The sequence below is a fragment of the Spea bombifrons genome, chromosome 1, assembly GCF_027358695.1.
Source record: "Spea bombifrons isolate aSpeBom1 chromosome 1, aSpeBom1.2.pri, whole genome shotgun sequence".
Taxonomy (NCBI): Eukaryota; Metazoa; Chordata; class Amphibia; order Anura; family Pelobatidae; genus Spea; species Spea bombifrons.
In genome coordinates this window covers 119,589,049-119,661,137 of record NC_071087.1, presented here as the reverse complement: position 1 = coordinate 119,661,137, position 72,089 = coordinate 119,589,049, and the positions used below count along the sequence as shown (strand labels likewise).

Below are 72,089 nucleotides of genomic sequence, written 5' to 3'. Positions count from 1 at the left end.
CCACCCTCAGAAGAAGGAGAGCTCTGGTAGCCTATCCTGGGAAGCTTCAAGGTAAAATTCTGTGCTAAATCACAATTTGGTTTTACCACAGCTTCCATCACCCAGTTAACAGCTGTAGAGAACTGTAGATTCCCTGGAGTAAAGGGGATTCTACTGGTCTGAGCTAAATATACACTGTGGATCCATAATACAAAAATGGAAAGATGTTTGATACTATAGCCTATTGTTCTGATACGAAGAGAATTGAAGTCATATTTTTTTTTACAGTTAGTTAAAGGAGTTTTACTACATCACAGGGCTAACCCTAAGCAAACAATGATTCCTGTTCTGCCACCATACATTTCAGTGCCATGATCCTCTTCTCTCTAGCATAGCGGTGACTTTACTGCTCACAAGCCTACCTACAGCATCGTACTGCTGTTTTCGTAAGACTCAGGCCTACCACACACACACACACACACACACTCACATGCATGCATTAGCGTTATGGTGCGCAATCTGGAGTGATAGTTCTTTTTTGGGACCCAACTCCCTCTGTCTATTCTGTTTCTCCCCTGATGTCTCTCTTTTCCAGAAGCTCAGAATGTATGGATGTATGAGTGTATCACAGTGTTCTACTGTCCTAAAAGTAAAAAAGCAGGCTGTGACAAAATACTGTGATATTTCCACACTAGCTGTGTTAGTAACATTAGTAGTAAAAGTGGTCTTTTTTGTTTTTGTTGTTCGATGTTGCATTTCCACGTACAGTATTCATGTCCTGACTTGAATAAACACATTTGGGTTATACACTCGCTTCCCTTTGGGCATCATCGCGTTAAGAGCTGGTATTTACCTTGCTTGTGGTTTTCCTTCGGAAATTGTTTCAATTTTGACGTTCACAGAACAATCACGGGTAAAACGGACAGGTCTTTTTTTATTTTCTTTTCTGCTCTTTCATTCACTGGAGCTTTTCAGGCAGTACAAATAGAGCTATTTACCAACAATGAAGGTATAGAGGACCTCAGCCAGGGTTATGTGCTGTATGATGACAGCTCCTGTTATAGAACTATTATGTGAACATGGGTGCTAAGCAGAGATACTGTTTCAAAGAACAATAGCCTTAAAGTAAGATTGGATATCTGTAGCTCCTGGGCACCTGCTATCAGTGGGGTGCTCCTAAATGATCCAAGCAGCCCTCTACCTGTAGACAGAGTAACCCCTTTCATCCCAAAGACATACTGCGAGTAAGGGATACAGTGAAGGACAGAATATCAAATTATTTACAATGAATTATCATCAATGAGCATTAAATATTCTTTTGTATTCTAGTTTAACATGTATGGCTCTATAAGCTCATTCTTTGTCTTTTTTTAATACAGTCTAAGTTTGAGGCAGCAGATGCGTAACTTGGTACCACAAACTAGCTCCCAGTTTTACTTAGAATGTCTGTAAGGTAACAAACATTAAAATTAACAGGGCTCTCATCCCTATCTGTACCAGTATGTGTTACCATGTGTTAATATTATTGTCCATATTTGTTTTTTTTATTTAATTTTTGTAACAGCGCAGAATCTGCTGGCGCTCTATAAATAAAATGTAGTTTTATACATAATATACCTAATATCTTTTCTGTACTATATTACACCAAATTTATGTGCTACCTAGATCAAGGGTATTGATTTTATAGAAAAAAAACCTGTGTATTTTTCTCTAGTTTGTGCCACCTTGTTTGTGTTTGGGATAGCATTATTACGTGTTTCATCTCTTCCAGCACAAGAAGAATATGGTTCACTGCAGAATAAACCTCTACTGTACACGACAGAATATATGCCTGTATGAGTTCTGTGTAAAGATAGTACGCCATGTCCTGTTACACCTCTGGCATGTTGAAAGGGTGGAAAGTAGACGTGTGCATTCGGATTCGTTTGAATTTTAATGTTATTTGTGCGATTGTCAGAAAACAAGGAGGGACCCCAAACAAAATCGAAGCAGAGAGCTCTAAATTTTCACTTGCATGTTGTTTTTTTCTCTCACTCACACTTATTCAAACTCTCTCACACTGTCTCTCACACTCATCTATACTCTCTCACTCTATGTCATGCTCTTTCAATGTCTCCCTACCTTCTTTACTGCAGCTCCACTTCTTGACTCTTCTTTTTCTTCTGTCTTCTTTCTTCATCTGCTTCTCCATGTGGGGCAATACCCCCTGTCCGATTGGAGGCAAAGGCTGTCCTGGTGGCTCTGCCTTTTTGCGGAAGTACTCCAAGAGGCCAGAATAACAAACGCTTCTTTCTCCCTCCGACTTTTGCAGAACCTAAAGGGCAGGAAAAATGCTGGGCCAATGTATTTTGTGTCTTGTATTTTGTGGTGGGCAGTTGAGCGAGTGGGGTGGTGGGCTGCACAACCTTTGGATGATTAAGAGTGGCACATAGTGGCTCACTTAGCAGAGCCTGGAATGGAGTTGCCATGCTGTGCATGCTTGCACTCATGTGCAAGAAGAGTTACAGTATGGAGGCATGCACGTGCTGGAGATTTGTAAACTAACAAGACAACTCACTGTCCAGTCATGGAAAGAGGTGGGTGCTGCAGGGTTTGCCTCTATTTCAGATGCAGTATGTTTTTTTCTGTCTTTCCTGACAGCTTGTGAATGTCCAAGTGCCATCACTTCTCTCCATGGGCGTAGGAACCGGGGGGGACAGATCCCCCCAGTAACTCATGCGGGGGGGACCGATAATTAAGAAATCCCCCCAGGGCCGTAGGAACCCCCCCAATAGAAACGCCGCAAATGCGGCCCGCGAGACCTCGATGTGAGGCCCATGTAAGATCGGCAACCAGGGCAACCGATCTTACGCGGTCCGCACCTCGAGCCCTGCTACTTACCTGTGGGAGGGTCTTCTGTACTGCACAGAGGAAGCGGAACCCAGCAGAGTTCACATGACATCCTGCTTCCTCTGTGCAGTACCAGAGAACGCAGAGGAAGGCCGCGCCCCCTGCTGAAGTCTGTGAGCGGCATCGAGGAGCTACAGTGGAGCTAAGGGGGTGGGGAGGGTGTTTGAATCAGTATGCGTGATTGAGGGAATGAATCTGTGAATGAATGAGTGTGTGTGTGATAGCATGGATGTGTAAGTGCTGGAACCTAGGCATGATGGGACTGTGATTGCTGTTAGCAATCACACTCCTATCATGCCAAGTCAGCCAGTACATGCTGAAACCTAGCTAGCTAGCTGCCCCCCTTGTGTATTGATGCTGCCAGCAGTATGGGGTCTGCACATCACTTACAGCTACCCTGTACCAGCATGTACTGGCTGCCTGGGTATGATAGGAGTGTGATTGCTGTTAGCCATATTGCTATTTTTTTTGTCCAATTGTGGTGTGATACCTACTTTTATTAAAAATGTGAGTTTTTATTATTATTTTTTAAAAAGGGGGGTCATTTTCGGTTTTGGCTAAGTGAACCGTGAATGTTTTGGTCCAGAATTTTCATTTTGGTGGATCCCTAGAATAAATAGAACTATTTCATTTTTAATTATCCTGAATTTGTAGTCACAAAACTTTCTTGGCCCAGAAATCAGTGAGAGGAAAAGTAAAGGTTTTGTGTCATTTACTTTATTTTAATCTCATATTTTATTAAAGGCCATATTTTCTCACAGTGAAAAATGAGTGCGCCCCGCGTACATATACAATTCTGATGAAGTGGCCCACTGCAGAAAAAACTTGGACACCCCTGGGGTAGACAGTGAGAAGGGGGGGTAGGGAGAGGGTAGCTAGTGAGAAGGGGGGGTAGGGAGAGGGAAGCTAGTGAAAAAGGGGGTAGGGACAGGGTAGCTAGTGAGAAGGGGAGTAGGGAGAGTGTAGCTAGTGTGAAGGGGGCGGTAGGGAGAGGGTAGTTAGCGAGAAAGGGGCGATAGGGAGAGTGTAGCTAGTGAGAAGGGAGGGTAGGGAGAGGGTAGCTAGTGAGAAGGGGGTAGGGAGAGGGTAGATAGTGTGAGAAGGGAGGGTAGGGAGAGGGTAGATAGTGTGAGAAGGGAGGGTAGGGAGGGGGTAGATAGTAAGAAAGTGTGAGAAGGGGTAGATAGTGTGAGAGATGGGGAGAAAGTGGGGATCTGATGGGGGAAAATGCTGTCCCCCCAGATTTTTAGGGGTTCCTACGCCCATGCTTCTCTCTTCTTTCTCCTATATATTTCCTCCACTTTCTCTCATCTCCTTTTCATCTTGTCATGTTTATCCCTTCTCACCTTTTCACTATCTTTTCCTTTACTGCTTTCCCGTATCTTCTCTTATCTCATTTTGCTCTTTCGAACTTCCTTCTCTTTTCTATCCTATTACACTTGTTCCTTCTATATTTTTTCTCTCTTTTATTCTTTATTTCTGTTTCTCTCTCTCTCTGACACCTTTTCTACCATGTCCTTTCCTTTCTTCTCTCCTGTCTCTTCTCTTTTCTCTCTCCTGCATCTCATTTATTTCCTCTTCTCTCTCTTTTTCTCTTTTCTTTTTCACATCATTGCCTCACCTCTCCCCTGTCTACTAAAGCAGACATTTTAGCCATCACTGGTAAAACCACGCTCAAGACCCTACTTCTCACCATGTCCCCACCAACTTTCTTTCAACCAATACATTTTCTTTTGAATCTACCACAATGAACAGATCATTTTTATACTCTATATAAACATAGATATAAACTGCAGATTCTATTTTAATCATGCATGTGTGTCTAATATCACTCTTTTTTCAGAAGAAATGCAATGGGTTAATCGTTATATTGTTAGTTGTGAGATTAATTGTGGCTTGTTATTAGTTCGTATAAAATGGTTAAATTACTTCCATATCTTTTATTGTATGAGAAGGCAGGAATCTCATCTTTGTTTGTCTTTCTGGCAGCAAAAAAGTTAATCAATATTCTTGATTCTTGACAGGACAAGGATTAATTACTTTAGCGCTCCCTAGACTTTGGTGGTAGCCATCACTCTGTATTTCTCTGTCTGGCAGGGGAAATGGTAAATGTTCCTCCAGGGAAATGGTTAATCTCTGTCGTCCTGTCTCTGCATTTTGTGGGTGAGGAGAATTCCGCAGGCCTTGTGGTTGGAAATAAGTGTTGCCATAAAGAGTGGGAAGCGAGTGTAGATTGATTAAAGTAACCAGTTAAAGGTGTGAAATGTTCATGAGTGGACAGAAGGATCCAACGGCTGCCTGACTACACAGTGAAAACAAACTGTACTGGGTGTATTCATCAAATGTTCAGACATGCCTTGTTTTATTAATAAGGCCCAACGTTAATTTTCAAAAAAAAAATGCTTTATCCAGTCAGATAGGATGTTGTGTTTATTAATGAATGTAAGCAGTATAAAGGTTTCTCAGTACACAATACAGTTAATGTAGTTGTTTTCTTTTTTTTCTTTAATAATCCACATTCAGGTCTGTACTGTGGATGATAACATCAATCTTACTGTTTTCTAATATTCATACACCAGCACTCTCAGCAGGTTCAAACAGGAGTTTTGTGTTATGTTTGTTGTAAATCTATGTGTCATGTTGAAGTAGTGTATGTAGAAAAAGGGAGAGTGAATATCCCGTATAATTAGAAGAAAGAAAAAGAGGCTATGAGAAAGAGTTTACCCCGTCAAAGTCTATTCAGACTTTCACATATTTGCAAGCATTTAAGACATTTCGGTGCTACTACTGGGTTAGTGCCCACCCACTCATCAGGAAGACTGTAACCTTCACTCCAATGTCCCTTCATTTTGCTACTACTCCGCCACACTAGGTGTGTTGCTACAAGCCATCACCCTTCCATTCTTTAGAGAATGGCTGAAGAAAATGCAGGTCCACACCATGGGAAGACTTGAGAAAGGGGTACACAGCCACACAATGTGGAAAAAAGTATTGGGACACCTAACCATTACACCAGCAGGGACTTTTATGACATTGCATACTGAATATATAGACATTAATATGTAGTTGCCCCCACCCCCCTGCAGCTATAACAGCTTCTACACTGATGTTGGACGAGATGTTGACTTGCAATCTCTGTTCCAGTTCATCCCAAAGGTGTTGGATGGGGTTGAGGTCAGGGCTCTGTGCGGGCCAGTCAAGTTCTTCTACACCAAACTCATCCAGCCATGTCTTTATGGACCTTGCTTTGTGCACTTGGGCAAAGTCATGCTGGAATAGAAAAGGGCCTTCCCAAAATTGTTCCCACATAGTTGGAAGCATAGCATTGCCCAAAATGTCTTGGTAGGGTAAGCATTAATATTTAAAAACAATGGGTTTGATTAAAACACCAGAATTCAATAATTAAGTGGTGTGTCCCAATACTTTTGTCCATATAGGATATATTGTTTTCAGAACAAGTAGAACATTATTTGGAAATTTATGTGGGAAGAATTTAAAACCTTTCACATACACTTAGCAATAATGCTTATTATTTCTTACACAGAATAGGTGCCACTTCTGACAATGAACCCAATTAATAATTTTTAGTGTCATTTAAGAGGATTCCCTAATTTTCATTAGGGAGGGCAATATGATGGCGCTTGTGGTGGTAGCATCTCCTGGATCCTCAAATCAAGGGAAAGGATGTCACGTAAACTGAGGGCAATATGGGGCGCTTGCAGTGAAACATTTAGAGAGTGTGAGGGAGTGAATGCAAGTATGAGAGAGTGTGAGTGAATGTGGACCAACAAATTGTGCATGACCATTACAAGCTTTTTGCTTTGTTTTGTCCAATTCATGGGGGTCTGGCCTGGTTTTCGGGGCTTTGTACAAATCGTCAAATTTACCACAATTCTTGAAATTTGCAATTCGTACGAATCTGAATGCAAAGGTCTAATGCCTAACGCTTTAACACTGTTGTCCATGGTATCACACAGGTGAGTGCTTTCAGCATAATACACAGTGTAGACACTGAGCACCTGGGTTGTCTGTTCCCCAGACATAATCTCAGTATATAAACATCGGTGGTCATTAATCATGGCCACTAACTATGTAAATGTCTTCCACCTTTTTAATAAAACTTAGTGGGGCTGTCACTTTGTGTGTCACTGTAACAAAATTCCTGTTTTGCAGCTTTGTCAGTTATAAGCCTTGTGGGTACAGTAACTGAGAGAAATTGGAAGTTTTGTTTATGTTCTGGTTCACGGTGTCTGGCATGTAGGTAACAGGTAGTGGGGAGGTATTTCTAGACAATTGAACCTTTCTGCTTCTGTCAGACACCATTTTTCTTCCAGACCTGCATTATGTGTTGTTTAATTGCATTCTGTTTTTCTATTTACTGTCCATATTTTTCCCCATGTCCTAGATTTTAATCCTATTTTGAAAGTGATGAACGGGCGACAATTTTTCCAATGAATATTTATTATATTGTTTAGCATAGTCATTTCATATGTTGCTTTAGATACATGCAGCCCCCAAAATCTAGGGAACTGACAAGGCAGGCTTGGTACTTTAAGCCAACATATCCAGCTGGCGGCTGTCACAGGGCCAGTCCAGGTATACCCTTATCTGTACTTTAAGGTTTTATGTTGATTCATTAAAACACTATGGAAATCATGTATTTACCGTAAATGTAAATCTGACCTTGATTTGTCCTACGACACATAATGTCAGGGAATCTGTTCTATGTCCGACACTGCTACGAAATATGCCAGTTCAAAAAGATCAATAACCATAGTATTAATAAGCCACTAGTTACCATACAAATATAGTAACATAGGAATCTCCAGTTGGCATATTATTCATTGGAAATTGTGATATGTTATAAGGTGTATAATGTATATATGAAAAGTTATTTTACTGAAGGATTTCAGCTGTTATCTCTTTGCCATCGGATGTTGGCAGTGTAGGAACAGTTACACATACACGCATTAAATGATCATACACACATGCACATACACATGCGATTAATAAAAGGCAAAAATAAGAGAAGTAAGTCTTGTATCTGCCGGCTCCCTGGAAACAGAGAAGCTAAATACATCATTAGGACACAATGAGTCTCTAGGTTTTCGCTCCAGGTGGACATTTTGCAACACTAGATATGAAGCGGTTAAAACAAGCTTCAAAAAAAGTGTACCATATATTGAAATAGATTTTTTGGGGGGGATGGAAAAACAACCATTAAGATGAAGGTGGAGTTTCAGACAAAAGAATGACAGTTTTTTCAGAGATTAAAAACCTGGAACTTTGTCTGTCTAAACTTCTATTTACCACTCCCTAGAACTGTTGGTTTTGCACCAAACCGTGCTACAATTAGCAAATACCGTCTAACTCCTCTATAACAGACTGTTGATCAATAACATGTCAGCTAAATGTCTACATTTACACAGAAGGGTGGTTTATTAATACTCTAACCTAAAAATTGTTAATTGATTCTGATGGGATCATACTACTTTTTGTAATTCATGTATATGAATAGATTGCATCTAGTTTTTGTTACTTGAAGCAGGAGATCAGGAAACTTACATAAAGTTTTGCATTAGTATCTATTAGATCCTGTTCTTTGCAGAACAATTTAAATGTAGTAACAGCCAGGGCCAGACTGGTGATGACTAGATGGCCTTGGCAGTTTAAGACCAGCAGGCGCCAGATGCATACCAGTGGCCACCATGCCTGGGAACTCTCCGGGTTTGTCCCGAGAGATTGCCGGGTGAAGCACTGCTTGTCTGGTTCTCCGGGTCAAGACACGAATCCTCCGAATCCATTTTTCCTTTAAATAGGGGTGTTTCCTGCTGCCACAGTGGTACCGCCCACTGACATCAGCAGGACCGCCCACCGACATCAGCAAGACCGCCCACCGGTGTCAGCGAGACCGTCCACAGACATCAGCGAGACCACCCACTGACGTCAGTGTGCAGTCCTGGCTGCGTCCCACAAGGGAAAGCTCCGGGTAGCCGGGCCTAGAAGTTCCCAGTTATGGTGGCCACATGTCCCATTTTTTCATACCCATGCAGCATGTGTCTATCTGTATCCAGCTGGTGGACACCATGGTGGGATTTCCTCTTTAGGGATCATTGATACCCCAAGGTATATAATTAGCTTTCATTGTAAAGTTAGCCTAAATTTCATGATTTTATTATTATTTATTATTTTATATAGCACCATCATATCCCACAGTGCTGTACAATAGGTAAACAGGACATAACAAGTAATAAATAACATAACAATTTGACTTACAGAAACAACAGGGCCCTGCTCAAACTAGCTTACTTAAAAAATGCATTAATTTATTTTATCATTGATATAAAATCAAATTATAACATTGGACTCTTAAAAAAACATTTGAAAATTACCCTCTTGCTTATCCAGAGACTTGCAAAGGGCTCTAGGACTTGTTTTATCATGCAGGCTTGTAAGAGGTGTACCACATCAGATAACATACAAAGCAGATGCTTACTTTCAGATTAGAACCACTATAGGGTTTTTGTTTTCTTTTGTTGTTTTGTTTTTAAATCTTATCTTCTACTTAACATTTTGATCCAATTACTGCATTCATTACCATTATCAAAAAAAAACAATAAAACAACAATAAAATTAAAGAAATTTAAATTAAATTAAAAGCATAGGCATTACTTTTCTGTAGTTTGACTTTATTCGTTCTCTGTGTGTGTTTTTCTCACTTAATATAATGTATTTCTTTTGAAAGAAGCGGTACTCTCCCAAAGACTCTGATGAGCAACGGAAATGAGTAATCAGATGCACCTTTTAACATGAATAAAATTATTTCAATGCAGCCCAGTGCTATATATTTTATAAAGCCGTCCCTAAGGGAGATGTGATCATATTATTTGTGTGTTAAGGGAGAAGACAGCAGCGTATTCCAGAAAAATAGCAGTATTTTAAAAAATACAATTTATATTAAAATTTGCTCCAGTTATTTCCTAACCAGGTCCCCTTAAAGCTAACTGTTACTCGATATTTTGGATTCCTAGAGTAAACCCTAAACCTAAATGTTCGACACAAGAGGTGTAGCAGGTAATGCAAAGTTAGCATTAGTATCATATCTCACTGCCCGGACATGTAACAGTGATAAAGAGGCAGGGTGTGACACAGAATGGATGGGTACCATGATTTATGATCATCTTGCGTATTTTCCCATCGGAAACATTGCAAAGGGGTTAGCAGGCTCTAATATAAGGTATGGGCCCTTCAGGGCTCAAACCACACACAGTATGAGTGAGTGCTGCATGATCTTTATGCTGTGCTGATACAGTATATGCTGACTTAACTCTTTCATTCATTGTCCAGTTAGCAAATAAAAACGTTTGCTCAAAATATGATTGATGGAGACATTTTGTTTGTACGGTTCAATGGGATACGCTGAGAACTCAATTGCATGTTTTACTCCATAAGGCTGCTGGATTTAGTAAAGTGTTCTCAGCTTTTTCTTACATACTTATTGCTCAGAAAGCAGCGCGTGGACTGGCCATCTGGCACACTGGGCAAATGCCCATTGGGTCGGTGGCTGGCAGCACCAAACACTGCCACAGCCAGAGGCTGGATATGCCTGAGCGCATGCTAAGTGAACAAAAATAAGTAGCGCACCAACCGTGGGCCAGACCTACATCATAAGTACCAGGGCCGACTCATCTTTGCCAGTCCGTCCCTGTCTGAAAGCTAGGCCTTTAGCACTGTCATTAAGGCCATTTCATTCATTTTTCAGAGAATTTGTGTCTTTTCTGCCACCCATCCATTGGATGTTTTAGAAAATTTGGTACAAAATATTTTATCAGCAATTTTCAAGATAGACAAACGATCCTAATGAATTTATATCACAAGGAGCTTATGCACAGAACACATATGGGTTGAAGTTATTTTTCAAAGTACCACTGCATTTCTTTTATTTCATATCAAACATTAGAAAAAATGTATGTAAAATTACCACATATGGTTAAAATATAGATAGCAGATGCACTTAATCAGGATTTTTGTTGGCCAAAATAAATTCTAAAGCCTGTTCAACACCTCACGCATGCACAGAGGAAGCCGTGATTACCTTAGAGGCCACGATACTCTCTTCTGTTCATAAGTTTCACCTTTATACTTCAATGCAATCACCCTTGTAAGTACCCAAAGCCTCACAAGTGAAACGAACCAGAAGGCGAAATGTCATGCGTACATGTATTTTTCCAGCCACATCAACTCCAGTGACATCATGGCAAGCAGGGAATGAGTGACACAGATGTTTTGTCCTGTCAGTCTTGGTGAGGAGGAGATTGGGATATTGTCTTAGTCTTTGCTAGACCTGTCTATCATTGGAAAGGAAGAAGGCACTACAAAGGTTTTGCTACCTAGTGCCTGTAAAATCATCTAACAGATGTCTTTTGTCTCATTTCAGAAACCATGAAGATGGCTGAAGACCTTGATGTATTTGTATGAAACAGAGCTGCACTACTACATAACACCACCAGACCATGGAATAGCATTACAGCCTAGTATAGGGCACTGAATGCAAAGGTACTATACACTGCAACATTTTGTTAGTAAATCTAATTGACTTTAAATGGAAAAAAATAGCACATGGTTGATTGTATGTGACCAGTTGCCCCAAATTTGTAGGCCAAGTACGTATCCCTAAAAATGTTTTTTTGACAGGGCAGGACTGGGAATGAAAAGTAGACCTGGAAATATTTTGGATACCAGCCCTATATATTTTATCTCGTGGTTGAGCTCTTATGCCCACACACCACACCCCTTATACATACCTGTCACACTATTTGCTATCCAAATAGCTATAAATAATAATTTTTAAATTTATATTAAATTGTTCCTTAATGATAACAGAATATCAAAATAAAGTCCCTGGAACCAAAAGTGTTAAAAGGCCCAAAAAAGTACCCCTGACTTCACAAGCAACAGTCCCACCTTTGCCCTCAAACAGCTTGTCTGTGCCACCTTTGCTCCCAAACAGTATGTGCCATCTGTTCCCCAAGCAGCTTGTCTGTGCCATTTCCCCCCCAAACAGCATGCAGGATAGGGTCCCTGTTATCCCTTGGCGGTAGATGAGAGGTTGCTCACTGTGCATGTGAGAGCAGTAGCGGGACAGCCCACTGTGAAATTTCCCGGTCACCCAGTAGACTAGTTTGGCCCTGTTCTCAAGTGGCTTAGAGACTGCTAGAAGGTGACTACAGCTAATAAAACATATTTCTGAAGCTTAAAGCTATAACGCGTGGTACACTTCTAACTAGGAATCCTAATGTTATATGGAACAGTAAAGCTTTTGGGTAAATAACTCCAAAACATGATAGACAGACTAAATAAGGACCATGGAGAATACCAATAATATAGCAGTATCATAGTAAAAATCTACTGCATCCTTCATGTATTCATTTTATTTAAATAATTAGCAATCACTGATATCAAATTCTCAGAATATTATATTCCTGCAGAGGATGTCCTCTATTAAGGATTTTCACATGTCCTCACTTAAAATAAAATACTTAAAAAGGTCAAGGATGGTCTATAGCCACATTGGTCACTGCATAGCTTAATTAATTGAAAATCCATACTTAATACCGGTATATATAATTATTACCCAAAAAATTAAGCACAGCTGTGTCATATCGCTTATATGATAGTTTGTTTTCTATTTATATTTGCACATATGCTTGGTTAAGCTGCAGTACTTGCTGAGAATCCATTGATTAATGCTGTGTATGAGCTATGCAGTCCTATCTTGATATTAGTGACAGTATAAATGTCATGCAGTATGGCTGCACTGCTTTCTGTTACTGTATGGAAACACTTATGGTGGGTCAACAGTATCAGGTTTGGAAGAACTAATTTAATGGCATGAACCCCTGCTGATAACCTGCCGTCTGCGGCATGTTGAAATAAGAGTGGCCTCACTCTATGAGCCCAGAATACATTTTCTGCCAAATTTTACAACAACCTTACAACAGAAGTGTTAGGGGTTATGCAGTGAGGGGATATAAACATGCATTAAATAGGCATAAGGTTATCCTGAATATAAGACAAGACCAAGGACCAAACAGGCCGGCTGCATATATGTTGAAGATATTTTTATACAAAGTTTTATGTGATCATGTGGCCATGTAATGTTCCTCTAAATATGTCAAATATACAACTATATATTCATGTGGACCCAAAAACAGAGGTTCACCCCATTCCTGATTAGAAAAAAAATTAGACATTTTGCTCCAAGAATAAGATCAAAAAGAGAAATATTTTTTGAGTGTCAATGTTTAATTTTTGTAATGGTGTATTATTTGTGGGCATATTAATGGTTCTGTCACTGAAGTCATGTAAAGGTAAGGAAATGTAACCCGATATCCTTCATTGACCAGCATATAGTTGTAATTACAAGCTTTCCATTCTCACTAAACTTTTCATGAGGTCTATTGGAGTTATTGATTATACCTTTTGTCCACTGTACTGTGTGCCCTTGCTTTTGCTAGTTTGTGAATGCAGTCTAGCATGGAAGTCAAATCCATCACCTGGCCGGTGAATAAACACATCAGTGGCAGTTCCTTTGTGTTCTACTACCATTTCTGCTCTGTGAAACCAGAATGAGGTCCCAAATGAGGTCCCAGATTTAGATCTGTTGCCTCACAGGGAATGCTGCGCATTTTGAACACACAAACGGTGGCACCACTGATAAGGCATTTGCAGCAAAAATCACAGGAATTACTAATTAAGTATGTCTTGGTAGAAAAAAGTGATTGGACTTTGCTAGCAAACCAAATTAATATACATAATTAATGTTTTTCTCACACATGCAAACTATGCCCAATATCTAATATACCTAATATACCCAATAAAAAAGCACATTTAATAACCAGTTCATTGGATGATGAACATGCTTTTTCCCCCACAAAAACCATTCCTGTCCCATGTTTGGGATAAAAAGCAGAGTTCTGATCCCTTTCCCCTGTCTAAACTCACATAGTATGCCAATATCAGGACAGATGCAGTTGCAGATGCTGGAAGTGATGAGCGCCATTTACAGATTCTCTACTACAGTAAGAAATCATTAATAAGACTGTAGTTTAATTTAGTACAGCTGACCCCTGCTTGTTTGTTTGGTTGCCTATTACCCGTTTATATAGAGTAATCATTATTTGGGAATTGGAGTTGGATCGGTGAGTGAGTAGCAGGTCGCTGTAATGGACTGAGAGAGACATGAGTGAGATTCTACGAATACTTAGCCTGGGAAAGGGCGACTGAAAGATCATTAGGAGAAACTGTGTTTAAGACCTGAGAGTAAGAACATTATTTTCCCAGCATGGAAAGAGGCTGCAAAGGAATCCTTCCAACATGTCTCTCAACTCTAAGCAAATGGGTCCCAATATTGGATCATCTACTGGTCTCCTGCAGCTCCAGCTATGAAGTATGAGATGCTAAAGACAGGTGATCATAGAGGGAGGATGCTTGAGTGCCAGCCTTAGTTTATCTGCCTATGTAAGGCATTTGTATTCTGACACTGGACTTTCTTACATTTATGGGGAGGATGAGGCGGCATGGAGGACTTTGCCAAACATAGACATGTGGATTTTACAAACCTTTATTAGGTGTCTTAGACAGCCAGTAGTGATTAATGTTTGTGTTGATCTCAAATTTGTTTTCAAGACGGCAAAGAACCTGCATTCACATGAGCTAAGTAATATATATCCAGTCTACCAAAGTACGCTAGCGATATCCTTCAGTGACATAGGTGTCTGAACCTGAGGGTCTTTTAAAACAGTCCTTTAAAGGACCTTTAAGTCTCTCACCTTAATCCTTTCACTACAATTTGTCCTTGGTATAATCCCCGGGAGGTAGAGAAGCATTGTCAGAAACCAGTCCAAAAAAACGACTTACTAAATATTTATAAACTTATGCTGCAATCAGTAAACCACACAGTCATAAACTGGTTCTTTTTTTGTAAATCAATGTGTATTATATTTTATAGGAACTATATGGTAATACAGAGATCTCCCCTTCCTCTCCATATGGGAACCAAGAACAGTGGAGATGGCCATAGGAAGTGGCACTAGCAGCACAAGGGGCATGGGCAATAAAATGATTGGCGGGGTAAGCAGAGCCAAATGTTGCCCCAGATGCCAAGGAATCAACTGTGGTATAAATATCAACCCAACAATGTCAACATAAGGGGCAGGCAACTTGAGTCTCTCCAGCTGTTGTTGATCTCAATGGCACTGGAGGAGTTTGAGTTAACCCCCCTTGGTAACAACCCCTGCAAATTTGGTTTCAGACTGTGTTTACGCTCAAATATTTATAGGAAGGAACTCCTAGCATGCCCAACCAGTTGGCTGCAGTTAGTTGTAGCTGTTTGTTTTAAGAAGAGCAGCGATCACAAAGTATATGATACTTTATTTACACCAATTCAAATTCAAAGATAATAACTTGGTAATAAATGAATGTCTTTCTATGTTAGCTGTTGACAGTCAGGCCTACTACAGCTAAATGAAATTACTTTGAGACTTTGTAATGTTTTTGTGGCATTTCGTGAAAAAAACGTTAAAATTATATGACTGGCCTGGCCTATATTTAAAAAAGTGGTCATCCTACTGAGAACATCACTTTTCACGTCCACTTGGGGCAAATCGAACCTTACCAAATGGTCTGTTTATGCACCTTACACCAGAAATTACAATCCTACTACCTATGTGTTAGTACACACTAGAGCCGCTCACCATTCTTCATAATTGCTGTTTCACCTACTCTGCTGAGTTAAAAAAAATTCAACTGAACGCAAATCGTACAACATTAGAAAAATCATTCCTAGTAGAGTAAAATGTCCATCTGAAAATAATTTCTTTGTCGTTTGTGAAAAATAAATGTGGCTAAACAAAATGGTAATAGGTAGTTGCCATAGCAACTAAATAAAACCTTCTACAACACCACCTATATAGTGATCTTTGCTCTCGTTCATGCATCCGTTAATCTAATAATTATCACTTTTTGTATAATTATTACTTTTTTGTTGGACAGAGAAGGGGTTCCAGAAATATTGCCTCCTACTCCAGAATCCCTTTCTTAAAAGCAAATGGAGTTGCTCTTTTCTTTGTTTGATGTATATTTAATTAAGTAAAAGGCCCGTTTAGCAGCAGCCCCCTGGTACTTTAGGTTGTCGTACACTAAAAAGGACAGTCAAAAATGATTATGACATCTGTTCCTTATGACTTCCTGTGCAGAGTTTCTATCCTCTTCATCATCAGGCAGTACTAGCACCAATCTTTAAGCCTGTCGGTGAACTCAGAATTATTGTGTTGCTGTTGTTATGATAATTCATTTCTCCTCACAATATGTTTTAAGGCAACTCGGAACACTTACTTGTGATTAATACCACATTGTAAGTAAAAAGGTAGACATGTGTTCTGCGAGAGACCCTGTGATTAACTAATGTTTATTTCCTCATGAAGTGAGGGTTTAACCAGTTCTCACTCACTGCCCTTTGAACAGAAAGGGTTACCATTTGTTTGTACTGGTGGAGAAGTGTTGCTGTTGGGATTTGGGGCTGTGGAAATGTGTTTTGTCTCTGCACCCCCACCACTGTCAGGAGATTCATCGGCGGTGTGTATTCAATCACGCACTGATTCCACATCCTGTCGATGCCAAAGTGACTGATGCTCCTAATCTTTTTTGGCTAGGTGTGCCATACCTCTTAGCTGCACTGACTCCTTTCCCAGTCCTGACCACTCAGCATCTTGTTCTTATTAAGCTCGCCATATATACTATAACAACGTTTCCATCTGTACCCACGGGGACGGGGCGGTTGGTGCCCCACTTATGAGGGAATGAGAGACCAGTGCGTTTCCAAGCATTGATCTCCACACCACTGCTCCTGGATATTGTGTTTGCTTCATTTATCCTTTTCTTTAAGTAAAAAATTAAATGCAATAATTTAGTTTCTCTGTGGCTGCCTCCTGATGTCAGTCATCTCCACGAGTTTATGAGCTATCTATATATTCTTCCCAGCTGCTTGATTGAGGTATTAAACCGGCCCTGATCGATCTCTCCATGCCACTTCAAATACCTTATAGATATAATGTACTGGGCACAGATAGGCTAGAGGGATTTCTTTATTATTATTATTATTATTATATTTTACTTATATAGCGCCAACAGTTTAAACTATTCTTTAAAGTGTTATCAAGTTGTGTTATAGCTTTTTTTTTTATTTTACGTAAATTCATGGTTCTTGGAATATGAGTAGACCTAGCAATTTGCAATCCAAAATATAGCCTTTCGTGTATTTATTTTGTAGCGTTAAATATATAGCACAAGTTCTATATATATGTCTTTACACTACACCAAGTTCTAAAATCTCAGGTTTAATACACACATGTTTTCAGGAAAAGCTTACATAGAGTTTGTATTATTTAGTATTTTTGTATATACCCTTTCTCTAAGCCATATATGTGATATTTTAAAATATGCTTACAATTAGTTTTTTTTAGCTAAATAGCTAAAAGATTCTGAATTATTGACTTATTAGTGAGTTATATACCCAATCCTCATAGCCACCCCTCCAAATATACATATAGCTGTTTATAATTTTTAACATAATAAATGTTCTGGCCTTTGGGTTTGATTAAAGCTAATGTGTTACGCCAGGAAATAAACTTAAAAAAGGATATATAGGACACTGAAAGAATTCCCCATAGCTCCTATGTTATGGCGCAAAAGAGCCCTTTTTACAGTTTCGTAAATTACCCCCCATTAAAACTACTCAGTTGCAGACATTTTGCATTATTTATCTCATTCGTACTTTTCTATAGGTAGCTTAGTAAGAGTATAAACAACACTCCCTTGAGATTACTAAGGGAGTCCTTTTTTTGTGTCAGTCCAAGCTAAAATACTAAAATGCTCAAGAGTTTTTGCAACTGTAATGAGATCAAGATAACCTTTGGCTTTTAAATAGTGGAGGTCAAACACTGGCTGACCTCTGACCTTGAGGCAGACTACAATTTCACATCAGGGAAGATCATTTTGTTTGTCCCTATCGCAAGGCTAGACTCATAAGTTTGTGCTTCAGGATGTGTTTAGGCACAAAAGAGCTGTTTAAGTGATATCAAGAATGATGATAATAATAATGATAAAAATTCTATTCAATAAATTAAAGGCTTAAGTCAGTCTAAAAACATTAGCCTGAACAGTTTCCTTTATACCATCACCTGGCCTATATTTGCATGCAATTAATTGTACATTTTTGTCATTAAATCGCTTTCCTAAAGCGAGTAAGAGTATCCACTTTCAGTCAAGCTGCCGGTAAAAAACAAGTGTGGAGCCGCACGCTACTCTTTTGGTGGTGGGGGGGTGATTTTGGACACCGGGCCTTGGGGCATCTGCCCAGTGTGTCTGATGGCTAGTTTGGGCCTGTATTCGAATATTGTGTTGTAAGCAAAAATGCACAGCATTAATGTTGGAGATACCCATGAACATCCCTGGATGGGATTCTTTCATGATATTTATCACAATAGGGCAGTCCAAAAGAATCAGAACAGGCTTGCGTCTTCCATAAAGAGGATATCTTGAGTAGAACTGGTCTACATGGATCCCAAAGCACAGTGCCAGCTTTTGATACATATTTGAAAATGCTTTCCACTTTTTGTATAGTAGGGGAACCAAGAAAACAACGTGTGAGAATTGTCAATTGTCAACTATTGGCTGCCGAAAGGTTGATGGTGTTACACTGGTAAACGTTTCCTACATTGACAAACACATAAAAGACATACACAGAGGCTTAGGAAGCGTGGACTGCTAGACAGGTTGGGTGATATGATCGTTGGTATGTACAGACTCATTAGTGTCTGGTTTCCTACCCCTAGGAAAGTTCCTCTCTTTTTCTTTCAATTGCTTACATGGTGATGCGAAGGCATATGGCGATAAACAAGCAAATTCATCTTTGCTATTGAATTGTTTCTTTGTGTATTTGTTGTCTGTTTACTGGTTTTGTTTTGGATCTGGTAAAACATAAGGTATATCTTTAGCACAGAATCCTTAGGCTGGGAGGGAAATGAGCCAAAGACAACGTAAAGCGTGGAAGCCATTGTTGTGATTCTTTGGCCTAACCAAATAAATAACCATGAAATATTAGTGTTTACCAAAACGCACAGAATGACTGCAATTATAAATATAGGCAAGAACAGGAATAAAAATTATACACAACGTGACATATGAAAACACAATGTTTCATATCCTTGTTGTGCTGTTTCCATACGATCCTAACAATGTATACTTGTCAACAATATTGTCTATGCAGCCTATGCAGGTCAACCCTTCTCCTAATGTCTGGTTGCCCAATACCATTGTGGCTGCTGTACTTGTAGTGCTTATGGAAAGATGATATCTTGTCTTTTCTGGATTCTCTGTAGGACAGACTAGAACACCACTTTTTAGGGGACCTGTCAGGCAACAAATAGGAGAAGCTTGGTGGCAGCTCTGCTCACTTGTGGTCCACCTACTGCTGTCTAGGCTCTGCTTTTGTGACCACATTCCACTCATTTTAAACATTTTACTGGCAACTCAGCCTGTGTTTCAACATTTTCTGACTATATCCCACCTAATAAAAACTATCCATAAAGACTTTGGGATCTCAATATGTATCGCTTGGAGGAGAGAGAAGAGAGGTGGCATGATTAAAGGTATTGAACAAGGCACAGGAGGGAAGAGTCTTGGAAGGGAGGAGTGATGTTAGAACAATAGGTCATAATCTCAAACTAGAGGGTCAGAAGTTTACATGTAATGTAAGGAAGTGTTCCTTTACTGAGATGGCGCTAGATAAGTAGAACAGCCTCCCAACAGTATGAGAGGCTAATACAGTGAGGGTGTGCTATTTTGGGTCTTTAAAGCGGTAACAAAAAGTAGACTAGATTGGTTCTTATGCTATGCTATGTTTCTGTGTTACAAAGCCACGTTATCCTCATTAACCAGGGCCTTATCTTAGTAAATATGGACATTGTTTCTACTGGTCTGAACCTTTTAGTACATATAGACTACAGTGACAACACCTGAAATTCATGGAAATCTTACACCAACGTAAATTTCTGCTATTATACGTAATTATCTGCAAAACCTGCACCAAAATGGAAACCTCCAAATGGTACCTTGGAAGTCAACCAAGAACCCCTAGTCCTTGAGCATTTCAATATTTTATTCCAGCTTTCAAATAATTTAGAAAGGCACTTCTTTCCTTTTTTCTTCCAAACATACATCCTGGCTCTGTTTTGTCCACATGCGTTTATATTAATGCAGTTTCCTGTATTTTTACTCATCAAGTCATGTGGATAGATTTACAGAATGCCAGAGACTGAAAAATATTGAAAATATAAAGAGCTATCATTCATTATGCTCTTATTTTTTTGTTAGGCTTTCCACCTAAAGTTATAGTTCCTCCAAAAATCTCAAATATCTCTGTACACCTACTCTACAAGTCACCAGTGTTTTTATATCATTCATGTCAATGCTTTTGAATAATCCAGACACGCTTATTCCATTGTAAAAGTTCAACATTGCCCCCTGCTGGCGGATTCAGCATATTACCATGTAGAATTAAGCACATTTAAGTGGAATCAATATGGCTGTTCCTCTTAGACATATCGGAGGCGATGAATAAAAATTGCCTGGGAGCTCGTAGGGCTTTACCGTGAGTCTCAGGGTTTTTCCCCAATCTCAGAGTCTCTAAGTGAAGGGGTAGGTTCTCAGGGTCGCACATTCTGACTCCTTCCCATTCTACAGCTAGGTTCATATATAAGAATCCCAGGTGGTGCATTTGCTACCAGTATGTTATGGTTGATGTCCATGCTTGAATACATTTGACTCAATTGTATCTTTAAATAATGACAAGTCAAGGTTTCCATGAGAAGCGGTTATTAGAGCTATTTGAGTAACACATTTGGCGAGTCTGTACATAGAATCTTCATGATGGGCTATAATAGGGTTAATATTTCAAGAGTCTCAGGGGCAGCTCATTTAAAAAGTTTTTAGGTATGGACACTGCATGCTGATACAAACAAGTGCAAAAAATGCTGTTGCAGTCATTCTAAATGTGGTGGTAAATATTGGAAATGTTATGGTACAAAAACCAGACAATATTTTGTACAGTGGATGTGCCATATGTTATGATGTGATTCTGCACAGTTTTCTTCGTAGATTAAATTTTTGGAGTGACAGTATGATTCGATATAATATTATTGAAAAACATGCAATATAAATCACCCATTGAAGTGTTGGATAGGTGATCACCTAAGAGTGTTAGGTGAACATGGTTTGTTCAATGTGAAATAGAATCATTGATACAAAACAATATATAACCGTGTCTATCCTGAATAGCTAAATCACAACCCAGAAATTCTATTATTCTTGAAAAACTACATACGAGGTTTAAAAGTTAAACCAGCTTCAACACACCAATTTACCACCCTGTTTCATTACCTTTTTCGCCGCTACAGTTCCACATCCCCGCATCACATTGTGTGGTCGCTTAAATCTAATGCCTAAATATTTTTGCTGAGATTGAATCAACATCCTGCATTAACTACTTTTTTTTTTAAATAAAAGTTATGTCTGAAGAAAAATATGAAAACCTTTTTTTCTGTTTGCAATATGTTTTTTTATTGTCTAGGTAATTATATACACACACACACATATATACACATATATATATATATATATATATATATAGATATTGATTGAAAAGCTATGAAAATGTGCACTCCAAAAAGATAAAAATCACTAACTAGGTAAACTATGTGATGCATACCAAATGAAATAACATTGGTGTTATTGGGACACACATGCCCTCTGCTGACAAAAGGGGGTATTGCTGGTAAGAGCGGAACACCAGTTTGCCAGTCACAGAGAGATTATTGGCTGCACATCCACTTGTTGGTACAGTCACTTTATTATTATACCAGGCACTGAGGGCTAAAATAATTTGTTCTTTATTGAATATAAACATGCAAGTGCCAAAGCAAACAGCAAACATAGACAGTGAGTTAATTAGTCCACAAAGCATGCCAATTATAAGCTTTGATAACATCCAGTATCAGTGTATGCTGTATATACACTACTGTTCAAAAGTTTGGGGTCACTTAGTTGTTTTCATGGAAAACAACTACCTTTCTAGCTGTGCTTACAATGATTTTCTATTGATCACTTAGTCTTTTAAACTTAAACTTGGATTTGCCAACACAACGTCTTATGAAGATATTCCATAAAAAAAACCTGCTGTTTCCAGCTACAATAGTAATTTACAACATCTACATCAACTCATTTGGCCTCCAGTATCATCTATATGCAGATGATACCCAAATCTACCTGTCTTCTCCTGATCTCTCTCCATCTCTCATGTCCCGGATCACCAGCTGCTTGTCTGCTATTTCTTCATGGATGTCACAACACTACCTGAAACTTAATCTTTCTAAAACGGAACTCATTATCTTCCCTCCCTCCATCTCCACTCCACTACCTGAATTCTCTATCACCATTAACAATACAACTATCTCTCCTACTAACCAGGCCCGATGCCTTGGGGTCCTCCTTGACTCAAACCTCTCCTTCATCCCTCACATTCAGTCCCTCGCCAGATCCTGCCGCCTGCACCTAAAAAACATCTCTCGTATCCGCCCATTCCTCACCCAAGAATCCACAAAAACTCTGGTTCATTCACTTATCATTTCCCGTCTTGACTACTGCAACACTCTTCTGGTTGGCATTCCACTGTCTCGACTCTCTCCACTACAGTCTATCCTTAATGCCGCTGCTAGGCTCATCTTCCTTGCACGTCGCTCCTCTTCTGCTTCCCCCCTCTGTGAATCCCTCCACTGGCTCCCAATTACCTTTAGAATTAAATTTAAGATCCTGGTACTGACATATAAGGCCATCCACAATACTGCTCCTCCGTACATTTCTAACCTCATTAGCAAATACTCTCCTACTCGATCCCTACGTTCCTCCCATGGGCTAAGGCTCTCCTCCTCACTCATCACCTCTTCCTTTTCCCGTCTACAAGATTTCACTCGAGCTGCCCCATATCTCTGGAATCTGCTCCCAAGGAACCTTCAGAATTCACCCTCCCTCCCGACATTCAAGAAACATCTAAAAACCCACTTCTTCAGAGAAGCATACCATCTTAGCTGCTAGAACATCCTTGTCATTGATACCCCCACAATACCTCTCACCCTTTCTCTATGCCTTATGTTTATCACCCCATTTTCCCTCTAGATTGTAAGCTTGCGAGCAGGGCTCTCTCCACCAAATGTATCGGTTTGTCTTAATCTGTCAATTCTTGTCTTGTCATATCCCTTGAATTTATGTATTGTATTAAGCGCTGCGTAAACTGTTGGCGCTATATAAATAAAAGATAATAATAATAATAATAATAATCTACATTGTATGTTTGATACATGTCATGTTACTTTAATGGACAACATTTGCTTTGTTAACGGCAGTGTATATATTTTGATATATTAAGTCACAGTACTGTCCTTTACAATCCATACTGTCCTTTAAACCCCAACTGAACTTTTAGGTGGGTACCTTTCTAAATATTTTTTCAACCTTTCAGCTTTCTGCTCTCACATGAAATCGGGATGTACAGTGTTTAAAAAATATGAAGAAGTAGCTATTTGTTTAACGTAAAACATAACTTTTATTAATATCACTCTGAAATAATCAAGGAAACAGTGAAATGTATGATCATATGCTGCCCACTAGTAGTAACTGGCAACACTGTATCCTTTGTAGAGTCAATACCACGGCTGTTGCCTTTAGGCGTGAAACTGTAGAAAACATCGTTTTAACTTGAAGGCCGTTGGATCTGAAAATGCTGTCTCTTTGAGGAACGCCCACTATGGACAGAAGTGGGGTCCTCAACCGAAGCACGAGAGGAGCTGAGGGCATAATGTAATATGTTAAACTGGCAAATGCTTATCTGTCCGACCCCACTAGTTGGGTCTGCTAGCATCGGGTGCGAGGACTGCTGTCCTAACACTGTTATCAATGCTGCCTAACGCTGAAATAAACTGTTTGGTCTGCAGAGAAAGTGTGTTGCCCTGTCTGTCCCCACGTACGCCCCGCCACTGGAAGTCGCTTTGTCCGGTGATGAAACGTATTTAAGGACAGACCTAATTTGTAGAAAATCCATGATTTCTTTCTTCTAGGTAAACATTCACATTAGGTATAAAGGAAACAAATGTGACAGAAACATGTGTTGTAATTATGTTGGAAAAGGATCAATGGAAGATCATGAAATAGTCAAATGTTACATAAGTCGCTGCCATAAATGATAATCACTTCCACCTGACCGTCATAGAAAAAGGGTATAAAAACACCTATAAAAGACCACCTCTATCCTCTACCTCATATCTACTCTCTCTGCCATCATTTCGAGAAGAAGAGCCGACAGCACTTAAGTTCCATCATCCTGTTGTTATCATCTGTCTTCAATCGGTACTGTATGTATACACATGCTTTGTTTAATAAGTTAACCTATTGAAGAAGTCTTAGAAGCTGTGATTTCGACTGATCTTTTCTCACGGAAACATTTACATTTTTAAGCAAAATAATTATCTAACATAATTAAAGAAAAAGATAAGTTGCTTTTAAATCATTGGGGGATATTATGAAAAAAATAAATAAATAAGTGACTGGCACTTTGGTAAAATCATATGCTAGTACTTGTGTTAGCATGCTTTCTTATGTTAACCTATGGTTAAACCATTGTACAAAATGTAAATCTTTTGGCAAAACGTCATATAAAATATAGTTAAATGCTGTAGGTAAATGTTAAAATCTTGCTGGCTTCTGCGGTAGAGGCTGATACAGTGAGGGAATTTCAACTAAATCTAAGAGAAGACCAAGGGCTGATTAAGATCTATGTTTCTTTGTCTCAAAGATTATGTATTACTGCTAACTCTTTGTTACACAAATCCAACCCTACAATGTTTCTTTACAATAATATTTTACTGCCCTACCACATATCCTTACATTTTATATTAAACCTTTTCAGACCTTCTCCATGTCCTATTTTGTTCTTTCCTTGTGCAGAAGAAAAATATTTGATAAAACTTATGAGAAAATGTTTACATTTACTTTACAATAGTTGTCTACATATTGTATTTGAATCCTTTTTTCCACAAAAAAATAATACATAACCTTCCAGTAACTGAATCCTACAGAAGTTGTCTCTTGGTCTATAGTTTCAAAGGTGTAATTGTCTTTTTTTTAATAAACAATCACTGTCTGCTTTCTTCTAAAGCAGTGGAACCTCTCTAGATGAAAAGAGAGGCCTTGGAGATATAAAAATAGCCTTCAGAGCAAAGCAAGGCCCAAAGAGATCAGAGAGACCTCCCAGACATTGAGAAATTTGAGGGCCGCACTTAGGGTCTATAACACTTTTACATGGTTAGTGACCATTTAAATAACTTTGTTTTTTCTGCCAGTGTGAATCCTTTCACAGAAGGAACACTTGTATTAAAGCAACCGTTGTCACATCTCTTCACATATACTCCTCGCAAATGCTCTTCATCTCTATCTTCACATACACATTTAGTCTCTCATCACTACTGCCCATACCCACATGCAACATTTCTTCTGTTCTGTAACCGATCTCTGTAGTTTTGTGTTGCGTCTCACCTGACTCTTCCAAAGCTACTAGCTTTTCCAAGTTTAGCTGTCATCACAATCCACAATGCCTTGTGGATTCTGTCTCAAATGTATTGCTTGTTTTCCCAAAGTTGGTGCTTCCAAACTCCAGACCCCTATCAGTGCAGGTTTCCAGCATATTATCACACATACCAACATTGTCAGAGTGATTGATTCTTTTGGGGGGCTTGGAGGTACTGGGCTGGGGTCCACTACCCTGTTTTGCTCCCAGTAAGAGCCCCCATTCCATTCTTCATTGATATCTGTGTGTCCATATCTACTTGTAGATATGGACACACAGCCTGTTGGACATAAGCCTGTTGTGGTGCACTGTATGTATTCTTATGTTTCTTCTAAATGAATCGCTGGTAATAGAAGAATGCTGCAGCCATTGCTGTTCTTTGAACATTTGGTGGCTAAGATAAACAGATCACCCCTTTAACTGGCCAGAAAAACACTGGTTTTTTTCTTGAGCGCTTCTGTGTTATAGTGGTGAGCATAGTTGCCAGACATTATTACAACAATTAAATAGAGATGATTCTATTCATTTAATTTTGTTTCACTTGAAATATGTAGCTGCATTTTGAAACTTATCTGATAATCATACCATCTATCCTTAGAATTCCAATAACCTCAGTTCTGAAAAACAAACCATCTGTATTCCCTCACTTCCACATCAGCCTTGCTACAGTCAATTTTAACGCTATTGTTAATTTTCATCACATATTGTTTCTACAGAAACCGCTGGTGCTCTATAAATGAAATGTAATTTTTTTGCACCAATTCTAATGAATTTCCAAATGCACTTTTTCAGAACGTGTGTTATAAATCCAACGTTTGGTAACTTCAGGGATACATAACATCCACAAAGAGTAATACTTTAAATGTTTATTTAGTCTTCAAGGCAGCTGTACCTGTAAGTGACAGTTTGTAAATGATACAAGGTGACACAAGGACAAGATAGGGCTTGGGGCAGTGCCAGGAAACCAAGTTTGTGGATTTTCCAGTGAGAGACCCTCTTACTCAGGTAGGGTGAGCCCTTGTTTGTCCCCGGCTACTTACAAAGGCTACAAGGGATATGGCTGAGCCCCGAGGCCATTCTGTTTGTTCTGAGCCTTAATGTGGAAGAGATCTTGTGATTATCTGATGACACCTTCCTTAGTAAGTGTCCCTGTCACCAAAAGTTCAAACCATGTCCAAGCAAAGGTGAAAAGTAGTCAACTTATTTGAACTATGATGAGCTAACTGATAAAAACAAGACAGGGACCTGATTAGAGCAAAGTAGCTAAAGAAAAGTTGGTGGTGCACAAGTTTGGAAAGGGAAGGGCCTTGTGTTGGCAGTGTGATAAGAACCCGAGTGACTTCCTTTTGCTGTCATTTTGATGCATTGGATGTAGACCTTTGAATTCTTTTATTGTATTAACCCATTGCCCGGACTGGAAGCCGTGTCCTTGCACCCACTGCCCTATTAATTAAGAAAATCTCCCTGGGCATTGAGGTTAGCTCTGGTCAAACTGTTTTGCAAGAACATTATAAAGATATTTCTAACTTAATTAATAGGTATTCATAGTGTATTTGTGATTAATCAGTCTATTTGGTGATATCCACTCCTATTACTGGGAACTTATTACTCTTACCTTCAATATTGCATTTATTTTAATCACCAATTTTTATTTAGTTGGATCTACCCTCTGTTCTGCAGTGCCCACTACATGTAATAAAATAAAAATAAGCATACAAAAATGCACCCTCTCCCTCTGTGTATTTATATATATATATATATATATATATATATATATATACAGTATATATACATGTATGGTGTACACACACTTTGTATGATGTACCTACGAGCCCACTTCCTGCTATATAAGCCAATAGTTTTCCAATTTTTAAGTTTTAGGCAGGAACTTTCAGATACATAAGCCTATATGAAATCAATGATCTCTTGCAATAACACTCAGGTGTAATGGAAACATTTATGCCATGGACAAGAAAGGTTCCTATGTGGGAAGTTCAGTGGTATATTACAGCTGAAAATCAGTAAGGGTTTGGATACTTTTACGTACTTTGCAATGTTACAAAATTCCCTTTACCATCAAAAGAATTTGCCCATTAAGGTAGATGAGTTGATGGTTGGCTGCACAGTAACAGGTTCGTGGTAGATCAGTGGCTTGAAGCATTATTATTTCAGTAGTTTTACTACTTAGCCTCTCTAACCCATATTAAACCTGTTTCAAAATACAATGGGGTTATGTATTAAACATTTCTTTGGTGCAAAGTTTGAAAAGTAGTCTTTTGATGGCGACCATTGGAATGATCCAGTCAGCAGGAAAGCAGTATGGCCACCCCCAAAGTCATAAAGACATCTGTAGTTGTATAACATTGTCACTATAGATCTAAAATATGGATTCCTTAAAAACTGGGATGAGGTACTGACAGTAAACAGTGTGCTTTGTATCACACGTCCCTTGTCTTAGAAGTTTAAGGATCACAGAGCAGCATTGTAGTTAGACCAAAAACAGTAGTAAATGACTATGCTAAGAGATATGTACAATTTTCTGTTAGAAGAGGTCTGACACTATCTCTATGGGTGGCATAGAAAGCACATGTGGAATAGAAATCTACCTGCATAGCCCTTCATTCTCATTACCATGACCCGGGCTATTATTACTCAGATTCTTAAACCACACTTTACACCGCTTTGCTTTCATGACCTTCGACAACAATGTGTCAATAAATAAATATTGCTTTTCATTAGAGCTACATCTAGCCTTGAAATGGTGGTCCCCACAGCAGGATTCCATTTTCCCAGTCCTGCTTCTAACTGCTCACTGACAGATTGGTGTCCTAGACAGGAACAAGAAGGCCATTTTGTCCCACCATGACAATGACACATTGACAGACATGTTTCCATCAGCCTGATCTCTGTTTATGTGTTCCTTCTCTACATATCTTTATGCAAATTGCTACTATTTGAAGTTGTTCCCCAGGTGCTGAAGTTAAAAGCTGGAAGAGAGGATGGGCTGGGAACAGACCCATCTTAGTGCTGAAAACCCCCTTGTGTTAAGAGTCAATGGCTGGCCGAAGCAGGTCTCCATTACAGGAGGTGATGACAGTTCCAGGTATGAAGCTGCCACACAGGTGACTAGGTTTCCACATAGTTACAAAAAAGGAACTTTAATGTAAGGTATGTGGAGGAAAAGCACCTTACCTTTATTAGCCTCTGGCCTGTGACTCTTAACCCTTTGTGTCAGGGGTGAGTATAAGTAGCATGTGACTGTAAGACTTCATGTATCCATTGATGGTCACTGTCGGAGCTAAGAGGTTAACATTCTCAATGAACTAGGTAGAACTACATATTTTTCCCTGTTATTAATGTTGGCTGTATCTTTTATTCATCCTTTGATAGTTTTGCATATAGTAATGGCACATGCATGCAGAATATCATTTTCACGAGCCCCTGGTACTGGAGTGAAATCGTCCATAGGGTAGGGCAAGAGGGGACACAAATCCTCCGTGAGAATTTATTACTAATTTTGTGCTATATCTGGGACTCCACAATTAATGCTCTAATACCCTGTAGCTGCTTTACTGCTAATTCATGGGGCATAAAATCATGGGTTTGATTTTGTCTTCGCTTCTGCCAGTAAAAATACCAGCAATGAGCACAACCCAACAATTTAAGAACTGAGCTCAATGAACATCCAATATGTTGCATTCTTATGCACAGAAGGAATTTTATAATGGCTGCTTCTTTGTGCTGTGGTTGTGTCTCCATTCAAACTGTCAAACTCAGAATACCATTTTTGCTCCTACTTTGCAGGTGTATTTTTTCTGACTACTCCTCAATTAGTCTTGCTGGCCTCAGGCCATAAATCAAGACTAAAAAGATTAGCCTGCAAAATAAACACATACTGTCCCTCCTTCTCCTATTCAGATGTAGTGAGCTGGGAAGGGGTTTTTCTTTTAGTGGATGAGGGATCTCCTGGTTCATTGCCCCCATAAGAGGAAGCCACCTCAAGCCTGGTATCAATAAAGGTGACCAGGTCACACAGGGGACCAGTGACTGCGAGTGAAATGGACCTCATGCAGAGGTCATCATAAGGGCACAGTCCCCGTAGATGTCAGAACAGATACAAATTATCTTTATAAATGTCTTCAACATATATGCCATCCTTATAAAAGGTTTCCCCTTCCTATACTGCCCCTCCTAGGCCTAATTGACCTAGGCCAGGTATTTGTTTTGATTTCTAGTAATTATTTTTATTACAGGTGATATCAGTTTAGGTTGAGCGTGTGAAGGGTTCCTTATAACACAAGTAGCCTTTCGTGGTTTCTGTAAGTTCCATATTACATAGTGTATGAGTCTGCTTGTACTAGATGGCCCAGCACTGCAACTAGCAACATGGATTTTTAATTAAAGAATATCACGCTTTTTATTTATTTTTTTAACCGCAGATTTTCAGTGACAAAGAAACTCTGTGAACTGCATGACCTTCTGTGCACCTATAATCCGGACAATGGTTTGATAGAGCTCAAAAAATGGGAGGGAAGGAAGGAGAGGTGAATAAGGAGCCTTTCACTGTGTCATGCCTCCTATACACACGCAACAAGTGTAGCAATGTACGTATGGTTTTGTCCAATGAGTGACAGAACAATACTGCTCTTGGTTTTGATGGATTGTTGATATACAAGCTAAGAGCTTGGTTAGGGCAAGAACAGGACACCTTTTACATGGCACTTCGTGAATGGGTTCCTTACTTGTTCTATTTGCTTAGTGATAAAGGCAGAATGCTGCAGTTATCAGTAAACAGGGTCTGCTCCACCTACTCAAGTCCCAGTTTTGAGGTGCAAGCTGAAGACCTTTTTTGCAAGTTACAATGTGCATTCGTGGTCTTTGGGGAGATAGGGATCTCAGAGGTTAGAGCCACAGGCCAGGGGACAATGGACAGAGTAAGGCTGGAAAACCATTCATCACCAGAGGACAAAGCAACTGTCACATGGGACAGGAGCATCCTGCAGGCATGTCAGCTGTGGAGTGCCCTAAATGACAGGACAGGCAGGATAACTATTGGAAGGGAGTGTGCTAAGGTGACAGGGACAGTCCGGCCCGTAACAAATGTACACACAGATTTATATCACATGCAAACACTTACCCCCACTGATACACACAAACATATTGTATGCAAACACTCACACATACTCCGATACACATAAACATATTGTATGCAAACAACATTTACACACACTCTTATATGCTGGAGCATGGTGCATGCATACACATTTTACGTCCTACATCCTACAGAACTTTAGATGGTGTCTTGCACCTGCTATGCTAGTGGCAAGACTGCTTCTGATCTCGAGTTCTGCGTTTAATCTGCCACAACCTCAGAACGGATACATTTCTAGCTGAGGGCAGGCAGTAGCACCAGGCTGTTCGTATTTCTGATGATGTTACTATTAAAAGAAGGGTAACTGTCTTAGGCCCCTTAGTTTTCAATGTTGATATTAGTGACCTAGAAGTGGATATTCACACCCACAATCAAAGGTATTATTTGACTCTAAACCTTAAAAACATATGCAATATCAACGTTATAAGGCATAAATACCAGCATGCATTAAAAAGAGAAATGTAAGGAAAACATTAATAAGGGGGTTGGAGGATTTCAGCTTTGAGGAATATTTAGTTAAATTTGATTTATTTGTTCTAGTAAAGAGAAGCCTAGGGGTGATCCCACCAGGTCCCCAATCTTCTTCTAGAGCTGCAGCCATTCCTTCCTTCCCAGACGAGTCAAGGGAGGGCCTGATCTTCTAGGGGCCCTAAAGTGGGAGCCCATCGAATTCTTCAACATTATCTAATTTATTTTATATATATGTAGGGTTATAACATAAGCTTCAAGGCTCTTATACTGAGGTCTCCTTTGCTTGCAGTATCTGTAGCAGAGTTTAAACTTGTAATAATGTGTTTCGCTTGGTTCTTGTAGTATTTATAGATTTTTTTAATTGGTTTGCAAGTCTCAATGTTCCACCTAAAGTGTGCCACTGAGTCCAACGCCTGGTGTGATTTGTTAGTACTATTGAATGTAAGGCCAGCATTATGTAAACATGTATATTATGTATGTTACATACTATATAAATATGTTTACTATACAAGCATCCACAATAACAGACACGTTTGTAAGAGGAGATTAGATATGTATTATTAGTAGCGTCTGTTTTGGCGACCTCTGCTGGTACACTGGTACCCTGCAGTCATTGGTAGGTAATATTTACTGTTTATAAGTTCCAAATGTTATCATATTATTGTTAATCGTGAAATATGAGTGCAAGAATACAGTCTGGCAATGTCAGAGCAGGTGTAGGAGAGACATAGGGAATAAGAAATTGGACAAGCAGTACTTAGATGGGCTGTGCACTGTCAATGCATTTCATAAAAACTAGATGTTTTTGACTTTTGCCAGTGTCAAGTGCTTTGGAAAGTATAACCTGCCATTACAACAATATTGCAACAACAATTGTTGCTTAAGGCCCAAGTCTAAAGCTCTAGAGCCTATATCCTGAGTCTAAACAAAGACTTAGTTCTCCGGTAGCTATGGAGAGACCAGGCTCTAGACAGCCAGCGTAGCTGCTGTGAGCTTTTGAAACTAATTTCCCTTTATTGCTTTCTCTGTAGTAAATGCTACCCAGCCTTCCGGGGATGCATCTGTAAGGACTGTGACATTAAATGGTTTGGGGAAAAGATTACAATAATACTGCAATTAAATTTTAGAATGCAAGACAGTCTTCCACTCCTTCACTCCTTCACTCTGAACACCAAAAGAGTAGGCCACTTTTTGTGTTTAACCAACCACATCAACGAATGTGTCTCCATATAACGGAGAAACCTTGTGATGTGGCAATAGTGCTATAATCTTCCCGCTAATTCATGCCACATCTCTTCTTAAAGAGAGCTTTTTGTGAATGACCTCTTTTAAATTATCTTATCCTTTGCCATTTTTAACATTTCTTTGCTAAATCCATTTATGGGGAAAATCACATCCATTCGCCCTTTTCTATCCTCCAAGCAATACATATTCCCTTAGGCTTTCATCATTTTAGTAGCACTTCTCTGAACTGTCTCCATAATGTCTACATGTTTCTGGAGATGGGGTCTCCAATGCAATCTATTGAAGCTTTCTGGTGGAAGATCCAGATATTCCATGGCAGCCATGGAAATTAAGCCTTCTTCCCCAATGCCAAAAATATTCTGAGCTGATTCAAATTCAAAACCTGATCATATGATGTACAAGAACATTGGGTAGAGTATATTTAGGAAACTGTGATCTAACCTAAAGAACAAAGGAGTGCCTATACCAGCAGTCTCAAATGTAGCTAAATAATGAGATACAATTTTTGATGTTCAGATTAGTTTATGATCAACATTACTTGCCACTGCTACATTTATCTTTTTCATCACTAAGGTTCTTAAATTGATATTTGTATCTTAGGGCCCATATAGAACCGAATCATGCGGTAGTTGTATACAGATACATTTATTACACAGGAAGCACAGAAGTTTTTTGACAAAGAGAAGAGTATTGTCAATAGGAAAGATTTTATTGAATAAGTTAGGTATTTTCCATATATTTTAACAACTATTGCTTGGTGAGTTGTATTTTTGTGTGCAGTCTCATGTTCTGTCATAGTTATACAGAGGAATGTTGTCATAGGCATATGATTCTGAGTTCTGCTGCAGTTCTTTGGCTGTGCGCCGAGCCTCCCTAGCAATCCTCTGGAATCGACGGAGGGAGAGAATAACAAAAATTAGCAGGATTCCCTGTACAGCAATAAAGATGAATAGGCAAAGCTGGCTAATCAGTGCCAAATTACAGTACCAATATTGACAGGTGGTCATAAGTTCATCCTCTGTCAAGAACATGATGACTCTACCCTTCAGCGGCTCTGGGGATGTGCAGATGACATCACGATACATGGCCTTATTCTGCTGCCCTTGAAGCCAGCTGCGGAGGTATAAAATGTTACAGTCACAGTGCCATGGGTTTTGTTGTAGGTATACTTCTCGCAACTCAGGAAGACGGTCAAGAAGACCATTGGGTATGGAGTCTAAATTGTTCTGGTTAAGACGGATCACCCGAGTGGACGTAGGGAAGGATGCTGGCAGAACCTTGTTGCTGAGGCCTCTATCAGAACAATCCACAATGCCAGAGCCACAGCTACACAAAGAGGGGCAATAGGGAGCCACAGTGGGCAGGAGGAGCAGCATGGGCATTATCCAGGTCCAGTTCCTCATCTTCAGATCTGTAAAGGCAATTAATCAATGTTATTTTCATGGAGAATAACATACTTTAAATAACCTCTCATATTGGTTCAACAATCATTTTTTTATATTTAAGCTGCATTTAATAGCCATGTTACAACTTCTAGAAAGAAATCAAACGGTCAAAGGAACACTATTTCATCCAGATACTTTTCTTTCTCAAGCTTTGTTATATGGGTGAGGCTTTTTTACATTTTTTGTAAATGTACCTTTTGTGTTTTTGTAAACCAAAAAAAATGAAATTGTAACAAAGGTGAATGATTGTTTTACAGGTCATTATCCAGGTTCTATTGTATTTTTCTATCTCTGTGCAATGCAAGCGAATGTGAATTATACTATGCAGTAGTAGGCTGAGGCACAGCATGCTGTTAGTGGTCAAATAGACTATAAAAAGAGCAGTCGTAGGAAATGAGATTAAACAGCTCTGAACTTTTTAGATAGGGAATTAGGAGAGAACACTAGTCAGTTGGTTCTTATCTAATTTCAAATGAAGTGTTTACTCATCTTGACTTGTAGTTGCAAACAATAAGGCTTGTCTTTACCAAGAAGTCCCTGCCAAATTGCTTCCCATGGGTTTAGGACTGGGTTTTTTATTCATGAAAAACAGACCAGCTAATTTTCTGTTAGAAAAGGAAAAGGTAACTGAGGGTAACTGAGGATCTTAGTTGAAAAGACAAAACGAGGATACCAACCATCAGGGTCTGTGGGGACGTCTGTAAGAGAGAGCAAAAGGGGCAGGTGCCTTGGACCCAAACACGACATATGTACCAAACTAATTTAGAGGGAGCAATCATAAAATTAAAAGAGGAGTGCGATAGAGGGAGAGATTGAGAAAATAGTCTGTGATGAAGGAGGAGGTATTGTAATGGGTAAGGTGGTGGAAGAGTGAACGCTGGGGGGAGTTGTGGGAGGCCTGTAAACAGAATGCATACACATGAAGTATATACTTAAAAATAGTTTCTTAATTCAAATATAATTAAGGATTCATGACTGGTTTTATATAAACTTTCCATTCATAGATATTCAAAAACATATGGAAATATTGGGTTGGGGGATTTTTTAAAGTTATTCTAGTAGACTGAGTCGTTTTTGTGGTTTTTTTGTTATCACCATTTCTGTGTTACATAAGGATTTTGCCCAGGGTGTAACAGGATACATTATATTTTTTCCAAGAACAATACATTGAGATTGTTTTTAATTCTGTTCTGAAGAGCATTTGTACACACTTTTGGCCTTATGAAATCTTTGGAACAAAGCACTTCATAACAGTATTTCTTTAAGTTTCTTTTCATCTAAAATCATTACAAATGCTGATTTTATTCCCACAGTAGCTTTTTATATCTTAACCTCATTGATTTAATTCACTCTTTCTGTAAGTCGTTCTCGGTCATATCCCTGATCTTTAACACCCCAATTTTAGGGCATGTCTGTTTTGGGGTGTATATATATATATATATATATATTGGATTGTTGTGAATTTTTTACGAAAACAATGTCAAGATTCCCAAAGTTCAGATATGAGGTTTTATATCATTAAAAAAATTAATTTGACAATAATTAACAATACATATTTTGTTTGTTAATATATAGATAATAGGATAATAGATCGGGTTTAATTTATAGACATGAAGTAAAACAACTGTAAAAGAACTGTACCCTAAAACAATAAAATATACTCTAAACTTGGGAGTTTGGAGGTTTAATAGTCAAAATAACAGCTGTGGATGAAAAAACTGAAACCAGGACATTTTATGCTGATATTATTAGGAGAGCCCAGTCTAGTATCTGAAGCTTTTTGAAATAATTACTTGTTATATCAAAGATTATTCTGCTTCCTGATGTATTTAACATAATAATCATTCGTTCTCTCATTTATGCAGAAGACGAGGCTGATTCTTTATTGGCCCAGGTAGATCTGTCAGAAATAGAGAGTGACTGATGGAAATACTGAAATCATTGGCCTGTTCAAGACCCTCAATGGACAGATCTAGAGACCAAATATTCTCTTTGGCTTTCTATTGGATCCACATTGTTCAAAACCTTTGAGCATTTTGGCATTTCTAATTTATAATATACTAAAAAGGATCACTCTACAGCCAGAAGTTAGGTCTCCAAATGAGTGAGTCTATAGCTGTCAGGGCAACATGTGAATTTGAAATTTTTAAAGCAACTGTAAATCTACTTGTTGACTGCTCCCAATCTACTGCCTCCTGACATCCCAAGTTCAAGTTGGTTAATGAAGGTGCCCCCCAAATATGTAAAATAAAATGTCGAAGAAACTTACCACGTTCAATGCAGATTTCCCTGTAGCCAGAGAGACTCACTGCGTTGGTGATGACACTGCCAAACCTAAGCTTAATGACAACAGCAGGGTGTCCAAAATAGATAAGACGACAGCGCATTTAAAGGAGCCCCATGTAGGATGCAGCTTCCGGCACAGGTCACTCCTACTCCCAGCAGCACAGCATAATCAGTAGTAACTGCGACCCAATATAAGTATATGTCACTCTATAGCTCTGGCATTCAAATGAATTGTTACCTTGTTGACAAATATTATACCTGAGTCTTCCACTTGAGTGTGAGTAAATATGGATATTTTAATAAAAGACGCAAGTTGGCCATTACTATATGATGTATACTCCTTGTCTATCACATGTGACAGACTGTTGTGGTGTGTGTGGTAGGAAGCCAAAACAAGTGCTGGATTCAGCTGATGTTGATAGAGCCGCCACATCAACTGACCACATCCTCTGCGGAATCACACATCAACCAGAAAATACAACTCGATGTGTGAGTATCGGAGGTAGAACAGGATAAAGAATTTATATTTCTCACAGACCAGGGCCCTGTGTACATTGTATTATAGGTGTTGAGTGGTGTTTTTCTTCCAGAAAGATGAGCGATGCTGTGTTATAGTGTTTAAAGTGCATTTTGTGTGTTTGTATTATACACAGGCAGTGCCTGTATCTGCATAATACACAGAGCGGTGTCTGTATTGGAATGACACCTACTTCTATACTAACACCTCTCCCTACTCTCAATGTATCCTCAGCTACCTATAGACTTCAACACTCCATTTAAAATCCAGAATTTCACTTATAAAGCTCTTCACATGAGTTTGAACTACCTACATCTCATTGATCTCTACCTGCTTACCTGATCTCACCTCTTGTCTGTTGATCTTTGAATCCCCTGCTTTAATTCCGACATCTTATGCTGCTATGCAAGGCTTCTTAAATGCTCTAACCCCTCTTTTCAGACTATTCACTAGTTGCCAGTCCTTAAAAAATATCAAGACATTCAGTGAAGCCTATGAACCAACAGATTTACTCCCCATCTCCCACCTAACACCTCCTCGCCTTTCCTAGCTGCGCTCCTGCCATGTCTCCCATCATATGCTCTTCTGCTTTACAAATGTCTAGTAATATTATATATTTAAAAGTGTTTACACTGAGCTACAGTTGTGTAGCTGGTCTACCTCAAACATTTGCACTCTTGCATTCATCTCTTGCGTAATATACCCAATAGCTCATCTACATTGTAAGCTCATTTAGGCAGGGCCCTCCTCATCTTTTGTTTCTGTAAGTATTGTTATGTGATGTAGTATTTGTTTTTACCTGTTAACCCATTGTACAGCACTGTAGAATAAGTAAACAACGTGGCTCATTACAATTCTGCCTTTCTGAGCCCCCCAGCCCAGCTACACTAATTATTCCTCCATTGCGGTTTGTGTGCTTCCTGAGGATTGGTTCTAGGATATGATGTCATATCCTAGTGTTCTGCAACATCATTCAGTGAAAAAAACCATAAAGGAAAAATCAATAAGAGTAGACTTCTTTGTCATCTGCTTTCCTAGCATGAGTCTTGTGTTTGTGGTGACACCTAGTGCCCACTGAATAGCACTGCAATCTCTTCCGGACTACATGACATTTTATTGCTATAGCTATACCAAAATCGGAGTACTCACCAATGTCGAAATAACTTCTATCCCGGGTGCTGAGTATACTGTCCGGTGTTGCTGATCCACCACTACTTATAAATCAATGCAGAAGAAAATAGTAACACTCCATATGTTTGTTTGTGTATATCCACCAAGCTACTGCTGCATTACAGCAACTTGGTATGCCTCCACCCAAGAATTCTTTGACAGGTATAGGCGTATGACAGTGTTCATAAACCTTAAAAGCCTTGGTAATGTGGCTAGAATTAGGAAACATATTGGTCAATTAAAATTATTTCACTGTTACCTCTTGGTATTTGAAATGCTCTTATACATGACCCCCCCTTATGTTCCTTGCCAGTCCACGAAATTCCTCAGTACTCAAAATAAGCAAAATAGATACAGAGGACTTTGGCAAGTTCCCCCTGGACTGTTGTGATTTAAAACTTGTCTTTAGTTGCAATTTCACATATAGCCACTGGGGGGACCCTATAATTGAATGGCTAGTCCTTCCAGTACAAGGCCTATTAATGAGTTCCAGGATGGCCTGTGTGCCTGTTTTATGCAGCACCAGAACTAAATCTACATTAGATATTATATGAATATCTGTATTTACTGTATTTTATTGTTATTAGCATCTATATAATCAGGTCCGGCCCAAGACATAATGCTTAAAGAAGTTAAAAATGCCGCCCCCCCCACGAGGGGTCATTATCTACTCTTCCAATTGTCCCACTCTGCTCCATGGTAGGGCCGGCCCTGTATATAATAGACAAACATCGTACATATTTGGCGTTATAAACAGAGCGGTGTTTGTGACCATTATATCCATAATAACCAAAACTATGTCACCTAAAAAGTGAATATCTGTTATAGATTCGCCTTGGTACCTGCTTCACTGTTAATTAATCTCTGAATCTATGCTATAAATAGGGTATTGCACATAAACATACCAATGCGGGTCATTTTAAAGGTTTATTAGGAGTCTCAGGTTGTAAACATTAATTACAGCAACAATCAATATAAGAGATATTCACAGAGAGGATATGCACTGTAGGAGGTGGGTTACTGTTAGACTGAGGGTTACACCTTAACTGTAAGGTCACATAGGCACAGGATTCATTGGCAGATTAACCCATTTATTGTTTTCAAACTGATACTATTCAGGACCACCAATACACTGCAGGGCCACCTTCAATCATGGAGTACCAATGCATGGCTATTTGGATACTAAACCCAGATTCTTGAATTCAGAAGAACAGAGAGCACAAACTTTATTTTAAGAATTTCCTCACCAGGTAGAAGGTGGTTCACACCATAAAATAATGAGAGAGAGAGAGAGAGAGATACACAGCAGGGCAGGGAGATATAGGTTCAGTCTACACAGAGCATTGCAGAAGTGAAAACCTAACATGTAAAGATGTCGTATACTCAGACTGGCTCATGTAATCATGTTGTGTATGTGTACCCAGTCTGCAGAATGTACCTGACATAGCCATAGAACATATGGATAATAATGCACCATCAAGCTATACGCTTTAAATATTATTGTTTAACCCTATACATACCAGTAGGGTGGAGGACACATTGCACAGTCATTTTAGTGCTGAGAGTAACAAAATGAGAAATTATATTTTTGTTCTGTTCTACCTGGTGGGGACAATTTTTACTTTTTTTTTATCTCTGTTGCTGCCGGGGTGATTAACAGTGTCTTTTTCTGTGATATGCACCAAAATTAGCAATTAACCATGCATCATACATGGCTGCTTCCAGTCTGGGTTTAATCTAACTTTACACAGTCAGGCCCCAACCTGATGATATTTTGGTCCCTTAGGTAACAGTGGGGTCCCCGTCCACTTCCACAAAACAGCGATTCCCACTATGGAATAAGTAGAATGGTGAATACGCTGCCCGAGTGGCATAACTGCTATTTGTTTTTCCCAATTTTAAATAAGGCAAATACAGAGGTCACTACTGAATGCTGCCAAAATCCATGACTCTGGAACCTGAAATCAGGGACAGACAACAGAGGTTGTAGAGGACAGCCGTTAAGATGTCAGACATTGTCTGTCCCCACCTGCCCCTACTTTGTAGTGCGGTGTTACTTTAATAGAAGCAGGTTTAAAAGGAACACAAATATTGTTATATTGTTGTATTAATATTAATAATAGAGATAGGGGTAGTTTCAGCTCTTATTCGGTGATTTATTAGCGGTACATATTTTTTTAATTGTACCTTTTAACCCTTCGAGGCCGTTTCTAAAAAGTTGCTTTTCGTATGTCTCCCCAGTTGTCTCCCCAGTTGTGCTCTGTATATGGCTGAATAATCTCTAAGCTAATGCCACCATTGTGGGACCCTTCACACTGACCTGTCCCTGTCTGCCCCTTGAGGCACTACCTCCTTCCTTGTGTACAGTAATAATTAGTGGGTTACTCGTAGAGTAACACTTACTGTGAGTAAACATCGAAAAACCAAAAAAAAAAATATCCTGAGTCCAACAAACTTCAACAATGTACAAATACAAAATAGCACAAGCTTTTCTTATAGCAAGGTAAAGCGCGCAGGAACAAAACAAATATTTCAGCTCTCACCCTGTACATAAAACTCCTTCTACTTTAAGGACAGACCTTGGTGAAAGAAAGATGATATTTTTTGTTAAAAATCAATATTTAAGAGTTTGTGGTTTGGAACAGAATAAGCTCTTATTTTCATCACGTCGTGGAGTTGTCCTGCTTGTTTCCCAAAATTCTTCTTACTTATTCATGTTTTGTTTCTACAGGTCCTTTTAAGATGAAAACCATATTGTGTTGGGGGGGGGTTAAGCCTTATTGTGAAGTGCTTGGCTCCATTACAGTGAGATGTTAGAAGAGGAATGGGAGAGGTCGGTATACATAGGGAGGAGTTCATATTGGACGGGTGCTTAGAACAATAAATAATATACAGAGATGAGTCCAAAGATATCACGTCCATCTCAGTACTGGTCCTAGTGGTGACGGATTTTGGGGCGTGGGAACCGTGAAGGGTAAGTGCCGTTGTGATATGATGCTCACTGCTCTTGTATCTGTTGCTGCATTTTCTGCAACATTTCCTGCATCCGCCTCAGCTGTGGAAAGAAGAAATATATACTTAAGAGATAAGATAAGGAGGAAAAAAGAAACACTTATTATGCTAACAAAATAGAACAGTAACAACATCATTAAATTGATGCTCCATTGGCCCCAGCAAAGTACTTTGTAAGTACTTTAATATGCATTTGTTTTCTGAAAGAAAATTTAAAGATTCAAAAACCTTTATGAGATGACGCAGCGCATCCACCTCTGTGTGCTCCCCCAATAGAAGGCTGGCTCAATTCTAAAGACTTTTTAGTGCAACATTAACATATAACATAAAGAGAGAATGACTATATACTATATACATCTTTAGATATCATTATTTGGATTGTATCATATAATTTACAATAAAAAAAATGACTAACTAGAAAAATCTTTTAATTAATCTATAAAATCTACTGAAAAACCCTGCTTAATATATTGCAACAAGTAGAGTTTTGCTATTTCAAAACCATTTTTTGCTATCTTTGAATCTGTCCAATCCAATTTACCCCATCAAACCATATATTTTTGAAAACTAGACACCCCAGGGTATTTCAAATGCTAGTTTCCATGCACTAATTCTACCACCAGTAGATCACTTTCTTCACCCGTTTACAGTCATGACGTGCCAGGCACATCAAATGTCATTAACTGTCGTTTTTCGTGATGTGCCAGGCACGTCAATTATAGTCAAGGGGTTAAATACAGGCACACATTTGTTTCTATCTGCTAGAGATATGTCTACTGCTGGCATAAAGAAAAAAGAGAAAAAACAGCTGGGGCTTGTCGAGTGTTGAGTTTGTGAACCAAATAACACTCACCTCTTCATCCTTCATTTTTATCAGTTTCTCTGTCTCGGCGTCAGGTGTTGGCAATGGCAGAATCGGGATTGGGCTCTCTATCCTGTTATCCTGAGTTAGCTTGCTGTAAATGAGACAGACCAAGATCTTATCATTATTAATTTACAATACAAATTATATTTAAGTTTTGGGAAGAAGCTGAAGCGTATCAATAATATTCTGTGCGTATGGCCATTGTCTTATCAGGAAAATGCATCTGACCCATAAACGTATATACATAGACATCCGTGCTCACATACACTTATACATAGACACTGATGCTCACACATTCATTCCCTTCCGCACCCCTTTACCCTTTCTGTGCCTTACGGCCGAGTGCTCTCACACCTAAGCCTACTGACCTTGATAATACCTAGTGACATTAGGGAGTTGAAATATTCAATTCTCATGTAACCACCCCCCCCCCTTTAGTGAACAGATCAGCTTTTAGAAGAATTCCTAGATGAAAATATCAGCACAGTTGCTTATCTCCAGGACCAGGATAAGAAATAACCATACACAACACAAAAGCTAGACCTCTGGAGACTCACATCTTGTACAATCATTTGTGATACTAGTAGATTTGTTATATTGGTAGATTTATTTGGCTTTTTGATTGGAGGGCAATTGTTTTGAGAAGTGCTACTTCTCTATCTCTAAAAAAAATTGTAACCCTGGACTAGCAAATGGAAATCAGATTAGATGATTTTATAGGTTACTTGTATACCTTCATTTATTGATTGGTTTTAAAAAATCTTAAAAAAGAAAGAGTGTATAAAATCTTTGTTATGAGGCAAACAGTCGTGGATTTCCTTGACTCGAGAATAGAATTATAAATGTAATAATTGGGAAGCTTTTACTTAGTATATGACGGAGTGACACTTTTACATTTAGAAATAAACATTGTGTGAGGGATAGGAGTAAAGATTGTGTTAGAGGACTACACATCCAGAGGTGCATGTGGCGGCCATGGGTGATTCTATTATCATTTCCCAGTTCCAAATGTAATAGGCATGACTTTTCACACTATTGGTATTTAGCTTAGAGATGACCCTAACCTTGGTGCAGTGTTCTGTATTTCTTCGTTCCTTTAAAAAGACAAAAAAGTGACAAGTATCATCACTCAGTTACAAAGAATTATTACAAAGAATAACTATCTAGGATAGGAAGGGTTAATAGTATTAGTGCTGGGGTATTAGTAACTTTGTGTCGATGTAACATTACTTTGGAAGAGGCAACGTTGTGAATGGGATTTACCCTTGGACCTTAGCACTGGAAGAAGTAAATTATTTATTTTGTGGTGATATTACCCCTGAAACACTGAATATTTAGTTTCTGTAGATTTCCTGTTGATTAAATTCCTGTTGATGCTGTCTGCTTCCGAAGGCATTTAAAAAGTGCATCTGAACATTTAATAAAGAGTTTTGGCCCTACTTATTCTTTGTAGTATAAAAATTACTTTTCTACTAATTAATACTGAAATAATGTCAGCAAAATATGTTGTTTTTTTCATCTTTTATTAACATTTTTCCATTTGATGATGCTTGTAAATGACATGAATTATTATTAGTAACAGTGATTATTGTTTGGTTTGGTGACTAGAGAACATGGTTTATTAGTAAATATGGTTATTATCAGGATCAGTTTGTTTTGGTGTTTATTAGTGCATGTGATTACTAGAAAATTAGCCTTGCGATATATTAGTCAAGCTGGTTATGGAGAAACAAGCAAGAGGCAGGTGTTAGGCAAGCATTCCACACATTTTCCTACCTGTTGAATGATAAGGTATATTTCCACAAGGTTGATTTTCTTGGTACCTTAAGAAAAGCGAGTATAATAGTGCAGCAATGTTAAGGCACTAACCTGGTCATCTGCTGGATACATTGCGCTCTGTAGTTTTCATAATGTACATCACACGTGACATCCTTCAAGTCGTGCATGTGTGTCCTGATCAGCATGTTCCTCAGTTTCACAAAATCACAATGAGACTGGTTCTCCACTGCGTACAGACAGGGAACACTAATGAGTGTCAACACCAACCACTGGCGCAACTTACAGCCAGCAAAAGCGGTGCACATTACTACTGGATTTGGAGTGAATTTGGTAAGAGTGTGAACCAAAATTATGACGGGTAGGCGGTGGTAGGTTTCTTGTAAAAAGACATAGCTAGCTCTGCAAAATGCACAGATAAAAGAGGGAAATTCAAAGATTTAACTATATATATATATATATATATATATATATATATATATATATTTATATATATATGTATATTGCGCGGGTCCTTTTCTTGCAGGAAAGTTTCCAGGGATTAAACTCTTTATCTCCCAGCAACTTACTCAAAACTCATTGGTCTATGAGCAGAGTTGACAACAAAAATGGCAGAATAATTAGGAAGGAATGTTTTGTATTAAAATAAGGTGGATATGCTAGCAAGGTTACCCCTTGAGAAGGTAACCTTGAGAAGTTTTATGGGGAGTCATATTGAAGGGGGTCTCTGGCAAGGGGGATAGAGGAGCAGCTATCGCCTGGTCTGCTCTAATTTGAAAATTTGGCCACTACAAAACGCTTGTTCTTTTTTTAAATGTCTTCAACATCATAGGGTAAATGTGTATTGTGCATTGCCTTTTTTTTCAAGCCTCTATATTTACTGGGTCACTGGTCCAGGCTAGCCCCCGGACTGCCAAGTCGCTAGTCCTCCTCTCCTGAAGGCTGACAGAACCTTGACAAACCACACTGACAATAAGTTAAATACACCAAAAGCCACACGAATACCCATTAAAAAGAATCATTATTTAAAGAATGCCACTCTACAGAGAAAGAAAGATATTTTAAAAGTCACTCAGCAGGTATAATAGAACCTAGTGTAGTTTTACTGTTTTAGGAGTTCTAGACAATTTCATGGTTTTAATATTTAAATTGCCTTATTTATTTCAAATGCAGATATTTTGTTAATGAAGTAAGAAGAGGAAAATTCTTTGTTTCACTGAAAACTCACCTTCCACAATGCCCCATGGGTATAGACGACCTCGTACCCTTTGACCTTTGGCTTCTACTACTGTGTTACTACCAATGACTGCAAAAGGGGCACTCTCCTGCAGCACAGAAAGAGAGTGTAGGTAAAATCCACAGCAAGTCAGACAGGACCTCAAAAGACTCTTTCCCCTGATTTAAAGAGTTTGCAGGAAAGTGCCAAGATTTACCAATAGATGAAATGCCACTGAATAAAAAACTCTTTGTAAATTATTTAAAGGACACATACAGTCATATGTCTGAGGATCAATAAAGGTTGATTAATCCTTGTTTAGACCTGGAGCCATATACGAGTGATTGAACAAAACATCCACTGTGTTCGAGGTAGTTAGCGGCAATGGATAAAGGACACACACAGTACATACTGATAAGGCAGAGCACATGGATTACTTGGAACTGTGTATACCTTTAGCTCTCTGTCCTGTTGCTTGAAGTCATCATCTTCATCAGAGTCACACTCTGGGAACTGATACACCTTAATTCCAAATTTTTCTATCTCTTCTCTGATCTGAAGAGACGGGCAAAAGGGGCATGGAGGGGGGAAACAAACATATGCTTATAAAAGAGAAATGGGGCAAGTGTGTGGCAGGGGATGCAAAGACGAATAAAACAGATCAAATGGAAGTAATAAAAATACTATTAAAAAAAAAACTTAATGTTGCTGACTAAGCAAAGACAAGCCTCCAGTTTCTTGAAGCTACAACTCCCGCAAGCATCTGCTGGCCATAGAGATGGTAAGTGGCTAGTGGAGGTATATGGAAATGTAATGTAACAGCATATGGAGATCTCTATTGTGTTTTTATTAACTATACGTTTATGGTGCACAGGCTGGAAGGCGACTGAGGGTGACATGAAAAGATTGGCAGTGAAAATAAGGTTATATCCTGGAAGACTCACCCGCTCCTTCAGTTTGCGTATTTCACTTGGTATCAGGCAGTCAGCCTTGGCAATCAGAGGAACAATGTTCACCTTCTCATGTAGAGCTTTCATAAATGCCACATCCACAGGCCGGAGCCTATAACAGACAACAAATGACCAGATGTGACCAGATGCAAGTACAGGGAGGAACAATACACATATAGCATAAGTGGCTTATGAAGTTTATTAGGCCCCTGATGTATTGTCTTGGTTTTGAGTTACATTTACATACATAAGTGTATTTGTTTGTGGGTTGTGGGGCATTTATTGTTGTTTGTTAAAATACATGCAAAAACTGTTTATTTTTAGAATATAGGGCACTAGGAATCTTGAGTTTGTTCTAGGAATCTTAGTACAGTTGGGAGACTCCTTGCTGGGCAAGCAAACCTACACATGGACCTAGCACTGCTGTAGAAGTCACTAATGGCCTCATGCAGTAGAAAGACATAGCAGAGATAACACATTTTGCATGGCAGAATTTGTATCTCTCACCCATGTCCAAAAGGTGGTATGAAGTACAAGCAGCAATGCACCCTGTTATCTTGGATGTTTTTCCGGTTCAGTCCACTCTCATCGCGGAAATACTGTTCAAACTGCTGGTCTATGTAGTCAGTAATGGGCTTCCAGCTGGGGTGAAAGGAACAGTGTTTTCGTTGCATTGCATTAATACCACTCATAAAGTATATATGCAGGACACCACAACTTGGCTTACCACTCAGTGTTATTGACTGCATCTCCAAACCCTGGCGTGTCTACTATGGTCAGCTTCAATTTCACTCCCTTCTCCTCTATGTCTACTGTATGTTTTAGGATTTCCACCGTCTGACTAATTCTTTCTAAGATGGGACAAATGGAACATTAGACAAGCGACAACATCAGCCCGATATCTGTGCTAAATAGACCCCTTTAAATATTCACTCTAATATCATTACGTGCCAAAACCTTTTCATATAGAGCCACTAGTGCATGAAGCAATCAGTAATATAATAATATTATAGAAATATGGGATACAAACAGGGGTGCAGGTTTTGAGAATTTATGAAGGCAAATATATACAGTCAAAATAATGACAAAAATAGTGGAAACTGATTGAAAAAAAAATTATAAATACCAAAGGGTATATTACGCTTTTCACCAGTCCCAACTAGTCCTGTCCATGTAAAGCCAGATCATATTATCACATCATTCTAGGTTGTTTTTTTTTCTATAACATGAACCATATGATGCAATATAGGAACTCATAAATCAGTCGCTATTACAGAAAATGCATACAAAAATATTCCCATGATCTCACTCATTCATAAAAATGTCAAGATATTGTATTAAAGCTAAATTATTCTGAATAATTGCTGTAGCCTTTTATATAGATAATGTTTATATATGCATATCCTCTAGCTTGGGGCCCTCCTTACCCCTTATGTTATATACTACTTGTTATGCCCTGTTTTCCATTGTACAGCATTGGAGAATATGATGGCGCTATATAAAACAATAAATAATAATATATATGTATGTATTAAATATATGCATAATTTAAATATATAGACATATAAGCAGGTAAAGTCCTTGATTTATGGATAATTTGTGGATAATTTAACATAATATATACCAGGACAGGAACTAGTAAACGAGAAAAACAAATATAAGTGGTAGGATGGCATTTAGTAACTCTGCTTTAACTTTTGTGATTCACATTCTGATATGCATAAAAGAGGAGGGGAAATCATATACCTTCTGCATTGAGTAACTTCCTCTCTTTGTAGAGATCTGTTAGAAACAGACTGTTGACTAACGTAGATTTTCCTAGGCCAGATTCTCCTGAGATAGAACATAAATCGTATTAATTGACAAAAATCATAGTATTTTTCAAAGTACATATATATATATACTTGTTCTTCTTTACGTTGAAGATAGTTCTTAATGACCTTGGCTGTATGTTTGGGTCATTATCATGCTGCAGTCAATCAGATGCCTCCTTGATGGTAATAACGATGGATAAGTATCTGCTTGCAGTTCTCTACATTCAGGAGACCATTAATTCTGACCAAATCCCCAACTCCATAAACAGAAACGCTAAAGAAACTCCACCATGCTTCACTGTTGCCGATAACCACTCGGTCTTGTACCGCTCTCCAGCCCTTCGGTGAACAAACTGCCTTCCGCTACAGACAAACATTTAAAATTTTGTCCACCTGCTGCCATTTTTCTGCATCCCAGTTCCTGTGCTTTTGTGAATAGTTGAGTCACTTGGCCTTGTTTCTACATCGGACTTTTTCCGACACTAGATGATTGTAACAGGGTCCCACTGTTTTCTGCCAATGCTCAGCCGATCACAATGCTGACACTGCTGGACATCTTCCGATGGCAAAGGGAAGTAAGTATGAAGTGTCTTTCATCTTCTGCGCTTTCCTTGGCCGACCACCATGTCTATGGTCTTCAACTTTGCCTGTTTCTTTGTGTCTCTTTAAAAGATCTAGCACAGAACATCCAGAAACCCCTATCTGCCTTGACATTCCTGCCTGGGATATAACTTGTTGATGCAGTATAACTGCCTTGCGTAATTATACTGCATCAACAAGTTAACAATGACTTTTGACAGTAAACTGTCTTCAGAAACCTCACCTTGTTAGTGAGTTTTGTTGTTCCTCAACCAGTTTTGTTCCTCCTACACAGCTGTTGATTATTAGCATCTGTTTGGTATAATTGTGTAATCATGATAAATGCCTAAAAAATCTCTGACTTTGTGCAAGGAAGAAGACTTGATGATGTTTTGGCACACCAAATATTGATTTGATTTAGATTTTTCTTCTTTTCGCTGCTTTGCATTTTGTTAAATGATAAAAATAAACTTTACTATTTTTGAAAGCATTCTTACTTTGCATTTTTGTTCACAACTGCTTTAAACTTTTGTATGGCACTGTATGTATACATTCGTCTCATTCATTAACACAATCCCAACCTCTTTTACAATGACTTGTTACTATTTCTCTCACCAGCAACCATAAGAGTAAAGTCGAATCCCTTCTTCACAGACTTTCGGTGAACTTGATTAGGTAATGTAGCAAATCCAACATATTGCTTCTCTTGATCCTGTCAGGGAAACACAAGGAGAAAGTAACAGGATGATACCAAGTACAGATATAACCAAGACAGTACAGTAAAAGTGTATTGTTATAAACCCATAATCACATATTTCCTGACCTAGAAAAAGACAATGCGATGAGATGAGATTTAACAGTAATATTCTTCATATTTATCATGTTTAGTTGGGTGACCTTACATACAGACACAACAATCATCACTTCCTGCATATATAGCTAATCCTGCTTTGTTTTGCAGGAATTTCAGTGATTAGCAAATGAATTGTACAAATGTTATTACAACTTACCACTTTTATTTATCAGACATCTGTTATAAAAATACATCCCACCTAAAACTATCCCTCTAATAAAATAATTTCCGGAACAAAATTCCTTCCAACCCTTCCCATCAATTTTTAACTGTCTCATCACACGACACCCTACCCCTCTTTTAGTGTTCGAGGTTTAGCCACTCATTACAATGACAAGATTGATACAAACAGGTTCCTTTCTTCTCCAAAACTGCGTAATCCAAGCACCACAGAATTTATATATGAGACAGGGGTTGACTGACCTGTCAGCAACGGCTCTCCCAAAACCAACCCTGTATACAGAAACCCACTTGAGGTCTAGATCTCCTGTGACAAGTTAGAGGAAGCACAGACCTCATGCTCCCCTGGTAACCACTTACCCATACCAGAGAAGTAAATCACTCAAGCAGTTATGAGCTCATACCTAGCAGACCGTGGGTTTGCAAGCAGTGTCTTTGAGGCCAGATGTATGATCTGTCAATCTGAGGTTGTCTCACAATAGATTTACTATATCAAATGTAAATTGTTGCAATAGTAATACTTATTTAATATAGAGATGACTGTTCTGCTTGACTGTACTGCGTCTGCATTAATAATGGGCAATCAAAGAGCCTAATATAGGGCTGATTGGAAGTGGTGTTTTTTTACAAAACAAATTTTGGTCACTTTAAGCTATCATCCCTAGAGGGATGCAGGGTCCATAGCCGTGCCATATGTTTACTAGATGGTTGCAATAGTGTTTAGTTGATATCCATTCACCACAACTTGAGCAAAACACTGATTTAAGTATTTTCCTCAGAGTGAAGCGGCCTTCATAAATGTGGCCCTTATGAGTGGGACAACCCTGGTCCCAAGGCCTGCTTTGACAACTCTGGGACACTTCAAATATAACTTTGAATATTTATCAAGGTTTCCATGGCTTGATATATATTGTGATACTTGTTTTTTTTCCTCAACAGGCTGTCCTTCATGTAGCCAGTGTTACTTTTTATTAGATACATTTTCTGCACCAAGGATTGTATTATATATTTGTTGATCTCCCCCCAGAGATAGATTTTTTTGTTAATTGTATCATTTAGTCAGTCCTGTCCAAACATACTGATATATAGTTATGATTCTGCGAGCAACATTACCAATTAGCTTAAGGTAATCCCTGGGAAAAATACACCATCGCTTTGTTTTTTTTTATACTGCAACTAAATAATGAGTATCTAAGATTCCTTTTTATTACCAGCCGTATAAAGTAGGGTATTCCTAAGCTGCGCGTGTACAACTACAGAGTGGTGGAGTGGCAACTTTGAGCCGTGGGGGCCAAATGTTGTGAAATAGTACAGAAAGCCCAAAACACAAGAAAAATGCACAGAATTTGTAAAAGAAACATGGAAATGGCCTTGTAAAAAAAAAAAAAAAAAAAAAAAAAAACTGGTGGTGATCCATTGTCTCCAAATCACAGAAGTGAAGGGCACTATGCCACACTTCCAGCCCTTTCATGAAACACATTTGTTCCCACCAGCTACATCAAGTCCCCTGATTATATCTTGGACAACGCTCCATGTAAAGTCTCACCGGCAAGAGTGCCCAGCAAAATTACAAGCATTGTTAGCTACGACTCTTTTATAGGCTTAATGTTCAATCTGCGGGCTATCCCGTGCAATTTATCCTCTGCCATTTTCCCTTGTCATTTCTATATAACTGAAGAGGAACATGCAAATCATCTTCGTCTTTAGTTCCTAAGCAAACCATTTAGCATAAAAGTTGTTAGGAGGAATCCACAGCAGCTGGAGACCCTCTCATTCTATACAGTCTGTATCTCTTGCTGCTTCCCCTTCTTCCTGGCTTTTGCCTCCATTGCTAGATCACCCCTCCCCTCTTGGTTATTTGTTAACCCTGCATAGTGTCACTGTACTATGTAAACCTTTGTCCTCTCTAAGAGGTCTCATTAAGTGTAATGTCTCACTAGGTGTCATCTCAACTTAGTGCTCAGAGCCAGGAGGAAATGCAGGAAGCAAAATAACACAAAACAACATTCTATCAAAATTTTTATATAAAATTAGAATTCAATGGAAGGCTGTTTACGTTTCCCCTTCCTGTCTCCTACATCTCCCTCCGACACCCCCTGTCCCGCTTCTTACCTTTAGTTTCATAGGGTACGTTCTCTGGGTCAGAGTAGTAGGAGACAGCAGTCTCTCAGCCAAAAGTTCCTGAATTATGATGGCATCCATACCCACAAGCAACGGCTGTTAGCACAGGAGTAGACTCACCAAACACACACACACACATATCCCTCCCCTTCCCACAGTTGACCACATCCATATATCTGTCTGTGTGTGTGTGTGTGTGTGTGTGTGTGTGAATGTGTGCCGGAGTATGTTTTACTGCCCTCCCCGGCCACTACTCTGGAATTTCCTGTAGTTCCCCCTTGGAAAGAAATCTCAGTTTATATGAGAGGGATAATCAGAGAGATAGAGTGAGTAGGAAGGAAGTCATTAACCCCGTGCAGCCTGATGTGCCAGCCACAGTCCGCTTCTGAAAGAGTTAATTTTTTTACAATAGAAGAAAGGTATGCTATATTTTACTATAACTCAGTGACAATCACGCATACAATTTTGCATATATAACTTTCCGGTGTGGGCCTATAATAATGAATAACAAAACCCTCATGATAAGAATTCTGGATGTTTGCTTTAACTTACTGTATAGGCAAAAAAACAAGCGGTGTGCGGGGCCCAGAAATGTTTTTTTTTCTTGAGACCCACCACTGCCATGCTGAGCATGAGCAAATACTTGGGTCCCAAAAGAAGGGAACTTTACAGAAATGATCTTGTGTTGCCACGATGGTAATTTTAGATTCAGCATTATTAATGATTGATATATGTGACGTTACTAGTCTGATAATAAATATTGCTTAATAGATATACTTGAGCTGTGGGTTGAAAATGCATTATTTACAAAACCCTCTGACAGGCCTGTGGGAAAGGCAATTATTTCAGGAAAACACCATTTTGGTCGCAGTAACAAAGCCACAGACACAGCTGCTCTGGTACACAGCTATATCAGGGAAATGCTATTTTTAAGACAGTTGGCAATTTGTAATCCTCATTCATAAAATTCCACCGCCATTTAGAACCAAGTCACATACACATAGTACAGCTATTAACTGCACAGTCTCAGATTGGAGCTCCAGAGCTTCCAAAAACAATAGGCCTAGATACGTCCATGTTTAAATACAGAGTGGCAAGTTCACATCACATTTAGCAACACTGTAGATAAAGGAAAACCTTGCAGCATTCAGCTTTGTCATAAGTCCATGGCTGGATTATTGTACATGAGATAAATGTACCAGCAATTCAGTATCTTCCATTCCATAGATTAGAATGTTGCCATGGATTTTTTTATCTGTTGCCATGGATCTTTTTATCAATCCCAGCAGAATTATGTTGATTCTAGATATTGGAAAGACCAGCATCCGAAAGAAACAACATATTAATTAAAGGGGGACAGCTGAGATAATACCATAATTGATACATTACACAATTTTATCACGCACTTTATCTTCATGTCCCACTATTCCCCATTGAAGCAGGTAGCTCCCTCTGTTCTACTGTCATTATGTTAGTACCTTTAGTGTAAGAGATTGGTGACGACTCTGTAGTGCCTCTGTAAAGCTGTTTCCAGAAATATTTTAGGGAGCGGCACTAATTAAAAATGTGCGGTGCTGCAGGAAGATGGCAGCTCTTACATACAGAGCTAGACAACATAATTTAGTTCATGCTAAAGTAAAAAATGAATTCAAAATCAATTAGCATTATAAAACAATAAGGAATATTCTGAAATCTGACAGGTCTCTGTAACCATCTGGTAAATGCATCCCCCACCTTTATCACATAATGTTTTACTTGCTAAGTGGAATGGCTAATTCAATGTAATTAGGATGGTCACGGAAGCCATTTTTTCCAGGACAGGTATGCATTTCACATGTTGCTGACCATCGCACATAAAGTGTTACCTTGCAGTACATTGGATATATAACATATATAGTACATACAGAACACACATCCCATTATCATAAGCCGTAAATCATAAGCCGTAATATCTAGTTGGTCCGCTTTGTGCTTATAACAACCTCCACTCTTCATGGAATGCTTGCCTCAAGATTTTGGAGTGTGTCTGTGGGAATTTGTGCCGATTCACTTGAAAGAGCATTTGTGAAGTCAGCCACTGATGTAGGATAAGAAGGTCTGGATCACAATCGGCATTACAATTCATCCCATAAGTGTTTAGTCGGGTTGAAGTCAGGGCTCTGTGCAGGCCACTCGATTTCCTCCGCACTAAACTTGTCGAACCTTGTCTTTATGGACCTTGCTTGGTGAACTGGGGCACAGTCATGCTGGAACAGGAAAGGACCTTCCCCAAAATGGTGCCACAACATTGGAAGCACAGCGTTGTGCAAATTGTTGTAGCATTAATATTACCCTCTATTGGAACTATTGGGCCTAGCACAAACCCTGAAAAACCAGACCATTATCCCTCCAACAGACTTTTCAGTAGGAGCTGTGCATTCTGGTAAGTAGTGTTCTTCTGGCATCAGCCAAACCCAGATTCATCCATCAGACTTCCAAATAGCGAAGTGTGATTCAGCACTCCAGAGAACGTGTTTACACTGCTCCAGAGTCCACTCACGATATGGTTTTCACCACTCTAGCCAGCGCTTGTCATTGCTCATAGTGATCTTTGGATTGTGTGAAGCTGCTTGGCCATGGAAATCCTTTTAATGAAGCTCCCGAGGCACAGTGCTTGTGCTGCTGTTGTTTCCAGAAGTAGTTTGAAACTGTACCAAGTGATGCTACAGAGGACAGTAGATATTTATGCACTTATGTGCTTCAGCACTCTATTTGTGTGAGTGTGTGTCGCCCACCATTTTGTGGCTGAGATGTTGTTACTCCTAGACAATTCCACTTCACAATAATAGCCCTTGCAGTGAATAGACGCAAATCTGGCAGGGCCATGAACAGGGCAGAACTTTCACAAACAGGGCATGAACAGGGCAGAACTTTCACAAACTGGTTTGTGGCTATGATACTGTCACGTTTGAAGTCATTAAGCTCTTCAGTACAACCAATTCTACTGCCAACGTTTATCTACAGAGGTTGCTGCCGATGAGCTTGATTTTATACACCTGTTAGCAATGGATGTGGCTTAAACATCGAAACTTAATAATTAGGAGGGGTGTCCCAATACTTTTGGTCATGTGGTGTATGTTAACATGGAAGTAGTAGTCAGTATATTAAGTGTACACCAGGGGGCAGCAAAGGCTTGAACAACAAACAACTGAATGTACAGCTATGTTTCAAAACCTACTATTTAAAGATTAGAGGACAAATATAAAAAAAAACATTTTCTTTCCCCTAACCATGCAGAGTGTTACTGTGTGAAACATTCTGCAGAGACATTTTGCCCTGTCTTGTTTTGATTGATGGCACATGAGCCTATTTTATCAGGTTAAGCTTCTATTGTCAAAAATGGGTCGTGGTAGGGTTCAATCCTGCCAGACTTTGAGTCACACAGTAGATTGAGACCAGGTCTCGAAACGTAAACACCACTTCTCTTATGCCTCGATAAAAGAATATGACTGCACACTGAATTTCTGAACATCCAGGGATATTTGTATCATAAAAAAACCGAGATAGAACTGCATTAAAATATACTGTATATCATAGTAAAGAAAGAGGCTTAAGACCATACATTTGGCGCTTAAATGGCATTCTTGCTAGGTTTTATCAATATCGGCCTTTATACAATGCAACCAAAAAGCATCAGTGATCAGGAGACCTCCTTCCTGAATGCAATTAGAGAGCTTTGCATGAAGGATAAGGACAATGGAAATCATGGTCTTGGTACCTTCTGAACTTGAGTTTTCATGCATTTTAAAAATTAAAATAACTTTAAAATTGTTGAAATCCATATGTACTTAATATTCTTGTTGAACTAAATAAAACATACAGTGCAATATTGACAGGTCAGCAACTAAGTGGGGGAAGGGTGCAGGTGAGAGTTGTGAATGTCATGCTGAAAAGGGAGTGAAGGCCATGTGTTGGTTTATAAGGTGCAATATTACACACAGGGTAGGGGGGACAAGCAGGAGAGGAAATCTATTTTAATGATAAGGTATCAGTCTGGGTCTGTCTACTGACCCCGTGTTATAGGGGCAGGGGAGAGAGGTCTTCTTACCGTTGTGAGAGACTGAGGGCGGCTCTCATGGGAGCCCAATGTCAAACCAGTTCTGAAACCATCATACCCCGCTGTCTGTAAGAGATCAAAGGTACAGGGGTTTCAAAGACTAAATTGGGAAATTAGGCACCATCTGACAGTAGGTGGCTTCGGTCTCAGGTAGAATATCAAGCTGTGGAGTAATGCATTGGTTAGTAACACAAGCTAGAACTGACCTCTGAATAATACATTTGACAGCACAATGTAGAATAAAAAAGATGAGCTAAGAGAACACAATCATAATTAAAGTAACAATGAATAAGTTTTTTTTTAAGTATCCATAGATGTCATGTTCCCTTCTGAATTTGCAGGACCAATAACCCATCTCGTTGATTCTCGGTAGCACCTTAGTTTGGTTCACTTAATCCCTAAAAAAGGCCTGACTGCATTTTTTTATCCAGTTGCACTGGAGGAAAATGACAGTACTGCTCAAACCAATTCATAACCTTTGTAAGGTTTCACCTGAATGCCCTAGGGTTAAACAGGACTATTACCATGTGGGAATCAGCCCAATTGTTACTGGGGCAAGAGTGGATACCACCCTTACCTTAGGCATCTGGGCACACCCTTGAACAAGAAGCTGATGTCACCTCTAAAGCAGAAGTCACTTACAAATGTATGAGCGTTGTGGGACTAACGTGCCAAAAGCAATATACAAGATGCCTGCAGAGACAACACATCATACAAAGGCCACGGAATTAAGACTATTAGCATCAGCGCCTCCCTCTCACACTGGCTTTAAAGATACATCCAGTATAACATTTTCTGCAATCAAAATCCAAGGCCTAGAAAATCACAGCTATTCAGCAGGCAATACTGTCCCCTGGAGAGACAGGGAGTTTTCAGTGGTTTACTATAAGCATACCTGGGAACTTTCTACCTCCGGCTACCCGGAGCCCCCTTGCGGGATCCAGGTAGGAGGTCCCGCTTATAAACTTGCGGGCTCAGGCGGTCTTGCTAGGGCTGCGGGCGGGAGCAGGCGGTCAGGCACTGTACCTGCTGGTCCCGGTAATCCCGCGTAGTCCCGCAAGGCTGCCTTCTCGCTGCTCCATTACAGTGTCTCCTATCTTGCTCCGCCCAGGAACAAGGCGGAGTCACGTGATGTGATGCCACTTCCAATTATGTTAGGGATATTAATGAGACAAAATAAACCGCAGAGAATTGGAATTTTAAGATCCTGACACCATATTTCACTCTTGGAGTTACTTTGAGTTCTAACCTAAAGTGATATTCTTTCCATTCAATTTCTTGCCACTGAACCTGGATTAATTTCTACAAGGACCAGTTGGATCACAGCAACAAGTGGTGGTAAATATAATCGTTTTATTATTCTGAATAGAGATGAATTTTGTCTTCTTCATATAGAATTCCCTGTTTCTGGGAAATAATATATGGCATTATTGTATATGGCGGCTTGTGAGACTGCAGCTTATAACCCGTGATAATAACAATAATGAAAAGGTATTTTTACCTGTAGATGAAGTTTGACATTATTTGCATCTATTAGGAACTTCACTAAATACTCTTAGACATTATTAAATTATTTTAATTTGTCATATTAGTTGAACTAATATATAAGAGAGATAGTGATATTTTTATTACTGCCCTGATTATTATCAATTTTTGGTTGCTGAGTGGAATGGAAATTAATTGTGTGTTAGACTCATAAAGTACCAATTCATATTGATAACTATCGATAATATACTGTTTTTCAATTGATTCAATTTTTATATGTTTTAAGAACTTTGTGTTTTATATCATGCACTGTGTGACCCATATACAGATTTTATAAATTGTATTTACAATAAATATTTTTGATTGACTATCTTGGTGATCTATATCTGATTTGAATTATAATTTTCGGCGATCTGAAAGGATTTAGGATCGGAGATAAAATATAGGGTATCTCCTTAAATTAATCTTGTGGATGTGGTACCACAATGATTGGTAGCGTCGTTATTTTGCGTATGTGATAAAATATTGGTTTTGCCTATTTTGTCTCATTAATATCCCTAACATAATTGGAGGCACTGCTGAGAACATCAGTGGGAGGGGTCAGATGACATCAGTGGGAGGTGCCGCTGACATCGCAGGACACACGCTATTTCTAATGGGGAAGTGGGCCAGGTGACCCGGAGTCTCCAGGCAAAACCCAGAGAGTTCCCAGGTATGACTATATGTTCTGTGACTATAAGGTTAAAAATTACAATTTTAATGTAAGGTTATAATTATTTGTAAGAAGGATCTGACAATTATACATAACTATGCAGTATTTTAAAAACAGAAATGCTAATAGCAAAAGGCAAATTCTGGCCTAGGCCAAATAGGCCTAGTGTGGCAGCAGCCAGTAATGTATTCTGGCCTAGGCTGAGTAAGGCTGATGGTTCAGAGGTTCAGCAGTCACTCTGCTGCAAAACTGTGGGCAGAATGCTCATTTGGGAGATTAGGATCCCTGGTGTGTTGCTACTCAATGGGCCGATTACAAAAAGGTCTCAGTTCTTCCCAACCAGCCCATTTACACCAAGAAGAACTGTGCCAAGACAGTTGCCAGTCTTCCCAGGAGTGGATGTCCCAGCAAATTCTCCCCAAGGTCGTGCTATGCTCAAAGAAATTGCAAAAACCCTAAGAGTTACATCTCACACTCTACAGGCCTCAGTTGGCATGTTAAATGTTAAAGTTAATGACAATACAATTAGAAAAATACTGAACAAGTACGGTTTGTTTGGAATGGTTGCCCGGGGAAACCCTCTCCTCTCTAAAAGGAAAGCTTAGGTTTACAACCTTGCTTCTGAACAAACCACACAACTTCTAGAACAATGAATATTGGGCAGACGAGACCCAAAGTGGAGAACTTTGGCCCTAATACACAGCTCCAAGTTTGACGAAAACCAAACACAGCATATCAGCACAAACACCTCATACCAACTCTCAAGCATGGTAGTGGAACGGTGATGATGGCTTGTTTTGCAGCCACAAGACCTGGGAATCTTGCAGTTATTGAGTCGACCATGAACTCCTGTATACCAAAGTAAGGCCAAATGCAAGGCTGTTTGTCTGACAGCTAAAGCTTGGCTCGAGACTGGGTCATGCAATAGGACAATGATCCCAAGCACACCAGAAAACCTACAACAGAATTGCTGAGAAAGAAAAGAATCAAGGTGTTGCAATGGCCAGGTCAAAGTCCAGACCTCAACCTGAAATGCTGTGGTGGGACCTTAAGAGAGCTGTGCATAAACAAATGCCTTCAAACCTCAATGAACTGAAGCAACGTTGTAAAGAAGAGTGGGCCAAAACCCCCTACACAATGATGTGAGAGACTTCAAGTTATTGCTGCTAAAGGTGGTTCTGCAAGCTATTGAATCATAAGGTGTACTTACTTTTTCACACATGGCTTCTCCATTTTGGCTTTGGTATTGTTAAATAAATCATGACACTATGTAATATGCCATGTGTTGTTGTTCATCTGAGGTGGTATTTACCTGATTTTCAAACCTGCTAAGGAACATTTGATTGTTATTAGAAACGTGATATGTAAAACCATAGAATTCAAAGTAGGTGTACTTTCTTTTTCACATGACTGTACCCTAATATATGGGTTTTATAAAACGATAAGGGCTTCCCTAAAAAGAAAGAATTCAAGAAATAAGTGTTTTGGCAACCAATGTAAATTTCTGGTTCTATAAAGGGTTGGGGGCAGTGGGTGACTAGCACAGCATGTGAAAGGACAGTTGTGTGTACTGACACATAGAAACACAATGCAGCCTCAGAGCATGGCCCAGGTGCTGTGAGATGTGCTAATGCATGTGCAGCCTTGTGAGAGAAGGCAGTCATTCATGCAGCCACCTCTGGGGTGAAATCCTGGCAGGCAAACACTGCTGCACCTCAAATGAACATTGTTATCTCATGAGGCTAAGAGAGCTGTGAGGAGAATAAGTATGTGGTGGAAATTCTGCAGAAGGCTTTCTCACTAATTGTACAAAAACACGTAAAAGAGAGATACAGCCGATAAGAAGAAATTAGTCGACACAGTGTGTCCATTTTAGCACTTTATATTTATTATTTGGTTTACCTTACATGTCCCCAGCTCTTACCTCGGGGTCATGTAACCTTATGTGACATGACCTCCATTCCTACCTCCCCTAACAAAATAGTTCACAAAGGTTCGGTCCAACATGGACCAGCACAGTCCAGGTCAGAGGGATCCTTTGTGAACAATTCTGAACTGGCACGGGAGCCACTTGCCCCCTCGAGACCCGGGCCAGCCAGCCACTGACAAGGTGGCAGAAATAAAAATAAGACACTCACCTTTTGCATGGATGTTATAACTAATTACAAAAGTCATTAGGTTAAAGAGGTATTAACCCATTTGCACCTATGACATTCTATGCTGTCATGAAAAGTGTCTTTAAAGCCATTGTGTGCCACTACCTCCCAGTTCCCACCACTTGGAAACCAATGGAGGCTGTGTGGTGTCGTAACAGTGCCAACTGTCCCATTTGTGGCACCAAGCAGCCTTTATAGCCAGGGCTATCTTTGGACCAAATAGGGACATAAACAGAGTGACCCACTCCTATAAGATTAACCCTTTGAGCATGCGGATGTTCCCAATGATGTAGTAAGCTTTAAAGGCACATTCAAACCACTGCTGCTCCTACACTCCATGAATAATGTCAATAGAGCTCTATTTTAAAGTGGACTCAGCAACAACATTATTGCATTGTGTTAGCAAACTACTAGCAAATGTATACATTATGTTATACTTATAATAATGTGTTTGGGGTCTGAGCACAAGGTGGATATTAAATCTGATTTCAAGCATTGGACATTTTCCATCTACTCATTTAATTCCACAATCAATTTGCCAGTCTATGAGTAAAACGTAGCCATATGTTTGTTTCGCTTTTTCACTTTGTCAGTACTAAATTAGGCACTTCTAAAATCATCCCTTTTTTACATGATTCCATTGCAAGCGAACACATTTATCTCTATAGCATGTTAGATAAACATAATAAAAAGTTCCTGCTACTACATCATGTCTCTACATTAATCCCTTACCAAGTATTTCCTGTTGCTTACAATGTGCAGTACTGATGGGAACTCTTAGATGTACACTTCTACCCGGCGTATCACTCACCTCCTGCACTTACTGAAGAGGGGCTTCATTGTGTGTAAGTAAATGGAAAGGAAAAACAATTAAAACAATACTTGATAATGTTAATCCTAGAACCAGCTCAGCAAAGAATCACGAGGTGCTCAGCAATGTGAATTAATTAGTGTAGTTTTATTTCCACATGAGTGACGACGTTTCCACCCAATAGGGTTTTTCTCAAGCCATATTTGAGGGCGTTGAGTGGTAACCCTGCTCAGGCAATTAAGGTGCTGTCTGACCGTCTCCAAAGTAAAATAAGCTAAAAAAACCATCCATATATGGCGACTACAAACATACTCCACTCCATCCTGAGCTGATTTTCACACCAGGTTGACAACTTAGATCCTTTTAGAAATAGGGTTGCATATGTAGGATATACACTCACTTGGATGCTCACATGGAGGCTCACATGTGGTTCCCTGTATGTATAAGACCTTACTGTGCATCTGTTATCAAGATACATTTACATGCAAGTATCACAGTCTACATACACTTTGTACTAATGAAATTCCTAGTAAATGTACATATTCAATAGCACACAACTTTAACCAAAGACAGTTTTGGGTACAAAGTGTACACAGTGTACAAAAGTCAGAAAGGGGTTAATGAGCTGCGATTTCTCGTTTTTGTTGTATTCTTATTATGATTGTTCTTTACACGTGTCATGAGTTATTTAGCAAAAATAAAGCCAAAATGGATAAGCCATGTGTGAAAAACTAATTACACCCTTACTGCTTCCATGGGAATTAGGATGCTAAGTAGCAGACAGGCGCCGCTAGGCAAATGTCCTTGATTAATTGATCCTCCACAAGTGCGACAACCTCTATAAAAGCTGAAGTTTTAGCAGTTTGCTGGTCTGGAGCATTCAGGTGTGTGTTAAAGACATCGGTAATGATCTTATAGAAGCAATTGTTGCTGTCCATCAATCTGGGAAGTCTTACAAGGCAATTTCCAAACAATTTAAAGTCTGTCATTCTACAGTGAGAAAGATTATTCAAAAATTGAAAACATTCAAGATAGTTGCCAATCTTCCCAGAAGTGGACGTCCCAGCAAACTCACCCCAAGGTCAGACCGTCCAATGCTCAGAGAAATTGCAAAACACCCAACCTTTAACATGCTAACTGAGGCCTGTAAAGTTATCTCAGACTCTACAGGCCTCAGTTAGCATATTAAAAGTTATGACAAGCTAAAGCTTGGACAAATTTGGGTCATGCAACAGGACAATGGCCCCAAGCACACCAGCAAATCTACTGCAGAATGGCTGAAAAAGAAAAGAATCAATGTGTTGCAATGGCCCAGTACATGTCCAGACCTCAACCCAATTGAAATGTTGTGGCAGGACCCTAAGAGAGCTGTGCATAAACAAATCCCTGTAAACCTCATAAAACAATTACTTCAAGTTATTGCTACTAAAGGTGGTTCTACATGCTATTGAATCATAAGGTGTACTTAGTTTTTCCCACTTGGTTTTACCATTTTGGCTTTATTTTGTTGAATAAACTATGACATGTTCATCAGAGGTTTTATTTATTTTTATTTACCTAATTTTTAGACCTGGTAAGGAACAGATCATTGTTATTTTGTCCTGCCATATAAAACCATAGAATTCAAAGAGGGTGTACTTTCTTTTTCACATAACTGCAGCTATAAACATACATATTTACTGATCTCATCCATTAAATTATAAATCATAAAGGGACAATCCTTTTGAGCATTCCCTGCACAAAGATGATATTAATTGGTTAATTCTTGGGACATTTGACTAACTGGTTTGTGCAACTGACATGGGACTGCCCCACACCTAAAGATGGACACTTGGGGTCTATGAGTACAAAGCTGACCCTAGACCAAATGGCCGCCCAGACAAGAATACTTTTTGGTGCCTCCCCCATTTCATCCGCGCCTCCATCCTTCATTTTAGCACTGACACATGACGTCATATATCCGGCTACAGGGGTGTGATCACCCAATAAAACTCATTAAAAAAATATTTTCTTTAAGGAGCGTTTTTTTGGGGAATCTAAAGAAAAGCATTTTGCTCTGTGGAAAGTTCCATTCACCACTTAGCATACCGTCCTGTTTCTTCCACTTTAATGGGTTTCGTAGAAATTGGATATTGACTTCCCCTTATCCACCACAAGGAATGCATCACAATATGAATAAATAACACTTAAGTGTTTGGCTTTAATTTATTTTGCGTCTTCAAAGCATAATGTATTTAAGAAATGTGGTTACCAGCAATTAGTGGGTGTGATCCAAAATGTATTGAAGAGTTAGGAATGCTTAGCACAGATAAAATTGTTAAAATAATGACTTCTACCTGGGAACGAAAGGAAAGGTGACTAGAAAATGGTAACTACCACAGATGCCATAGCCATGCTTTGCTTTAAGGACTGTTACAGATCCTTATGTGCATTTTTACACCCTCTCTGTAAAATACCAGTAAGAACGCAACCTTAAATAGCTTACAATAATACACAGGTATACATGGGAAGCTGGTATGATGAGAGATAGATGGGATGGAGCAAAATGGAGAACCTATAGAAGAATATGAATAAAATGCGTTGCCCCTGCCTGGAAAAAAGAGAAATGTGAATCAGCGCTTCTCTCTGAGGCTCTGGGGCAAACCCGGAGAGTTATCAGATATGTTCATATGTTTAAACAGGGTGTGATCTCTTTTTAAACAGGGCTGTTCTCTTTTTTTTACCAGGCAGTCAAACAGTTAAGGCCAGTTCAGCATGTGTACATCTAAATACTCTGGAATGTACACCTATGTGTAACAAGAACAATGGTACGCTAATATCGTGGAATAACAAATGTATGTATATACAATCTCTAAATGGACAGGAAATCCTACTGTTTTGTAACTCTAGAAAGCATACAAAAATGTAAAACCCTGTAAGATAATTGCAAAAAGTTTCCTGTGGCCAAATGGATTACATGATTGAACAGGATGGTATGGCGCTCACTGAGCTAGATGGCATCTCTCTCCAAATTATTTCTTTAAGATGGTAAGTAGATCCAACCTTTAAAGGGCCAACCATGACCTGTTTTCACGTTGCTTCTCTGATACCTCTTTTTCTGTAAGATAAGCCCTGCTTTACTGTTTTTATTCAGCGTCAGTATCCTGATGTACCTAAGCATGTATATGTGTAGAGCAGGCATTTATTCATTCATTCATTCATTCTGTATGTATTTTCCTTTTGCCCCATCCATGCCATAAACAAACTAGCCTCCTAGGCATGCTAGGATGCCAGTTTATACATAAGAGGGGCATGATTACAATAACATAGCTAGGGGCCAGCAGGAGCATCTCTCCCTTAACCCCAAAATGCATTGTTTTCAATGGGTTTAGGGACTGCCCATTGTCCTTAAGTGGTACAAGTTTACGACTATATATGCACTGCATGTAGTTAAGACAATGTATCCGCATATCTACGTAACTTTAATGTACTAGTAGCAAACGTTCTTTCCAAAGGCCAAACACAGCTGGTCTGAAGGACCATGTCTGCTGCTGCTCAGGTTTTTCAATGATATCGATCAAGATAATTAAGGGGACACTTGTTTCATTCTGAAAATCAATATTCTCTTTTTTGATCAGTTGGCGCTTGCACCGTTGGGAGTGCTGGCATTACTCCGTGTGACTGTTGGTCCATGCAAATATTGTAAAATCTTTCAACATGAAGAGCTCAGTGTATGATATATTTTTTTACAGGGGTGGGGGTAACACCATTTATTGTCAATGCAAAGTTCTTCATGTGGACTATTTTCAACTTCATTTTAAAAGCTACAGTGAGTTAGTTGTTTTGGAATGTGGTTTGACAAACCTGTTATAGTAGATGAGTATCGCTAACTGGGTGTATATGACAGTGGAGTGTAGCCATGTGTGTCTTTAACACTGGGTTTAATATGGGTTACTTTTTAATTAGCAGGGCAATGTCTATGTTGATGTGGGTCATGGTAACATTAGTGTGTCAACGCAGGTGGCTATCCCACAATGTTTAGTGAGAAGAGTATACAAAGAAAACTGATACTTCCTGAGAACATGTCATAAACGATAATTTTACCTTACAACTAATAAATCTCTGTCCCAAAGATAAAAATCTCATACAGGCTGTGTATTCCAGCGCTCCCTGTACATGCCCCAGCATAGCCTTTTCCTAACTAGGTGTTACCCAGCGGCACGCAAAGTGTCACAGTGAGACACACACAGAGAAGCTATTAAAAGGCCAGACAATCAGGAGCTCCAACCCACCAAAGACTGAGAAGGCATAACCATTTCCCAAATGCAACGCTGTCTAGAGTTAAAAACACAGCATTTGAAAGCAGGAACTCCATATACAGATATTACAGCGCCACTAAATTGAAACAGAAATATATATATAGACTATATGACCAAAAGTATTGGGACACCTCTCCTAATTATTAAGTTTAGGTGTTTCCACCACACCCATTGCTAACAAGTGTATAAAATCAAGCACACAGGCAGCCATGTCCATAGACAAACATTGGCAGTACAGAAGAGCTCGGTGACTTTAAATTTATCACATCGTCATATGACGCCACCTTTGCCACTAATCGAGTCATAAAAAATTCTGCCTTCCTATGTGCCCTGGTCTACTGTAAGTGGTATTATTGTGAAGTGGAAGCTTCTAGGAGTAACAACAGTTCAGCCACGAAGTGGTAGATAACAAAGGCTGCTGAGCTGCTGAGCCACAGAATGAGTAATGTAGCATCACTCACTACAGAGTTCCAAACTACCTCTGGAAGCAACATCACCACAAGCACTGTGCGTCTCAAGCTTTGTGAAATGGGTTTCCATGGCCAACAGCTGCACACAAGCTTAACCCCACTGAACACCTTTGGGAGGCATTAGAATGTCGATTGCAAGCCAGGCTTTCTATTACAACATCAGTTCTTGACATCTCAAAAGTTGCTTTTGCTCATTGGGCACAAATTCCCATAGACATATTCCCAAAATCCTGTGGAAGGCCTTCCAAGAAGGAGTAGAGGCTGTTATGCCCATGGTTTTGAAATGGGATGTCCAACTGGTTCATATAGGTATAATGGTCAGGTGTCCACATGCTTTTGGTCAATAGTGTATACATAATATAATCTGATGTAAGGTGTGAATAAACCTCAGTGGTACACAGAGGCACAGTGGCAAGGACATGTTCCTTGTATAATTATAAGCAGTAGGATATCATGCAATCCAGGGGCCTGTAGAACCCATTATTCTGTTACTTTGAGCTCCTACTCAAGTTTCTACTTCTGTACATAAAGCATGAAAATCTCTTCCCATGGTCCAAACTAAATCCAAGCTCATTTCACAACATTATATCACCCAATATCACCCAAAGCCAACTCTGGACCACCGAAGAGCAGTGACTCCAAGAGATGATTATAATGAGGAAAGGTATGTAATAAGATGCCTGGCACCAATGAGAATGTCTTTTACCAATGTGCAGATTAACCAGAGCAAGCAGCCCAAGTTCTATTAAATTGTTTACATTCTTCCATGTTAAGCAGGACTGCTGGAAGTAGTAACCCCTTCAGGTTTAGGTATATATTGCTACATGGGACAAACTGTTTATTTTTGAGCACATATCTAGCTTTTGTAGCACTTGGGGATTAACCATAACCAAGAACAATATTTACATATGCATTGTATTTTGCCACAAATGTATCTCTTTTCCCATTTGACACAATACCACAGGGATATTAAAGAAGTAATATGGATTCCCCCTAACAAGGCACTCATTGACTGGCTGGACAGGTCCCCAATTGCTGCGCCCACACGAAAAAACAAGGTATAGAAATGATCAATTTGCTAAAAGGGGTTTAGTCCCCTTTGTTTTGATCATATCTATTATATAGATACCTGTGGGGCCCAAATTATTGCAAATAATGAATACGGTGATAATCCAGCGCCTACACCTCACACTAGCAGGACTGAACACCTATACGTTTTCCTCTTCCGCACACAAAACAACAACTGTGAAACAATACAAATAGTAATAAAGGATTTGTTCAACCTATCTAATATAGTATAGTAGCACAGTATTAGGATACAAAGTGGTTTAGCGTCATAATTATAACCCGGACTACTATATAGCACATTTAATATTTGGTAAACAACACATGTACAGCGCTATGGAATATGAAGGCACTATATACACCAAATAGATAATAGTAAATGGAGCTGAACATGAGCATGGTGTCCCATGTACAGTAAACAATAAGGGATTTCAGAGCTACAGTTAAAGCATTGCCCACTGCTTAGGTTTCCATGGAGATTGCTCCATATGTGACACTAAGATTTGCAGCAGACCCGGCCTTATGAGAAGGATGTCTACCTGCTGTGCGTTCATCATCATCGGAATGTGACAGTCCTTTTTAGACTAATTCCTCATTTGTGTGTGAAGTCTTACGGATTACACGTCATCGTTTTAAGGCAACGAAAGGGTTGAGCTCTGACGTAGGATGCCAGCTTCCCCTCTGTCTGCTGCAATACGTTATTTGAAATATGCCATAAAACCTCGGAATGAGGTCACGCCACCCGCAGCATGGACCCAGCGATGTTTTTCGTTCTATACGAGCTGTGTTGCTGGTGCTGAATCGCCCCAACCCAAATACGCGATCGTGGTAGGCATTCATCAATAGGCACATCCGATGAATGGAATTCGAATCTTAGAATAACACGATCAGTAAACGAATAGAATCTACACCGAATTAAAAGGGCTCCCTTATAATCATCCCTACATATTATTAGAGGGCCACCAACCCGTGGCTGATGCATATGGTGAACGAAGGGTTAAGCTAGGTACCTGGTATAAATAACACAGTCACTTGTAAAACCTACAGAATGTTATTATAGCGCTAGTGGGGGATTAACCCCATGCATCCCAGGTCACGCAAGACCCTAGCACCTCATTCCAGCAAATTCCACACAGAATAAAATCACAGAGGGAATTCTTACCTCCTTCTCGTCTGTGGGGGTCCCAGGAGGCCGCAAGAGATACAGCAGGAGGGGAGAGAGGAAACAGACAGGTCAAGGATCTGATCACACGGAGTCCCCCCTCACAACCCCCCCCGGGCCGTCCAGCTCACCTGTCTTGAGCAGTTTGCTCTTGTACCTGATATTGGTGCTCATGGTGCACGGTGTGAGTGAGTGATGCAGTGAGTGCGCTCTTTGTGCTTGCTCCGGGTGCTACTCCCTTACAATAGACTCCCAGGGATGGGGAGACCAAGCTGCTGCTGCATTACTGAGCCCACGGATATCAGCCATTGGCTGAATGCGGTCCGACCTACAGCATTCAGCCAATCAGAAAGAGCGGGAGCACGGAGCGGGTCCGCCTCCTACTGTCTGCTTTTATTGTGCGATGCCCTGTCAGTGTGTTGGGCTTCCTGCACTGACACACGAACACACAGCTACAATAACACGAATACGGATTAGTACAGAACACCGGCACCTTCCTGCAGCCGCAAGCTGTCTTGACACAGGCGCACCTACGTGTAGGATCGGTCCAGCTGGAATGATGTGAACCTAAACAGGGTATTGACAAGCACAGGCAACATCTGGCCTGCCATCTGCCATGTGACTACGACGTCCAGTCCCATCATGCCCTCTTGCACACAATCTGCATAGGACTACAACTCCAAATGCCATCCCCCTCAGTGTATTTAGAGTATTTGGCATCTTGGGTGTATCCTATACCCCTGCCACACTTTAAAATGTAAAAACACCCATACTCATTCTTACTCATGGTCTCTTGCTCACACACTCTCACTCTCTCACACATTCTCAATGTCTACACCTTGACCAATTTGATGTGCCTGGCACCTTTCCCACAGCTCTGCTTCTTCGGTTGATTTACGGAATAAGAGAAGCGTTTCTGCACCTCTCTTTCTCTGTGAATCTGTCTGCACTATTCTGGCCATTAAATGTACTCACGCAAAAGGGTGGAGCCACAGGGACCCTGTTCCTCCAATAAGAGAGAGGGTGTGCCCAGAGGCTCTGCCCTTTTGCGGAAGGACTCCGGGAGACCTTGATCACAGGAAACGGATAGCCTTTTCCCGTTCCTCCGATTGGGGAGAGGGTGTGACTGGAGGCCCCACACTTTTGCGGAAGGGCTTTGGGAGGCGGATGAGGAAAGAAGACACAAGAAGAGACAAAAGAAGAAGCATAGCTGCGGGAAATGAGACAGGGACACGGAAGCGGTCAGCGGAGAAGTTAGACAGACATTGAAAAAGAGAGAATTCTGGGGGACCTATAATTGGCACCCCCCTAATGAGTGGCACCTGAGGCGGAACGTACCCCTTTAGCTATGCCAATGGCCATCACGTCTAGAGGCAAGCCACCTGAACTCAACCTCTAGAAGGCAGACAGCTGTAGATGGTGGCTCCGATCATAATGTGCTTAAGATTGTAAGCTTGCGAGCAGGGCTCTATCCAATGTATCGGTTTCTCTTAGTCTCTCTCAATTCTCGTCTTGTCATACCCCTTGAATATATATGTTGTATTTAAGCGCTGCATACACTGTTGGTGCTATATAAATAAAATATAATAATAATAATAATGTGCTAAATAGTCATCAGTCTTAGGTAGCCACACACTAGGCTAACCAAAAATTGCCCAGAAATAATGGTCATATATCCTATTTGGAACCTGTCCTTTATGAGAGTTACAAGTCCTTGGACTGGATCACCAGGTAATTTGCCATGGGTTGCATTCGTAGGTGAATGTTGACCGAATAGTCCCAAGACTCAATGCTTGTGCTTTTTGTAGCTTAATTATGCTGTAGCTGCAACAGTTTATTTTAACAAGTGACGAGAAGCAGCTAATTAAATAATTGGATATGTTTATCATCACGTGAAGGGCTCTCTCTTTCTAGACAGCCAGAAGGCCAAAAGTTTCTAGACCCACAGTATGTTCCCGGTGCCTGCCTCCTATTTACACTTGCTTTCTAATATAAGTAAAAGGAAATGACTATACTCCTGCCTGGACAGTAAGATAGGCCACCTAGTTTGTCGTTATAGAGGACCAGCTATTGACAGTAAAGTAAGTAAAGCACAGTTGCAAAGGTTGCACAGATTAGGGCAAGAGGAGTGTTTTCCCTCACATGTCTGCTATGATTTGATGCCCTCCACTGCTGTGCAATCAATGCCTTCATAATCATTGCTTGGCGAGTCCATTTAATAGTACATAACGCGCGGTAGAAGGCACAATGGATGCCAGTCATGGATTTATCACTTTGATTTCACCTTTACAGTCACCTGGAAAATATTGTACAAACTCATGTGAATTTTATTCTGTGAGGGTGCAACAAGTCCCACAGATATAGATATGATTATATAAATAATGTTCTGATGATAAAAGGAAGAAGTGTGCTCAGAGTTACTTTACACTCTTATTTCTAGGATACAGCAATGCCTTGGGGGCACTTCAATCATCTGTCAAACGTTGGTGCTCCAGGCCAACTTAAAAAAATCCAAAATTAATTTATTGTATGTCCTAGGGATGTGCATATGTACGTTTAATATTGTACCGGTTATAACTTGGGCTTTCCTCAAGCTATGCACCTGCTTGCCTGAGCACATTAACCTGTTTTTACCCCAATACACTATCTGTACAAGAGAAATTGCTGTACATCTCAGCCTATGGTCAAAAAGGACCTTCTGCACTTTTATACATACACACTGATGTGACACTTATAAAAAGAAATGCAACAGAACAAAGAAGCCTAGAAGCAAGAGAGATTTATGGCCACTGAGAGGCTTGTCACATCATTGTACCCAATCATTTTTTGGGGGAAAGAAGTCCTCTCTAAATGCCAGAAGTGTCCCCTGAGCTAAATATCAGAATAAAATGCCTCTAAACTATAGAGTACTGAATCGGGGCTCCTCATGCTTGCAAAATTAACTTTACTTTGAAATTTAACAATGCTAAAGTCATGATGCACCATCCTGCATCGTGTGGTGGCCCCTGACAGGACCCACAACTTGGCCAGCGTTTAGAAAGAATAACCAAGGTTGCAAGCTTACCTCCCAGCAGTAGGGCAGTCTCAATTTTCAGGGCTTTTGCAGACAGTGGAGGATCATAGGCCAGTTGGAGAGATCCTCTGATCTGTCTTGACTGGCCCAGGTAGCTGTTAGCCAAAAAAGGTCTATACTGTTAGAGCGCAGACCTCCATTGCAACTCCCATAAGGCCACCCATGCGGCTAAGGTGGCTCTTCTGTTCAGATGGGCTCTGCTCTGAGCCCCTTTAGCCCATAAATAAATGACATTTGGTCAACTAAATGACTATTTCAGGATCCGACTCTAGATTCTTACACATGAAGATAGAAAATGCCACATCACAAGAACATAACAATGATAACACAAGTGCAGACCTGTCTTCCCAGCAGCATTGTTTTTTACTGTAACTGTATTGGTGTAATATTCACTCATGACTGCTGTCCATTATTTAATGGAACAGATGATTCAGAAATTGAATTAATTCAGTGTGCTAACAACAAACCCACTGAAAAAAATGTAATGATTAAATAAGTAACAATAAGACATGGACAACCGTGTAGAAAAAAAGGCTTATTGATAATTAGACAAATAAAACCAGGACTTTTCTCCTGCACTCCCTCTTCTAAATACACTTGTCTGGCAGTGGCCATGTCTCCCTACATAATATTGTGCGCCCCAGCACCGCTGGAGGAGCAGGATTAGTTGAGGAGATCATAGATCTCCCTTGAACCAGCCTGAAATAAAGGGGGCATGAGATCTGTTTATACATACCTCTGTCTCCCTGCTCCCACACAAAGCATGCCTACGGCTATTAATGCCTGAATATAATGCCATTTCTCGGTGCTCAGCACTGAAGCCGAGTGCACCTCAACAGAACAGTGACGCAGATCTCGCACTTGGACCGTGGGACTTATGAAAGATAAGATAAGGGGATTGATTAATAGAAAGGGGAGAGGTAAAGGGGGGTAACAAGAATGGGAGACATGGGCAGAAAGGGTTAGCCCCCCATATAAATAATTTTAACAAAAGATAATTCCATTTGTTAGTTCTTTGTTAGATCAGGTTGGATAAACTGTTTTTTCCCATTAGATCCACTCTAAAATATGCAATATTAACAATCTTTTTCGGGGGGGGGGTAAAGATCTAACAAATGGAATGATCTTTTTTGTTAAAATTCTTAATATGGGGGGCCTAACCCGGGGGAGGTGAGATAATGAGATGAGGAGAAATTATGAGAAAGGGGAGCGAGTGTGTAAAAGTAAGTGTTAATGTGTGTGTGTAGGCATTTGTACATTTAGAATACACATGTAATACACATGTGTATTCTAAATGTACAAATGCCTACACACAGTCTATCCATTATTTTGGGCCTAAAGGGTATAGAATGAATAAATGGTGCTTGTGAGCCAGGCTGAGAGGAGCCCTGACTGAGAGGAGACCACTGTGGGTGCAATCTGGGTGTCGGATAAATCCTGTGGGTGCAATCTGGACATGTATTTCGTCTGTGTTTAATCTGGGTGCTGGGGGAAGTCCTACAGGGGCAT

General features: G+C 39.6%; 2 protein-coding genes across 6 annotated transcripts; both read right to left on the bottom strand.

Moving 5' to 3' along the window:
- Positions 1-33,158: 33,158 nt before the first annotated feature.
- GP1BB (glycoprotein Ib platelet subunit beta) lies at positions 33,159-36,300 on the bottom strand. Its single transcript, XM_053453249.1, has 2 exons — positions 36,183-36,300; positions 33,159-33,879 (listed from the first exon to the last, which is right to left on the bottom strand). Exons 1-2 carry the CDS (start codon positions 36,298-36,300, stop codon positions 33,251-33,253), a joined length of 747 nt encoding a protein of 248 aa, XP_053309224.1. The 3' UTR covers positions 33,159-33,250.
- A 4,051-nt stretch (positions 36,301-40,351) lies between these two features.
- SEPTIN5 (septin 5) lies at positions 40,352-67,765 on the bottom strand. 5 transcript variants are annotated; one of them, XM_053471067.1, is made up of 14 exons: positions 67,639-67,760; positions 67,508-67,518; positions 55,340-55,414; positions 48,714-48,810; positions 47,452-47,538; positions 46,433-46,556; positions 46,213-46,347; positions 45,700-45,817; positions 45,209-45,310; positions 44,768-44,864; positions 43,633-43,768; positions 42,828-42,857; positions 41,752-41,854; positions 40,352-40,941 (listed from the first exon to the last, which is right to left on the bottom strand). In XM_053471067.1, the coding sequence occupies exons 1-14, from the start codon at positions 67,679-67,681 to the stop codon at positions 40,885-40,887; spliced, it is 1,215 nt and encodes a 404-aa protein (XP_053327042.1). In that variant the 5' UTR covers positions 67,682-67,760; the 3' UTR covers positions 40,352-40,884. The 5 variants fall into 5 exon arrangements, with proteins under 5 accessions (XP_053327042.1, XP_053327076.1, XP_053327050.1 ...); XM_053471101.1 differs by lacking the exon at positions 55,340-55,414 and having other exon boundaries at positions 67,639-67,765; XM_053471075.1 differs by lacking the exon at positions 42,828-42,857 and having other exon boundaries at positions 67,639-67,761.
- Positions 67,766-72,089: the final 4,324 nt, after the last annotated feature.

What these genes read in the sequence shown, in the direction of transcription:
- GP1BB (XM_053453249.1), bottom strand. Translation starts at nt 36,300, where the DNA reads ATGCGCTGTCGTCTTATCTATTTTGGACACCCTGCTGTTGTCATTAAG. An exon ending in GGAAATCTGCATTGAACGTG is followed by an intron (nt 33,880 to 36,182) that starts GTAAGTTTCTTC and finishes TTGCCTTTACAG; the next exon opens with ATCTGAAGATGAGGAACTGG.
- SEPTIN5 (XM_053471067.1), bottom strand. Translation starts at nt 67,681, where the DNA reads ATGAGCACCAATATCAGGTACAAGAGCAAACTGCTCAAGACAG. An exon ending in GAAGTTACTCAATGCAGAAG is followed by an intron (nt 46,557 to 47,451) that starts GTATATGATTTC and finishes GTCCCATCTTAG; the next exon opens with AAAGAATTAGTCAGACGGTG. An exon ending in GCAGTCAATAACACTGAGTG is followed by an intron (nt 46,348 to 46,432) that starts GTAAGCCAAGTT and finishes CTTTCACCCCAG; the next exon opens with CTGGAAGCCCATTACTGACT.